Below are 72,089 nucleotides of genomic sequence, written 5' to 3'. Positions count from 1 at the left end.
CTTCATCTTCGGCACGTCCTTAGAGCCAAAGTCAGGGCAGAGGCCAGCCGCTCTCTTGTTACCAGTGTGGTCAGGCGGGGCACCTGAAGAGGTTTTGCCCGCAGTTGAGTGGCATATCTGGTGCATCTGGATCGAGGAAGAGTTATTAACCAGCTCAGTCAGTTCAGGCCTCGAGGACCAATCAGGGAGCCTCATCATTTCAGTCTGTGCAGCAGTCTTTTGCTCCGAGAGGTGAGCAGGTAGATCAGAGACCTTCAGGGCGTATGTATGCTGTTACCGCGCAGGATCTTGTACCGGCTCCATCTGTTGTGAGAGGTACCTTTTTGTTTTGCAACTTGGTTACTAATGTGTTGATTGATACGGGTGCATCCCATTCCTTTATATCTGCTGTATTTGCAACTGTTTTGGGATTAGAGTTGGCATAGTTAGCTTCTCCTATTTGTGTTGTATCACCTGTTAGGGGTGAGTTGATTTTGAAACAAGGGTGTCGGGGTTGTGATATAGAGGTCGCCGACCGCCGGCTTCCTTTTTCTTTTGTAGTTATGGCTATGTCAGGTTTTGATGTGATTTTGGATATGGATTGGTTATCGTCATACCGGGCTGTTATTGATTGTTACCGCCAGAGAGTCACTGTATGTACCTTGAGCGGGGATTGTTTTCATTTCTTGGGGGATCGAGTTGGTAGAGTTTTGCCACCAGTGTATGATCCGCGAGGGCGGAGTGAGCTTAGTTGCCTTCTCGCTAGCTGTATGAGTAGTGAGGGTGATGAGATCCAGATTGAGTTACCCAGAGTGGTTTGTGAGTATTCGGATGTTTTTCCCGAGGATCTTGTTAGTTTACCACCTCATCGAGAGATTGAGTTCTCTATTGATTTAGTGCCTGGCACGACACCGATTTCCATGGCACCGCATCGTTTTGCCCCAGCCAAATTGAGTGAGTTGAAGATTCAACTCCAGGAGTTGCTAGATAAGGGCTTTATTCGCCTTAGTACTTCGCCGTGGGGAGCATCAGCCCTCTTTGATAAAAAGAAAGATGGGGCTTTAAGACTTTGTATTGATTATCGAAAATTGAATCGGGCTACGGTTAAGAACAAGTACCCTATGCTTTGTATAGATGATTTGTTTGACTAGTTGAAAGGGTGCCATTGTTTCTCTAAGATAGACTTGAGATCGGGTTACTTCCAGTTGAGGGTCAGGGAGGAAGATATCCCGAAGATGGCATTCCGTACGCGGTATGGCCACTATGAGTTTCTGGTGATGCCTTTTGGGCTCACCAATGCACCGACAGTGTTTATGGACTTGATGAACCGGATATTCCAGGAGTTCTTAGATCATTTTGTGGTCGTCTTCGTAGACGGCATTCTAATTTATTCACCTTCTGAGGAGGAGCACGAGGAACACTTGAGAGTGGTGCTTGAGTTACTTAGAGCCCATAAGCTGTATGCCAAGTTTGGGAAGTGTGAGTTTTGGCTAAGAGAGGTTAAGTTCTTAGGCCATGTAGTCTCCGGGGAAGGGGTGTCTGTTGATACATCCAAGATTGAGGCAGTGCAAGATTGGGCACAGCCTAAGAGTGTTTTTGAGATCCGTAATTTTCTGGGATTGGCCGGTTATTACCGTTGGTTTGTGAAAGATTTCTCCAGGCTAGCTTCGCCTTTGACTAGATTGACGCGGAAAGGGGTCAAATTTGTATAGAGTGAGACATGTGAAAAGTCGTTCCAAGAACTTAAGGTTAGACTCACCACCGCTCCTGTTTTGATTATTCCGGAGAGAAGTTTGGGTTATGCGGTGTATTGTGATGCTTCACGAGAGGGTTTGGGTTGCATGCTGATGCAAGTGGGGAAAGTGGTAGCCTATGACTCGCGGCAGTTGAAAATACACGAGAGGAATTACCCTACACATGACCTAGAGTTAGCAACTGTGATTTTTGCCTTGAAGATTTTGAGGCACTACCTGTATGGTGAGAGATTCGAGGTGTTCTCGGATAATAAGAGTTTGAAGTATCTATTTGCACAGAAAGACTTGAACTTGAGGAGGTGGATGGAGTTTATTGAGGATTACGACTTCGAGTTGCATTACCATCCGGGGAAGGCCAATGTTATGGCCGATGCCCTTAGCAGGAAATCCATTAGTGAAGTAGCTTGTATAGCCATCTGGGAGTGGGAAATATTGGGTACACTTGGCGAGTTTGATTTGCTTCTGGGCGAATCTGTTGAGTCTGCGGCCTTGTTTTCTATAGTTGCGCAACCTACACTTGTGAATCGAGTGTTAGAGGCACAGGGGAGTGACTTTGAGGTAGAATCCCTTTGGGAGAAGATTTCTAGTGGGAAAGGTGAAAAGGGTTTGACTGTGTATCCCGACTTGAGTGCGAGGTACCAAGACCGACTGTTTGTGTTGGAGTCTTGCTGAGAGGAAATACTCCGAGAATTTCACCATTCACGCCTTGCGGTGCATCCGGGAGGTACTAAGATGTATCATGATTTGGGTCGCCAGTTTTGGTGGCGGGGTATGAAGAAAGATATGGTAGTTTTTGTATCTAAGTGTCTTACTTGTTAGCAAGTGAAGGCCGAACATCAGAGGCCAGCGGGTTTGTTACAACCCTTGCCTATTGCCGAGTGGAAGTGGGAGCATGTCATGATGGACTTCGTTGTAGGTCTTCCGAGGACTCAACGGGATAGTGATGCTATTTGGGTAGTCGTAGACCGGTTGACTAAGTCAGCGCACTTTATTCCTATGCGTGTAAGAGATTCGGTAGATTATCTTGCCGACTTGTATATTCGGGACATAGTGAGGTTGCACGGGGTCCCAGTGTCGATCGTCTCAGATAGAGATCCACGTTTTACTGCTAGGTTGTGGCAGAGTTTGTAGAGTGCCTTGGGCACTAGATTGACCTTTAGCACGGCTTATCATCCTCAGACTGACAGACAGTCTGAGCGTACTATTCAGATCCTTGAGGATATGCTTCGAGGTTATGTCCTTGACTTTAGTGGGTCATGGGAGAGGCACTTGCCCTTGGTGGAGTTTGCCTACAACAACAGTTTCCAATCGAGTATTGGTATGGCACCATTTGAGGCTTTGTATGGCTGACCGTGTAGGTCTCCAGTTTGTTGGGCCGAGGTGGGTGATGCACTTTTGTTGGGCCCGGAGTTGGTTCGGGAGACGACGGAGAAAGTTGAGCTTATCCGTAAGAGACTTGTTACAGCCTAGAGTCATCAAAAGAGTTATGCAGACCGTAGGAGGAGGCCTTTGGCATTTGAGGTGGGTGATTATGTCTTTTTGAAAATATCACCTAGGCGGGGTTTGATAAGGTTTGGTAAGAGTGGGAAGTTGTCCCCTCAGTTTATTGGCCCTTTCGAGATCCTTAAGAGGATTGGTGAGGTTGTCTACCGTTTAGCTTTGCCGCTGCAGTTGTCCGGAGTGCATGACGTGTTTCATGTTAGTATGCTTCGGAAATACGAGCCGGATCCGTCGCATGTATTGGATTGGACCGACTTAGAGGTTGATAAGGATGTCTCGTATGAGGAGAGACCAGTGCAGGTCTTGGATAGGCGGGATCAAGTCTTGCGAGGCAAGATGATACCCTTGGTAAAAGTTTTATGGAAACATCACGGGGTTGAAGAAGCCACTTGGGAACGTGAGTTGGATGTCCGTGAGAAATATCCGGACTTGTTCGTTAATGTTTAACCATGTATTGGAAAACTTTGTTTTGTTGATAAACTCTAAGAACATTGTATATGTTTGGTTTATGGAATATTGTAATGGTTAAGTATGCCTTGAAAATGGAAGTTTAATTTAACATTGTATATGTTGAATGTGTTGTAGAAATGCAAATATGTCATTAACATCGAATATGTTATGGAATTGTGAAGCATGTATATTGAGACTTGTTGAATTTCGAAGAGATGCATGTTGATAATGCATGTTGTATCATATTGTAATTTGCCTCTTGAAAAGAGATGGAATGACCATTAATGGGTCAGGATGTTGAATATTGAATTTTAATGTTGTTGAGAATTGAGAAATCATGTTTTCAAAACTTATAACTAATTTCAGGGACAAAATTTTTCAAGGGGGGGAGGTTATAGCGATCCCGAGTTTTCCCTTTTCTATGCAGTATTCCGAACTTGGGTTCCATGATTGAGTATTGTTGTATATGTCTCATTCCGTCCTTTAATTCTTTGTATATGAGTTTTAGGATGTGTTGGGCAGATTTGTAACAGGTTGGGTGTATTTTGAAACAAATGGTTGCTGCCCAGATTTTGGTGTCTTCGCTGGAGCGAGGCCTTTGTCGCTCGAGCGAGCTCTGTGTTTTAGTTCCTTCGCTCGAGGCAGAGTTCCTTCGCTCGAGTGAGAGTTGAGTGGTGTGTTTGTTGGCTCGAGCGAGAAGTCTTGCGCTCGAGCTTGCATCTGCGTCTAGTTTAGACCTGAAGGTTGCATTTCTTGGCTCGAGCGAGCGAGGACTATGTTTTGGGTTTCTTCGCTCGAGTGAGCATTCTTGCGCTCGAGCGTGCTTTTGGGTTACAGACCTGAAGCTTCGTATTGTTGGCTCGAGCGGGCATTCTTGCGCTCGAGCGAGGTTTCTTTGTCTCTGGTCACTTGAGCGACCATTCCTTCGCTCGAGCGAGGTTCGAATATATCAGTTCGCAACAGCAGCTTCTTCTTCACTTTTTCACCATCTTCTTTACACAAACCCTAGATCCGGCTGCTCTTCTCTCTCTATACACCTTGTCTCTAAGAATACACCTAGTTCTAGTGTGTTTCTATCCTAGTTCCTTTGTAAGAAAGGTGGAGCTTGGTGTGGGCTACGTTTTGATCCGAAAATCATTGGGTTTGGAGCATCTTTAGTTTTCTTCATCTTCTCCATTTGGTCTCTTCATTTGAGGTAGGGATACCCTACTCCTTCTTATGAGTTTTGACATAAATTTTAGTCATTTTATATAAATGGTGGATAATGGTAATTTTGGGAAAGTTATGGTTTGATTTAAAGTTATAAAAAGGGGGGTTTTCAAATGTTAAACTCCATGTGTATGTGGGACTATGGAAAATGGAATTATTGTTGTTGAATTGATGAGAATGAGCCTTGGCGCTAAAGTTGGGAAAAAATGGGGGAAAAGCCCTAATTTAATGTGACTAATTAATTTGCATGATTAATTTGAGAAAGTATGAGAATGTGAAATTGAGTTGGAAATCGTGAAATTGGGAAATTATGGAATCGAATGGTGTAATTGGACTAATAAATCACTCACCTATGAAAATGTTGATATTTTATCTGTTTATGAATTTATTATCTGTTTAGAAATAACTGCTTTGGGCTATCGGTGGAGGATAGTCTTGATTATTGTAGACACTGCATGTTGATTAGGGAAAACTAAAACTAATCAAATGGTTAAGTCATTGAATATGACGGTTGAATTATCACATTGAATATGTGCCTGGATTGATCATTGTATATGACAAGTTGTTTAAATACATTGCATATGTATTCTGTTTGAGAGGAGATAGGGGATGTACTCCATGGTTTGAGAGGAGATAGGAGATGCACTCTCACACCTGTTTGGGAGGAGATAGGGGATGGACTCTATTGATAACTAAGCTGGCCAGAGTGTCCAGGGTGAAAGTCCCGAAATCTTAATTACGTTTGCATAACGTAGATAATTGAAGAATTAAAGTGTTTTCTTATGAGTTGTAGTCTCATTTAAATTGTGGATGATGGAAGTGTTTTGATATGAGTTGTAGTCTCATTTAACTATTTGGCTAGATAATGAGCCGTGTTTATGAATTAAAATGGGATAAGTAAAGGATAGTGGAATGAAACATGAATGTATTTGTCATGGAACTGGAATATGTTGTGAGTTGGTTTACAAGTGTTAACCATCTATCGAATGCTAATGTTTTAGTTATTTCTCATACTTGGTTTAGTATATCTCTACTGGGCTTTGGCTCACCATTTATGGGACATCATTTTCAGGTACAAATGGTAAGTCACTTCCAAGGACGTAGTTTGGGAGGTTTAGAGGCTGAAAAATCTTTTTGTTGATTATCTTTTTGTATTACATGTAACTCATGCCAATGGCTTATTTTGTATAAAGAGTTAGGACTCTTTTTTTGTTGAACCCAAGTATTGACTTGGAAAGTTGTAAGCTCGTAGAGCATTTACTTTTGTTGTCAACATGTAATACTTTTGTACTTAATACTCTGATGAATGGAAATATGCTTTATTCACTTATGTCTATGAGTGTCATGAATGTTGAGCTTATATGCATTATTTTGAGGGCGTTACGCAGTTGGTAAAGTAGAACAAACAGTTGTTTCTAATTTTAATTTAAATTCGTCAATTTGAGATATAACAACGGGATCAGTTAATTGTTATTCAATGCGTTTATAATTGACTTCTTCTTTGAGAAAAAGTAACTGACGAGTTAATCGATTAATAGATTGAGAAATAGAGTAGTTTTTTAATTGATTTAATTCCAATACTTCAGATGCTGATAAGAATTTAAAAGTAACTGTTTGACCAAAAGCTTGAGTTGTTATTTCTTCACTAGATGTAGTAAATGGATATAATAAGAATATAAATGGTGTGCCTAAAATAATTTTATCAGTCATATTTCTAACTAAAACAAATGAGGTTTTGAAACAGACATTTTGTTGACATATATAGACTTTAGGTAATTTATATTTAATACGCATTTTACTACCATTAGCTGAAGTTAATTTTTCACTTGTTTTTTCATAATATTTTGTAGGAAGTAAACCTTCTTGAATATATTTAAGATCAGCACCAGTATCAATGAGAGCAATAATATTTAATTCAAAATCATCAATAACGAGTTTAACTTTTGAATACCATTTTTGAATATGAGTTTTATTGATCAGATTTAATCTTTTATCTTCATGATTATGAGATTGATGTGATCAATTATCAAATAAAAGATTATCAGGATTAGTATGTTCATATTCATGTTCAGATTCATTAGGCGATTCAGCATTGTTTTCTTGGAAATTCTCTAGACTTTTATTAAGTTTTAATGCAAGAATTTCATTTTCTAAAGCTGTATCTTTATTTTGTAAATTTTTAATAGTTTGTTTAATCTGATTGATTTCATGTTGTAAATCTTGAAGAGTAATTTCTTTTTGTTTATTTTTAAATCTTTCTAAAGTTTTAGATAAACTAATAATGGGTTTATCATGCTTTGGTTTATGATCACCGTTAGTAAGTAAAGATTTTAATTTGTCAGTATACTTTTGTTTTAACTGGGGATCATCTAATCGACCAATTAATTCAATAAGGGCAGTTTCTTCTTGATTTTGTTTAGTAAGGACAATGATTTGTTTAACGGGTTTGCAACAAATATCATTACATCCTAATTCAATGTTATTAGCAGAATCATCACTAGGTGAATGGTAATCAGATGAGGTATGAGGATTATCAGAAGAAGAATTATGATCAAATTAGTTTAATTGGAAGATTTTAAATAATTGGTGTTTGGATTCATCATTAATTTGAAATTGATTAACTTTATCTTTTAATTTTTGTTTTTCTTTACATTTGTTAGAATAATGGCCTTTTTTACCACAGTTATAACAAGTAATATCTTTATTAGATTTTGATTTTGGATGAGATTTTTTATAATATTTCTTTTTGGGTTTAGTATAGAATTTATCATTTGATTTTGAAGGTGAATAATTCTTTTTATACTTACGAGAATATTCGTAAGATGATTTATGTTTATTGTACTTATGTTTTTTACGATAAGAAGGTGCTACAGGAGGTAAACCGTATTGTTCATAGAAATTACCTAATTCGTATTTAGCCTTATGTTTATCTTTAGCAGCTTTTTGACTAAGTTTAAGATCAATACACATTCTTAGTTTGGCATGTACTAAATAAGCCAAAAAGTCAAAAAGTTACTATCTTATTTAAGTCACATCATCTTATTTAAATCACATCACCTCTCTAACACATCACATCAAACCCAACCCAAACCCAACCCAAACCCACCAATAAGTCAAAAAGTGCACTTTTTTAGGATATCCCAAACCAACCCGTAATCCTTCTTTTTGAATAGTACTAATGATATCACCATAAGTTAAATTATCATATTCAATAACACCAGTAGGTTGACTAAGGACATCTCTAATTTTGTGAACAAAGAGACTAGGTAAACCATTAATAAATTTTTCTTTCCAAAAGGATTTAGTACAATCTTCTCTTAACATAACTCTAGAGGTAAATACATCTTTATACCATCTAAAATCGCTTAATGTTGGACAAGGTTACTAAGTTGATCATGTATGCGAGAATATATATTAGTAGGGGTATCTATGAAATGTCTGACTATGGTATAGATTAATGTATTAATACCATCGGGTTTATGATAGCCAATAGTTTCATCAAATATAGGTAAATCATTTTCATCTTTTTGACTAGCATGAAAATTCATTCAAAATTATTCAAATTGATGCCTCTGATATTGGTTATGGTGGCATCCTTCTCTAGAAAATTACTCCTCAGTCATCTGAACAAATTGTTCGTTATCATTCTGGTGTCTAGAATAAAGCACAAAAGAATTATAGTACTATTAAATAAGAAATTTTATCTATTGTTTTATGTATTAGTAAATTTCAAGATGATATTTTAAATCAAAAATTTTTACTTTGTGTTGATTGCAAATCTGCTAAATATGCTTTAGAAAAAGATGTTCAAAATCTTGCTAGTAAACAAATTTTTGCTCGTTGGCAATCTATTTTAAGTATTTTTGATTTTGAAATTGAATTTATACCTGGTTGTCAAAATTCTATTCCTAATTTTCGTACTCGAGAATTTTTACAGGGTGGATAGTAAGTTACATCATGACAATTCCCTCTATTCCTTACCATAAACACCAGATTAAACACTATAAAACCTTAGTCAAACTTACTGCTCGTCGCCTTGCCTTTCTCAAATCAACCCATTTACCTACTAAAAGAGCCTAGTACATACAATTTCATCGGATTAAAGCTCAGAAACAACAACTTGCTCATTATATTAACTGTTTACATGAACATACTGATCAATTAGATATCCTCAGTGGATACTAATTTATCTCCTCTATTTCACAGATGTCTCGTCCACGGTCTCCTTCCAAAACCTTGGTCCCATCTAGTCAACCTTTTGTTCCACCTCCATTGGAGTTAGTCACCAAATACCATCCTGTTGAATTGGTTAACCATTACCAAATTCTTGGTAACATTCCTAAACCTAGTTATACATCTGCTTTGGCTACTGATCCTTTTGCTTCATCTAGTCAAGCAGTTACTCCATACCCTCCTAATCCTATTAAATCAGCCCGAACTGATTATGTTAAATCCACCACTACTAATCTCTTTTTCAAAGAACCTAGTCACCCAAAAAGTCATACTGTTCATGATCTGGTTAAATCTTATTTCCTTCCTGGATGACATTTTATTCCTCTCCATCCAGAAAAAGCAATTACTTTCTATAAAGACATCATGTTCAACCATCAGTCAATTGTGATTAAACCCATTTATGATCGCACATACATAAGTAAAATTGTGTACCATTCACTCTATATTCACAACTTTGTTTCTCTGGTTGATTGGGGTTCACCTTATCAACTACGAGATCTGCCTGGTCATTCAATTCAATACAGTTACAATGATTACATTGATGCTTGGTTTAAAGTCCTCTTGTATCAAAATGAATCAAACAGTCACTCTTGGTTTCTTCAATTTGATCAAAAGTTCAAATCCGAGTTACCCACCTGGTTTCTGCAATGGTGGACTCAGTATGACGCCATTTCAGAAATCTTCCCATCTGTAATTATGGAACAAGTCAATTACTTCTCCACTATTTTCTCATTCACTCCTCAGCAAAGAAAATTCCCTCCATTGCTTATTTTTATGTTCAAATACAAAATCCCTTAGATATTCAAATGACAATATGGTATTTCTGATGATGTTATTTACCGTCAACACATGGTTAAATGGTGGGATAGTTTCAAAATTCCACGCATCATTGAAATTGTTCAAACTGAATTCCCAATCAACATACATGCTCCAACTCCTACTATGGTTAAAGCTCAGCAGATCCCAGCTGCTCCATTAATACAAGGAAGTCAACTTCCTCCAGTCAATCTTGGAAGCCCAACATCCAGTTCTTCCAAGCCCAAGTCAAAGATTAAGTCCAAGTCAGCAAAGCCCATCACTGATCAGCCCAAATCAAAGGAAAAATCCAAGTCCAATGTTAAGCCTAAATCCAAGTCATCCAAGGATGAGCTTCTCCAAATGACTCGTCTCCTTATGGCCCAAGCCAAGTCAGATTCGGATAATAGTGGTTCAGAAGAAAGTTCAGACAATTCAAACTCTTCTGAAGGTTCAACTACTCGAAATCCATATGGACCCGAATTTCAAGATGCTCAGGATCCATATGCCTAGTCACTTGTTCAACTTATCAATATTGAATTCTATATAGCTATAATTATCAGCTTTAATCAATACTCGTTTTTTGAAAAAAGCTGCTGATATATATATCTATATTGATTCCCTCAGTCACATGCCTCCAAGCAATGAAGAGTGAAAAAAGTCAACTTTACTGTTCACTATTCATCAAAAAGTCAACATTACTATTCCACATTTATCATGATTTATCCTACCGACAAATTCAGCATAGTAAAAGGCAGCCATCAACTTTAGTCACTTACTGAAAGCAGCAAACAGCTCCCATGTGCTCCTGATGCTCCTTTCAAGTTAAGATTATTCACTCACAAGGCTAACAGTAGTCTCTTTTGATTATAAAATGGCCTCTTCAGTCAAGAATAAGGCATGGTTAGAAAAAATTGAGAGTGCTCATTCCTCAAGAAAAATAGCTATCTCTGTAATTTTATTTTCAAGTTCGTTTTCAAGTTATGTATTTTGAAGAACTGTTTGTTTCATTCCAGTAAACAATTGTAAGTTTTATTATTTAAGTTTATTTAAACTGCTTTATTATTATTTAAGTTGATTTAAACTATGTTATTTTAGTGTTGTTTCCTCTTTTTTGCTTCCTTGACTTTTGGTATCAGAGCCCAAGTCAAAGATTAAGTCCAAGTCAGCAAAGCCCATCACTGATCAGCCCAAATCAAAGGAAAAATCCAAGTCCAAGGTTAAGCCTAAATCCAAGTTATCCAAGGCTGAGCTTCTCCAAATGGCTCGTCTCCTTATGGCCTAAGCCAAGTCAGATTCAGATAATAGTGATTCAGAAGAAAGTTCAAACAGTTCAAACTCTTCTGAAGGTTCAACTACTCAAAATCCATATAGACCCGAATTTCAAGATGCTCAGGATCCATATACCTAGTCACTTATTCAACTTATTAACATTGGATTCTATATAGCTATAATTATCAGCTTCAATCAATACTCATTTTTTAAGAAAAGTTGCTGATATATATATATATATCTATATTGATTCCCTCAGTCACATGCCTCCAAGCAATGAATAGTGAAAAAAGTCAACTTTACTGTTCACTATTCATCAAAAAGTCAACATTACTATTCCACATTTATCATGATTTATCCTACCGACAAATTCAGCACAGTAAAAGGCAACCATCAACTTTAGTCACTCACCGAAAGCAGCAGACAGCTTCCATGTGCTCCTGATGCTCCTTTCAAGTCAAGATTATTCACTCACAAGGTTAACAATAGTCTCTTTTGATTATAAAAGGGCCTCTTCAGTCAAGAATAAGGCAGAGTTAGAAAAAATTGAGAGTGCTCATTCCTCAAGAAAAATAACTATCTCTGTAATTTTATTTTCAAATTCGTTTTCAAGTTATGTATTTTGAAGAACTGTTTGTTTCATTCCAGTAAACAATTGTAAGTTTTATTATTTATGTTTATTTAAACTGTTTTATTATTATTTAAGTTGATTTAAACTGTGTTATTTTAGTGTTGTTTCCTCCTTCCTGCTTCCTTATATATTATATAATAACTATTATTATATATTGTATTGACCAAAAGGTGTATTAAAAGCAGTTTTGTATCTATCTTTTGGGTGGATTTGAATTTGTAACGCCCTCAAAAATATAACATTAAACCCATCAAATAAAACATTCATTGACATATGAAATAACCACATTCTTCTATTCATCAGAGTTTCATTACAAAAGTATTACATGTTAACAACGAAAGCAAAATGCCCTACGGGCTTACAGCTTTCCAAGTTAACACTTGGTTACAACAAAAGAGTACTAACTCGTTTACACATTAAGCCCTTGGCTTGAATTTACATGTAATACATCAAAAGTAAAACGACAAAAGTATGTCCGCCTCTAGCCTCCCAAGCTATGTCCTTGGAGGTGGTATGCTACCTGTGCCTGAAAATGATATTCCCATATAGGGTGAGCCACAGCCCAGTAGAAATACACTAAACCAACCATGAACAATGACTAAAAGATTAGCAATTGATAGATGGCCAACACTGATACATTCACATAAATCACATATTTATGTCATACGACTTATGAGTCCAAGTTACTTTTCATTTTCCCTTTTTCAACAGATAAGCATGTTAGCTCTATCATCATTTCAACAAATATGTATAAGAACTATATCCCACATTCACAGATAAGCATATAAGCTATATCCACATTCCCAACAGATATGTATAACAACAATATCCCACATTCACAGATAAGCATATAAGCTGTATCCACACTTCACAAAGATAAGCATATGAGCTCTATCTTCACCTCTCTAGACAAGCATATGAGCTGTATCTACGGAGTTCATCCCCTATCTTCTCCCAATACTATCCGGTTTAGAGGTACATCCCCTATCTTCCCCTAAACCGCGGAGTACATCCCTCATCTCCTCCTCTACGCATAACGTATACAAACACATTGGTTCTATATACAATCACTCAATACATACAGTTAATGCATTCTATCAACCGTCAAATTCCATGACACATTCCATTGATTAGTTTCCGTTTGCCTAATCATCATGCATTGTCTACAACAATCACGACTATCCTCCACCGATAGCCCAAAGCAGTTATCTCTATACAGAAAATAAATGCACAATGGATATTCAATCAACATTTCAATTCGGTGAGTGATAAATAATTCAACTACACCCTTTAACCCCATACATTCCCAATCTCGACAATTCCATTTCATTTCCTCATTTCTCACAATTAATTACCCCAATTAATCAATCAATGTAATTAGGTCATTTTTCATAATTAACATTACAACCCTTGGGTCCCATTTTCATCAATGATTCAACATTTATTCCATTCCTCTATACCAAACATGCATCTAGGTTTATTATGAATAAAACCCCAACTTTTGTAAAATAACACAAAAGCCCCAAACTTTCACAAAATTACCAAACCAACCCCAACATCTCAAAACACCAAAATTTAAAGACAAAATCCATAGAGAGGAGTAGGATATCCCTACCTCAAATTCGGAGCCCCAAGGGAGAAGACGACAAAACCCAACGTGCTCCAAATCCCGAAATTTTCAGATTAAAATGTAGCCCTCGACGATCAACAACTTTTTTGTAAAGGCCAAAGGTGAGCAAATCACTCCTACTAGATCAAAACCTAGAGAGAAGGTAGAGTTCTAGAGTGAGAGGCTCAACAATGGTGTTTTTGAAAAAGTAGGAGAGAGAAGAGAAAGTGAAAAAGTGATTTGAAAAGTCAAAACACGAAACTTAAACCCAGTCGACCCGCTCGAGCGTCCAACTCCCCGCTCGAGCGTCACTCACAGACTCCCGCTCGAGCGTCAACAATCCCGCTCGAGCGGCGGATACACACTCCCAGAACTTTTACAGAACCAGGTCTCCGCTCGAGCTTCCAACTCCCCGCTCGAGCGGCACTCACACAACCACGCTCGAGCGGCCAACTCCATGCTCGAGCGTCCAACCCTGCACAGGAAATACTGGATGGGTGCAATTCCCGCTCGAGCGCCAAAACCCCCGCTTGAGTGGACAGGTCAAAATCTGGGCAACTAGTTTTGGTTTCTAAGCTCAACCAACCTGTAACAAACCTGCCCAACACATCCTATAACTCAAATACGAAGTAAAAAGGATGTAAACAAGATAATAATCAACAACCAACATCCACGGACACATGTCCGGATCATTGTACAACAAGGGTAAATCCGGGATCGCTATAGAATTTGCCAAAAATCACTTTTTAAATCAAATTTACTAAAAATAACAGCGTGACTAAGTCTTTTAATTAGATTTTTTTATTTGGAATAGGATATCGAATCCATTCTAAAACAGCATTTAATGGTTTATAATTGATGACTAAGCGAGGGACACCTCGTTCTAATTCAGCATTTTTATTAACATAAAAAGCAGGGCAAGACCATAGGGATTTACTAGGACTAATAATTCGATTTCTTAATAGTTCATTAATTTCTTGTTTACATAGTTCGAGTAATTCATGATTCATTTGAATGGAATGTCACGCCATTTGGATTAAAAAATGCTCCTAGTGAATTTCAAAATATCATGAATGACATATTCAACCCATTTAGTCATTTTTCAATTGTTTACATTGATGACATATTAATTTTTTCCAAATCAATTAGTGAACATTGGAAACATTTAACTGCCTTCTTTTATACTATTAAAAGCCATGGTTTAGTCATTTCTGCTCCTAAAATTAAATTGTTTCAAACTAAAGTCATATTTTTAGGCTATGATATTCACCATAATACCATTCTTCCCATTAATCGCTCCATTGAGTTTGCATCTAAGTTTCTTGATGAAATTCTTGACAAAACTCAATTACAACGGTTTTTAGGTTCTCTCAATTACATTGCTGACTTCTATAAAGACCTTAGAAAAGTCTGTCAACCTCTGTTTGATAGGTTACGAGATAATCCTCCTCCTTGGTCTTTTGTTCATACTTCTATTGTTCAGCAAGTCAAACAATATGTTAAGTCTCTTCCTTGTCTTGGTGTTCCTACTGAGAATTCATTCAAAATTATTCAAACTGATGCTTCTGATGTTGGTTATGGTGGCATTCTTCTCCAGAAAGTCACTCCTCAATCACCTGAACAAATTGTTCGTTATCATTCTGGTGTCTAGAATAAAGCACAATTAAATTATAGTACTATTAAAAAAGAAATTCTATCTACTGTTTTATGTATTCAAAAATTTCAAGATGATATTTTAAATCAAAAATTTTTACTCCGTGTTGATTGCAAATCTACTAAATATGTCTTAGAAAAAGATGTTCAAAATCTTGCTAGTAAACAAATTTTTGCCCGTTGGCAATCTATTTTAAGTATTTTTTATTTTGATATTACTTATATACTTGGTAGTCAAAATTCCCTTCCTGATTTTCTTACCCGGGAATTTTTACAAGGGGGTAAGGGATGAGTGTTACTCCACATATTCCATACCTTAAAACCCAAATTACCCATTACCAAACCCTGGTTAAACAAGTACCCTACCGCATTCACCGTCTCCAATTAGCCCGCAAAACTACTAAACGAGCCCAATACATCAATTACCACCAGATCCAAGCTCGTCACAATTTACTTGCTGATTACCTTAACTGTTTACACTATTACCAGAATTATTTAGATCTTCTTTCTGGTTGCTAATCATTGTTTCTTGATTCCACAGATGTCTTGCCCAAGGCCTCCTTCCAAGGCTTTGGTCCCATCTTCCAGTAAACCTAATCAACTTCTTGTTCCTTCCCCTTTGGAGTCAACTACTCAATCTCATTCTCTTGACTTGGTTAACCGTTACCAAGTTCTTGGTAACATTTATCGACCTAATTACTCATCTGCTTTGGCCACTGATCCCTTTGCTTCTAGCCAATCCATTTCAGTCACTCAATTTCCTGCTAATCCAGTTAAATCATCCCGATTTGAGTACACCAAATCACATGTTACTAATCTGTTCCACAAAGAACCAAGTCACCCCAAGAGTCAAACCATTAATGAAATTGCTCAATCCTATTTTGTCTTTGGATGCCATTTCATCCTTTCCCATCCAGAGAAAACACTCTCCTACTACAAAGATATTTTGATTCACCATCAATCAATTTTGATTAAACCAATTCAGGATCGGACTTATTCTTACAAGATCCTATATCATTCAATCTACATTCACAACATTGTTTCCTTAGCTGAATGGGGGCCTCCTTATCAGCTTCGTGATTTACCCGGTCACTCTATTCAGTATAATTACCACGATTACATGGATGCTTGGTTCAAGATCTTCTTGTACCAAAATGAAACTTTCAGTCATTCTTGGTTTATTTCATTTGATCAAAAATTCAAGTCTGAGTTACCTTTCTGGTTTATTCGATGGTGGACTCATTATGGCGCCATTACAAATATCCTCCCTAATGGTCTTAATGAACTAATTCATTATTTTGCCTCTGTTTACCCATTCACCACTCACCAAAGGCAATTTCCATTATTGCTAATTTTTATATCCAAATATAAAATCCCTTGGATATTCAAATGGCATTATGGACTTGATGATAAAATAGTCATTCGTCAACATTCAATCAAATGGTGGGCTAAGTTCAATTTGCCCTGCATATTTGAAATTGTTCAAGAAGAATTCCCATCTGATCAATGTGCTCCTACTCCTGCAATTGCCAAAGCCCAGCAGAGTCCAACTGCTGCAGTCAGCCAAGGAAGTCAGCCCAGTCTTCCTCCAGTCAACCTTGGAAGCCCCTCATCAAGTGGTTCCAAGCCCATTTCATCCAAGTCAAAAATTCAGCCCACAACTGATAAATCAAAGTCCAAGGCTAAGTCCAAAGATCCTGCAATACCAGCTCGGCCCAAGACTCAATCAAAACCGAAGTCAAAATCCAAATCCAAGGCTCAGCTCAAGGAAAAGTCTAAAATCAAGCCCAAGTCATCCAGAGATGAACTGCTCCAGCTAGCCCGCAAACTTGTGGATCAAGCTGAAGTCCAATCAACTTCAGACAGTTCAGAAGAAGGTTCAGAAGATTCACATTCTTCTGAAGGATCAACCAATCAATATTCTGGTCCTGAATTCCAAGATGCTCAGGATCCATTTATGTAATCAACATAGGATTCTATATAAATACAAATTAGCTTCAATCAATACTCTTTTGAGAAAAGCTATCAATTTGTATTTATATTGATTCCTTTGTTCACATGTTCCGCCAAAAATGATGAATAGTAAAAGTTACTGTTCACTTTTACTGTTCAATCAACTTTTGTTAAAGCTGCTCAACTGTTCAATCAATCAACCGAAAGCAACCGACAGCATTTACTTTGCTCCAGGTGCTGCCAGCTGCCTTGGTCAATCACACGCTGTATAGTTAATTTGTTTTCTATATATTGTAATCAATTGTAATCACTTAGGCATCCTAAAATTTTCTTCAATTCCTCTGTTGTAAAAAAAACAAACCATAGTGTGCTGAGTGACAATTACCTCTTCCCGTTTGTTAACTAGTTAAGATCCTTACAGTTGCTACAATTGTAATTGTAAGTTATTTTCTGTATTTTAATTAAACGTTTTATATTAAATGATTTTGGTTAATTAGTGCATTCTAGTACTTGTATTCAATTTTAATCATATTTGATTTCGTAATCCATGTTCTGCATTCTGCGTGCTTCCACCTTTTGGTATCAAAGCCTAAGTTATGTTGTATTCTGTTTCTAATTGCTTTATTTCTTCCAATTAATCAATTCTGTTGTTTATTTAATTAATCGTGTTTTCAGTTCATTCTAATCACCCAAAAGATCAGTCTGTGTTTATCCACCAGGTTTAAGTCACCCACTTTTGTTCCCGGTCTAGAGTAAGTCCTTCGGGTTAGGCAGTGTAGGACATAAGGGTCTTCCGAATAGGATCTGTACTCAAACAATTTTGGTCTGTGATAACATGACTAGAATAGGGTATGTATTAAGATATCTGTAAAACTGATTAATTAAACCAAACAATGAATCGACTATTTAGAAGTAACTCATCAGTCAGTTCTAGGTCAACCACTTTGCCCTCAATACCGAATCACGGAATAGTAATAAATGAAGAAGATGTTGAAATACAAAATGATAAAATTGATGCTGGATGGAATATACCTAAATTGCCAATTAAAAAATTTATAAAACTACTTTTATACAGAATGTTTTTAAAATTACTCTGCATGTTAAATCCATTGAACAAGTTTATGCTTTAGAAAAGCCCGAGAAACCTGTCAATTATTTGATGCAAAATTAATTAAAAGACATTTAAATAATGGTTATAATTTTATGCATATTGGTCTAATCCAAGTTGGTGTTAATCCATTAACCATAGTCGGTAAAAATACCTCTGTTCTATTATGTTTACGCGATGCTCGTTTTCTAGATTACAATGATAGTTTAATGGGTATGATGGAAACTGGTCTGCATAAAGGTCCAGTACATTTTAATTGTTTTCCTGATTTTACACTTAGTCTACGAGATCCACATATTTTAGATGCATTAACATTACATATTCAGTTACATGGTTCATTTACTAACATGAAAGACAAAGTTCATAATATTGCATTGATATATCGTGTTCATTATAAATGCATGCAAACTAATTTAAATGTTCATGCTTTACATAAGAGTCCCAAAGATAAAACTCTATTAATTCAAAGTAGTAGTAAAGATGGAGAATCTCATATTAATGTTCCTCAAATGATTGAATGGAAAAATGTAGATTTACCTGATCAATGGATTACTGTCAATGAAAATTACAAACATAATCAACAACAATCCTCAATTCAAGATATCCAAGATATTCACCAATTCTGTTCGAATTAAATTTAATTGAAGTCAATCCTCTTGACATAGTACATCTAGTGTTCCAACTGAAATTGAGACGGAAGATGAAATATTTAATACTCCTTTATTTCGCAAAAATAGTCAAATCCATCTTGGTCAACCGTCTATCAATAAATTAAAAGTTATTGATAATACTACTTCTTCTCAAATTAGTAAACCTGTTTATTCTACACATACACATTTACCTGAAGAAGAAATTGCTTCCAATCATTCTCTAACTCAAACTGATTTCGAAGAATTAATACCACCGGTCAATCCCCAATTAATGACAATAAAAAAAGAATTCAAACCTGATCTAGATAAATTACTTAGAGTTTAAATCCTCTAAAAATAAAACACAAAGACATGCTTATTATGCTAAGTATAATTCTACTCAAATGTCCCAAATTACTAGACAATGGTATGATTTTATGGTCGAATATGGTTTTGAATTACCTCTATTAGAATATGTTGATAAATATTACAAAAAAATTAATACAATCACCAAACATAAATGGAAAACTTCTGACACTACTTCTATTAGTTCTAGTCATCCTCCTTTAGAGAAAATCATTCTTAATCAACAAGGTTTCGAAATCCCTGCTTCACCTTTCAAATTACCTGGTCATGATAATGAGATTAAAAAGGTTATTGAACAAAATAATTATACTAATTAATGTCTAAACACAATTGGTAAACAATTAGACAAAATAGAAACCAATTTAGAATCTGTTCAAAACCCATCTACTAAACAAACTTTAGATGCACCTCTACTTAACCTACCCAGTAATCTTTCCAAACGAACTAGTTTAGTTACTAATGATCAATCCACTGTCAAAGCTATTGAAAAATTATTTACTAAATTAACTACCTCTAAAAATGCTTCACCATCTAAAGATAAAGGTCTTACTGTTCTAAATCAACAACCTACTACTAATATTCTTTCTACCTAATCCGACACTGACACCACTGATGATAACCTAAATCAACTATTTCCACAATTCCAATCTTCTCATCTTAATAAAATTCATTATCCCAAAGTTAATCCACAAACTATAAAAAAATTGGTATTCTCGACCTACTCCTGTTGATCTTCAATTTGAAGAATCTAACCTTAATAATCAATTTTCAATTTCTGGTAAAAAATTATATGAATGGAATATTGATGGTCTTAGTGAAGATCAAATCCTCCAAAAGCTAAATCATTTGTCTATGGTCTCCAACAGTTATCTCTCCAATTATCCCCAATATACTCAACCTAAAATTGTTACATTAATTACTTCTGGTTTCACTGGTATGCTAAAATCTTGGTGGGAAAAATATTTAACCGAAGATCAAAGAGAATCTATAATTTATGCTAATCAAACTGATGATAGTGGTTTACCTATCTTTGATGAATCAATTGGATGTTGCCACCCTGATGGCATTAATGCCTTAATTTATACAATAGTTTGACATTTTATTGGAACTCCTACTAATATATATTCTCGCATACATGATCAACTTAGTAATCTCACCTGTCCAACCTTAAGTGATTTTAGATGGTATAAAGATGTGTTTACCTCTAGAGTTATGTTAAGAGAAGACTGTACTAAAGTATTTTGGAAAGAAAAATTTATTAACGGATTACCTAGTTTATTTGCTCACAAAATTAGAGATGTCCTTAGCCAACCTACTGGTATTATTGAATATGATAATTTAACCTATGGTGATATAATTAGTACTATTCAAAAAGAAGAGTTAAAAATGTGTATTGATCTTAAACTAAGTCAAAAAGCCACTAAAGATAAACATAAAGCTAAATATGAATTAGGCAATTTCTGTGAACAATATGGTTTGCCTCCTATAGCACCCTCTCGAAGGAAATCACATAAATATTCTAAGCATAAATATAAATCCAAATATTCTAATAAATACAAAAAGACTTATTCACCCTCCAAATCCAATGATACATTTTATACTAAACCCAAGAAGAAATACTATAAAAAATCACATCCAAAATCTAAATCTAATAAAGATATTACATGTTATAACTGTGGTCAAAAAGGTCATTATTCTAATAAATGTAAAGACAAACAAAAATTAAAAGATAAGATTAATCAATTACAAATAAATGATAACTCTAAGAATCAAATATTTGAAATCTTTCAATTAAATCAATCTGTTAGCAATTCCTCTTTTGATAATCCCGAAACTTCCTCTACTGATTATTCCACCAATACTGATTCTGATAATAATAATATAACATTATGATGCAATGATGTTTATTGTAAACCAGTTAAACAAATTACTGTCCTTACCAAATTCAATCAAGAAGAATCTCCATTAATAGAATTAATTAGCAAATTAGAAGATCCTAGTTTAAAACAGAAATATATGGATAAATTAAAATCTTTATTACTTCATTCAGATAATAAACCTAAGTTTGATAAACCTATTATTAGCTTATCTCAAACTTTAGAAAGATTTAAAAATAAACACAAAGAAATTTCACTTCAGGATTTACAGTCTAAAATCAATCAAATTAAACAAACCATTAAGAATTTACAACATAAAGATAAACAGTTAGAAGATGAAATTCTTACTCTAAAGCTAAATCAAAATTTAGATAATTTCAAACCTAATCCAAATACATCACCCCATGAATCTAATAATAATTCTGAATATGATTCTGATCACACTAATCCTGATAAACTCTTATTTGATAATCGATCTGAAATTAATAATCTTGAAGACAAACGATTAAATCTAATCAATAAGATTTATATTCAAAAATTAAAATCGTTGTTGAAGATTTTGAATTAGAATTAATTGCTTTAATTGATACAATTTAAATCAGCACTAGTATCAATTAAAGCAATTAATTCTAATTCAAAATCTTCAACAACGATTTTAATTTTTGAATACCATTTTTTAATATAAATCTTATTGATTAGATTTAATCGTTTGTTTTCAAGATTATTAATTTGAGATCGATTATCAAATAAGAGTTTATCAGGATTAGTGTGATCAGAATCATGTTCAGAATTATTGTCAGATTCATGGGGTGATGTATTTGGATTAGGTTTGAAATTATCTAAATTTTGATTTAGCTTTAGAGTAAGAATTTCATCTTCTAACTGTTTATCTTTATGTTGTAAATTCTTAATGGTTTGTTTAATTTGATTGATTTCAGACTGTAAATCCTGAAGTGAAATTTCTTTGTGTTTATTTTTAAATCTTTCTAAAGTTTTGGATAAGCTAATAATAGGTTTATCAAACTTAGGTTTATTATCTGAATGAAGTAATAAAGATTTTAATTTATCCATATATTTCTGTTTTAAACTAGGATTTTCTAATTTGCTAATTAATTCTATTAATGTAGATTCTTCTTGATTGAATTTGGTAAGGACAGTAATTTGTTTAACTGGTTTACAATAAACATCATTGCATCATAATGTTATATTATTATTATCAGAATCAGTATTGGTGGAATAATCAGTAGAGGAAGTTTCGGGATTATCAAAAGAGGAATTGCTAACAGATTGATTTAATTGAAAGATTTCAAATATTTGATTCTTAGAGTTATCATTTATTTGTAATTGATTAATCTTATCTTTTAATTTTTGTTTGTCTTTACATTTATTAGAATAATGACCTTTTTGACCACAGTTATAACATGTAATATCTTTATTAGATTTAGATTTTGGATGTGATTTTTTATAGTATTTCTTCTTGGGTTTAGTATAAAATGTATCATTGGATTTGGAGGGTGAATAAGTCTTTTTGTATTTATTAGAATATTTGGATTTATATTTATGCTTAGAATATTTATGTGATTTCCTTCTAGAGGGTGTTACAGGAGGCAAGCCATATTGTTCATAGAAATTGCCTAATTCATATTTAGCTTATGTTTATCTTTAATGGCTTTTTGACTTAGTTTAAGATCAATACACATTTTTAACTCTTCTTTTTGAATAGTACTAATTATATTACCATAGGTTAAATTATCATATTCAATAATACTAGTAGGTTGGCTAAGGACATTTCTAATTTTGTGAGCAAATAAACTAGGTAATCCGTTAATAAATTTTTCTTTCCAAAATGCTTTAGTACAGTCTTCTCTTAACATAACTCTAGAGGTAAACAGATCGCTTTAGTGCAGTCTTCTCTTAACATAACTCTAGAGGTAAACACATCGCTTTAGTACAGTCTTCTCTTAACATAACTCTAGAGGTAAACACATCTTTATACCATCTAAAATCACTTAAGGTTGGACAGGTGAGATTACTAAGTTGATCATGTATGCGAGAATATATATTAGTAGGAGTTCCAATAAAATGTCGAACTATTGTATAAATTAAAGCATTAATGCCATCAGGGTGGCAACATCCAATTGATTCATCAAAGATAGGTAAACCATTATCATCAGTTTGATTAGCATAAATTATAAATTCTCTTTGATCTTCGGTTAAATATTTTTCCCACCAAGATTTGGGCATACCAGTGAAACCAAAAGTAATTAATGTAACAATTTCAGATTGAGTATATTGAGGATAATTGGAGAGATAACTGTTGGAGACCATAGACAAATAATTTAGCTTTTGGAGGATATGATCTTCACTAAGACCATCAATATTCCATTCATATAATTTTTTACCAGAAACTGAAAATTGATTATTAAGGTTAGATTCTTCAAATTGAAGATCAACAGGAGTAGGTCGAGAATACCAATTTTTTTATAGTTTGTGAATTAACTTTGGGAGAATGAATTTTATTAAGATGAGAAGATTGGAATTGTGGAAATAGTTGATTTAGGTTATCATCAATGGTGTCAGTGTCGGATTGGGTAGAAAGAATGTTAGTAGTAGGTTGTTGATTTAGAACAGTAAGACCTTTATCTTTAGAGGGTGAAGCATTTTCAGAGGTAGTTAATTTAGTAAATAATTTTTCAATAGCTTTGACAGTGGATTGATCATTGGTAACTAAACTAGTTCATTTGGAACGATTACTGAGTAGGTTAAGTAGAGGTGGATCTAAAGTTTGTTTAGTACATGGGTTTTGAACAGATTCTAAATTGGTTTCTATTTTGTCTAATTGTTTACCAATTGTGTTTAGACATTGATTAGTATTATTATTTTGTTCAATAACCTTTTTAATCTCATTATCATGACTAGGTAATTTGAAAGGTGAAGCAGGGATTTCGGAACCTTATTGATTAAGAATGATTTTCTCTAAAGGAGGATGACTAAAACTAATAGAAGTAGTGTCAGAAGTTTTCCATTTATGTTTGGTGATTGTATTAATCTTTTTGTAATATTATTAACATATTCTAATAGAGGTAATTCAAAACCATATTCGACCATAAAATCATACCATTGTCTAGTAATTTGGGACATTTGAGTAGAATTATACTTAGCATAATAAGCACGTCTTTGTGTTTTATTTTTAGAGGATTTAAACTCAATATGTAATTTATCTAGATCAGGTTTGAATTCTTTTTTGATTGTCATTAATTGGGGATTGACCGGTGGTATTAATTCTTCGAAATCAATTTGAGTTGGAGAATGATTGGAAGCAATTTCTTCTTCAGATAAATATGTATGTGTAGAATAAACAGATTTACTAATTTGAGAAAAAATAGTATTATCAATACCTTTTAATTTATTGATAGACGGTTGACCAAGATAGATTTGACTATTTTTGCGAAATAAAGGAGTATTAAATATTTCATTTTCCATCTCAATTTCAATTGGAACACTAGATGTACTATGTCGAGAGGATTGACTTCGATTAAATTTAATTCTAACAGAACCATCATTGAATTGGTGAATATCTTAGATATCTTGAATTGAGGATTGTTGTTGATTATGTTTGTAATTTTCATTAACAGTAATCCATTGATCAGATAAATCTACATTTTCCCATTCAATCATTTGAGGAACATTAATATGAGATTCTCCATCTTTACTACTACTTTGAATTAATAGAGTTTTATCTTTGGGACTCTTATGTAAAGCATGAACATTTAAATTAGTTTGCATGCATTTATAATGAACACGATATATCAATGCAATATTATGAGCTTTGTCTTTCATGTTAGTAAATGAACCATGTAACTGAATATCTAATGTTAATGCATCTAAAATATGTGGATCTCGTAGACTAAGTGTAAAATCAAGAAAACAATTAAAATGTACTGGACCTTTATGCAGACCAGTTTCCATATATATTATATAATAGTTATTATATAACATAAATATACTTATAAGATAATGTATAATACATATTATAAGATAACATATACTTATACATATTAATAAATAAAAAATAAATAAACACATATATGTAAAATAAAATAAAAAAATTAATTATAACACATTATTTAAAAAATGTAATAAATAAATAAAATAATTAATATGTATTAAAATAAAAATATTTATAAAAAAATTAAAAAATTTGCCGTGTCCCCTGCTGTGTTTGTGTCCCCATTTTTTAGAAATTACTATGTCCCGTGCCCGTGCCCGTGCCCGTGCCCGTGCCCGTGCCCGTGCCCGTGCCCGTGCCCGTGCCCGTGCCCGTGCTTCATAAGTCCAAACCACCTCCACAGAAAGGGAAAAGAAGGATTGGTACACTGTACAATGTTGACACAAAACACACTAACCAGAGACACAATAAACAAATCATAAGTCCAAACCACCTCCACAGAAAGGGAAAAGAAGGATTGGTACACTGTACAATGTTGACACAAAACACACTAACCAGAGACACAATAAACAAAGAGACATCAATTCTATCTTTAAACATTTCCATGAAGTTATATAATTGCTGAAACTCTAAACTTCCAAAAAAAAATCTAGTCAGCTTTTAGGAAAAGTAAGAATGTTCCCTACCTAAAAAAAGCCAACTTGCCATTCAGTTAACTTTTCCTGCAATTTGTCTGTAAACTTAATGCACTCACTTAGCTATCAGCTAACAAGAAAACCACCACTTAATGCTCTTTCCACGTGCCAACAACTGTTAATCATTTGTCACTTCAAGCTTTTTGCCTTGCTTACATAATCTTTTCCGTTTCCTGCTCCTGGTTCTTGTGGTTTCACTGCCATCATTGCTGTCCTGCATCTAGACTACCACATATTAATGTCATGATGATCAGCAATAGAAAAGTTGAAGAACAATTCTGTTATTTCAAAAAAGTAAACTACAACCAATTTGCTGGGTATCATCTACCAGATGATTACTTTATGGATCGACATTTCCAAGTCTGCTTTTGCAAACAATATTGTACATTAATCTATACATATCACAGTTTGAACTCATTTTGTATCCATTGCAAATTTGCTGGCTTCTAGACCCTCTATAATCCATGATTGAATCCGTTTCCCTAATTCAGAAGCTATTTTTTACAAGTAATTCCGAAACATTAACAACCAGAAGCATGGTTTTTGATGGGCAAACAGGCAAGATTCAGAATAAAGAGCCTCCTCCAAAATTATGCCACAAGCATTATGCACCCCAGTCAAGGATCTGCATTGCTCCAAAGTTAAAAACAAATCTGTGCTTCACTACGATATCAACCTCACTACGAAGCACTATCAACCATAGTATGGCCAGGATCACCAAACATCAAATTATTGCCCTCAATAATATAAAGCAGACAAGAAAAAGGGAAGACCGAGGAGTACAAGCATTCAGAAATAACTCACCTTCTCTGAAACAAGATTTGCTTTTGCATGCCCACAATTCTTTTTCTTCTTAGATGAGAGTGGGTTTGGACCCTGCAAAGTCCAAGAAAAGTAGATCCATGAATGATGGGAATACCACCTTGGAAAACTGTACGAAGTAGATCCATGAATGATGGGGTGGTGTAATATAGAACTACGCTTTGCAATGATTATAGACAAGAAATATGAGACAATAGCGAACCAAATATTGCTTCCACCACTAGTCTATCCATTAGGGAACCAACAGCCACTTGGTAATTAAATCTTCTCATATTTTATAGTAATTACTTTAAGCGTAATTACATCAAGACCCCCTCAACTACTAGTGAATAACACCTTACCTCCCTTCCCTCATCAATGACCTTGTACATTTTGGCCCCATTTAACTATAAAAAACTATACAAATGGCCCTTCTAGAACAGGGCATGAGGTTGAAAGTGATGCATTTTTATAGTTCGGGGGATCAAAATGTACGTGTCATAGATGAAGGGGTAAGACAAGATTTGCAAATTGAGGAGGTTTTAATGTAATTAACCCTTGTTTGTATTATGAGTAAGAACATAAGATTACAAGTGTACACATCCATAAATTTTTCTAAGCTTAATACAATTATGCCAAAGCTCTTGTAAGTCTCTACACCAAGCTTTGTCCAATACAATAAGGGATAGAAATAAAATCTAAAATACCAAAGAGAAGTAACATCCTAAATCTCTTAAAATTCCTAACAAATCTGAACTCCTGGTTATCTTGGTTCAAAAACTATAATTAAGCACAATTTTAAAATAAAGCCGAGGGTGATCTAATAACATGCTAGTAAAATCCATAAGTAGGACATCACACCAAATACTCCGGATTGGACTACCCAGTCCTTACCCCTCCAATCTGATGTTTGCACTTTTCAACTCTGGACAAACTAATCCTGTTACCAAAATAATCCCACAAGAGGAAAATAGCAATCCCACTGGGGGTTAGGTTTGGGAATCCAGGGACTAGAGGGGGAAAGGATAAAGTTGTCCAAATTAGTGTTCTACCCTATGTTACATGGAAAAGGATCGGAAACATGGTACGATAAGGGTAGATTTGTTTAGATTACACAATTAGAATTTAAAATACTTCTAGAGTAACTTTCTTTAACAATTAGGCACCCAATTAAATAATGCTTTTTTTCCCTTTCAAATTAGTCATGTTACAACTCATTTGTATGAGCAATATGACCCATTTTCTTTTATGTTTTATGATACCAAAACACCTCTCTGCTTATATTTTAGTTTATTATATTTAATTTGTTTTTTCTGCTAAGGTAACTTTTAAAGTACATGTTGGAAAATATTTTTGGGATCGCTTTATGGTTAAAAAGATGAACCCTATACTAATAACACCATAACTCCAATGATCCCATTGTTGAATCAATTGAAATTTGTAATAATTCTTGGTAGAAAAAAATAAGTATTTCCAAAAACATTCTTAGAAGAGAGGAAGAGTAGAAACAAAGGGTATGCTCTCTAGAAGATTTGCCCCAGGCAGTTCACTTATCAAAGACTGAAGAAATATGTGTTCGGGTAACACTAGTTCTACCCTTCAGGCGACATAAAATGCTACTGATATTTGTTCCATTTCTATGTGGATCTCTCTTGACGACGTCATAGCAGATGCACACTGTTGTCCTATTGATGCTTCCCCAAAAAGTGTATCAGACATCATGTGATCCATGGTCAGCTCTCTCTCTCTCTCTCCAGATTTGTGTGTATAGCTTATTAGACGATTTCAATATCACATTTTTCATCTTAAATTATGGAAAAAAAATTCTATGTTGTGCTTTTTATTAGATGTTGGGGCCTTGATATCAAGGGGCATGAATATACAAAATACACTTTTCCTGTCTCAGTAAAATCAGTGGCTACTTTTACTTTGTGGTGGTTGATTTTTGTTTCCACCATGTAACTATCAGTAGGAACTAGACCTATCAAGGCTTTGTCCAGTTTGCAAGCCAAAGCACTTGCGGGTTTGCTAGATTTGTGATGGTTGGCTCTCTGGATGTTGCCATGCCATCAAATGGGCCTTTTTTTTTTTTTTTTTTTTGTGATAAATAAGCAAACTTCATTAGAAAAGCATCAATGCGATGCAACGAATACAAAACACCCACAAAAGGGCCTTCAAGACTAACTAAGCAAATCCTCCACAAAATCTACAAAAACGAAAACAACAGGATCAACCGAACCCGTAACCCAACTCTGCAATACCAACAAAAGCCGATTCTCTAACCAAGAAACTGAATGACACATGTCCTGAAAGACACGCCTATTGCACTCCAACCAAATCAACCAAAGCAAACAATGGGCAGCAAGAGGCCAAGCCTTCCGGCGCCTCTTACCAACCCTAGCCCCTCCCCAACTCTGAAGAACACCCAACAGAGACCTTGGTTGCACCCACACAATACCAAACAAAGCAACAATGAAGCTCCATAACAGATACGCAACCGGACAATGAACAAGCAAATGATCCATCGTCTCTGCATCCCCACAACACATACATCACCAATTAACCAATATATGCAGCCGACGAATAAGATTATCAATAGTCAAAATATGACCCAGAGCTTCTGTTCAAACGAAAAAAAGCGACCTTAGAAGGTGATCCAATGCCCCAAATACACCTCCAAGGAAAGACAACATCAACACCTCCCACTAGCGCATTATAAAACGAAGACACTGAAAAAACCCCTTTAGATCTCGGACAATCTCACACCAAAGAATCCACCCCAACCCCTTCATACTTCACCCCATACAAAAATCCCAAAAGATCAACTGATCCAACTCTCAATCCTGAACATCACGATGAAAATGAACATTCTAACCAAGGCAACTGTCTCCTCCCTATCCGCAACAATGGCAAAAATCAAAGGAAACATATTAGTCAAAGACACCCCACCACACCACTTGTCAAGCCAAAAGCGAACCCTATCCCCCACCCCCACCTTAAGCCCCGACCCTAAAACTCCTTCCACCCCAACCAAATCCCCTTCCACAAACCCCGACCATGAGAATGACCCACCTTGTCCGAGCACCACTCCCCCCTATCCAACCTATACTTTGCCACCACCACCTTCCTCAACAATCTCTCCCTCTCCTCCACAAACAGTTACAACCACTTCCCTAAAAAAGCCCGTTTAAACTCAACCAACCTTCAAACTCCCAAACCCCCTCCCTCCTTGGGTCTACATATAGATTCCCAAGCTACTAGATGATAATGAAAACCCTCCCTCCCACCACTTCACAAAAAATCTTATTGCAACTTTTCCAACTGCCACTGGAATCATATGTATTGACATAAAGTACGTCAGTATACTAGATAGAACACTCTTAATCAACGTGATCCGCCCTCCTTTGGATAAATACTACCGCTTTCACCCCGCTAAACGTCACTGCACTCGATCCACCACCCCATCCCACACCCCTTTCTCCTTAAAAGTAGCCCCAAGTAAGAAACCAGCAATCTAGCCACCTTACAGCCTAAAATAGCTGCCAACACCGGGAGTCAAACCACCTCACCCACTGGAATCAATTCCAACTTTGCCAGATTAACTGGAAGCCCAAACATTGCCTCAAAACACAACAACACACACCACAAATGACCAATCTGATCCGCATCCACATCACAAAAAATACACGCATCATCATCATAAAAAAGGTGAGAAACCACCAAAGTAGCAGGACTTACCCACCTCAAACCTTGACATCAGACCCCCCTTGAACAGCTCTGGACAGTATCTGACTCAAGGCCTCCATTACCAAAATAAACGGTAAAGAAGATAAAGGGTCTCCCTGTCGTAAACCCCTCCATGTAGGAAAGAAACTTGCCGCCGTCCCATTAACCAAGATCGACAACTGCAAAGTAGAAATACAAAACTGTACCCAGCTCCTCCATTTCACCCCAAAGCCCATCCTTTCTAACACATAGAGCAAAAACTTCCAATTCACATTATCATAGGCCTTCTCAATATCCAACTTACAAATAATGGCCTCCTTCCCTGCCTAATCTGCGAGTCTACACACTCATTTGCCACAAGCACAACATCCAAGATCTGACGTTCCCCCACAAAGGCATTCTGTGACTAACACCCCCTCCAGCACATCCCGAAGCCTATTTGCCAAAACTTTGGCCAAAAGCTCGTAAACACTCCCCAACAAACTAATCGGCCAAAAAACCCGAATATCCTCTGCTCCCTTTTTCTTAGGAATCAAAGCTATAAAAGTTGCATTAAGGCTCTTCTCAAACTGGCGCCGTCTGGTAGAATTGCACAAACATGGCCATTACATCTGCTTTCACCACCATCCAACACTGTTTGAAAAAGGCAATAGAAAAACCATCAGGCCCTGGCGCCTTATCTCCAGGCATACTCCTCAAAACACCCAACATCTCCTCTTCTGTGAACAGTCTCTCCAACATTCGACCATCCGCCTTTGAAATAGTATCAAAAGTAACCCCATCTAGCCCCGACCTCCACATTTCCCCCTTATCCTGGAATAAATATTGATAGAAGCCTACTATACCACTCCTAACTTCCTCTTCTTATGCTAGAACCACCCCATTAACACGTATCTTTCCTATCTGATTTGACCTCCTATGAGCATTAGCCATTCGATGGAAGAATTTTGTGTTGTGGTGCCCATCTTTCAACCACAGACATCTAAACTTTAGATGAAAACTAATTTCCTCCATATGGGCAATATGCCCATACTCCTTCAGAACCCCATCTTGACGAACCAAGTCTGCTTCAAAAAGACCTCCCTCAGCTTCCTTGTTGTCTAACTCCTATATGACAGACAAGGTATCCGCCTTCTGAGCCTCCAACCGACCAAACACCTCCACATTCCCACCGCTTCAAATCAGACTTAAGCAGTTTAAACTTTAGAGCTAACTAACAACTAGGCAACCCTACCACATTGTAACTACCCCACCAGCCCTCAACCTTCTCCACAAAGCCCTCTGCTTGCAGACACATATTCTCGAATCGAAATGGTGACGGGCCATGTCGAACCCCCCCACTGTCCAATAGCATTGGCCAATGTTCGAAACCAGACGCTGCAACCTCATCTAGATCATCTGAGAAAAGTGCTCCTCCCAATCCCTAGTAACCAAAAATCTATCAATTCGGGACATAGTCCGACCTCTTGACCATATAAAACCCCCTCCCTGTAAGGGCGGATCAATCAACTCTAGCTCATCAATAAAAGAAGAAAAAGCCCTCATAGGCCCCATCACATATCTCACCCCGACTTTCTCCTCCGGACTCCGCACAACATTGAAATCCCCACCCGCATACCAAGGCACCCCCACCGATAAGCTATACTCTGAAGTTCCTCCTAAAAGGCATTCCAATCCACCCCCCTCACTTGCTCGTACACCCCTGTGAACACCCAATGGAAATCATCCTCAATGCACGGGAACAGACAAGACAAAAAGAAGCCCCCCACCTCTTTTCCTTTCTTCACCACCACCCTACTATCCCAACAAATTCAAACACAACCAGCTGAACCTATAGCTGGTAAGACTACCCACTCTGCATATCTCCCCGCTCTCGAACTACCCTTCCAATGCACTCCATTTTTGTCTCCTGCAAGCACACCACATCCGCTCTAGCTGTCTTCAACAAAGACTTGATCACCACCCTCTTTCCCCAGTCATTTAAGCCCCGCACATTCCAAGACAAGATTTTTAAAGGCATGGCAACAATAGTTGATCTTCACACCCCATCCGCACTCTTCGATCACCCCCCTTGAGCTTCTGTCATAATTTATTGAACACTCGAACCTGTGCAACTCCCGAGCACCCTTTGCCTTCTGACGAATAGCCTACAATTCCTGGCAATCCGATGCATCCCCTTTCCATGATACCTCAATTGCCGAAACAATTTCAATGCCTCTTTCTCATGTCCCTTAAATGAAACACTTAACAATTTGCTAACCTCAGAAATCCGAGCCAACACCCAATTCGAAACCTCGTCCAAAGTCGGTAATTGCTTTCCTCCAGACTCATTCTCTAGTTTTGCCTCCACTCCCAACTAGAGGTCTAACTGTCCAAAGGCCCTCTCTGCGAGTGCAAGAGGTCGTAGCACCAACGCCATCTCATCTCCCATGTTTGCCTAGTTCCTCTCATTCCCCATCTCAGTCCCCATACCGTCGTCCGCTTCTCTAGCAAAAGTGTCTACTGACTGCTTCCGATCGGACCCCATTTTGCTGAACAGCTCCTACTCTTCCTGGTATGGCTCTATTGTCAACAGACGACAACCTTCCAACGAGGCTTCGCGGCAGCTCCTCCTGTGACGTCGAAACACCACCTTCCATGACTTGCCGGTGTGACCCAATTGTGTCCCGCAAGGAATCAAACACCCGATCAACAGATAAGTTTTCCTACCCCTGCTTCGGCCCAAACAGCCTCCTTAGGCTAACATTACACTGGTCTAGAACCTGAGGCCCATCGCAAACCAATTGTTGGGCCAAAACTCCAGACCCAACCCGATTTTGCGTATTCTGATGTAGCCCAGCTTGGCCCATTTCGGATTGGGCCCTAACATTCCCCATCTAGCCCACAATAGGCGAAAAGCCCTACTGACCCACTCCCTTAGGGCTAGGATTCACCCATTTCCTTACGAAATTTTTATCTACCCCACCTCTCACATCTGCGATCCTCCCAAAATCGACGAACCTTCCATCCGAAACCCTCGCTCCGCATATCCTGCCATCAAGTATTGCCATGACTCCCACCGAACTAGAAGACGAGATGGAATCGGACACCCATTTTAGACGTGCAATCAGACCACCCTCAAGTCTATCGACATCTCATCCGCCTCCACGAAGCCGCCACATTGATCTCCTATAACCCGATGCATCTCCTCCCTGCGAAGATGAATAGGGAGACCCACAACCCTCACCCATAGTGTCTTCGCCGGCATCGACGACTTCCCTTTGTCACAACGGACTATTGTCGACCACCACATCAAGTACAAGTCTCGCCCATCAATGGCCCACTTCCTTCTCAGCACACTTTTTGCCTCACGTCTCGACAATAATATGAAAAGAAAGTCTTGGCCTCCTATTGGTCGGATCTCGACTTTTCCCTCCCCCTTCCACCACCGGCTAACCCATTTTGTCATTGCCGAAAAACCCACCCCCTTTTCCCCAATCTTCCCCACCCTCCCTACCAACGCCCTATCCAACAGATTGAACCACCCCACCTTTGCAACACCTCGTATGACCACATCACCTCCACCGTCAAGCCTTGTCTCTCCACGGTCAACACGGTCACCCTTTTTGCCATAGATTTCCCCTTAGCACCGCCAGCCTAAGACTCCCACCCATCTCCCTTAGTAAAGCCTTTGAGAACCAAAGCCACACACTCCCATCCATCTTCAAAATCCGATTGGGGTAGGAATACCTGAGTCCTCTTGCCTTTTGACGTCACCACTATCTGAAACAATGAACCACTCCCTTCCTCGCCACGACTCCAAACAGCCACACTTTGTCGCAAACCCTCCAGCAGACCCAAGAAAGACGGTCTTTCTGGATGACACAACGCCTCCTTCAGTTTCGACACAATCCACCGTACTTTGTAACCTACCAGCACCACCTCTCGCCACAGACCTTGCCCCCGTTCCACTATTGCCAGCCGTCGACATCCCCTCTGGTCCACTGCCACCTCCTCAATCTCGAAGGATTGACCCCCTAGAAATAGGATATGCGGCGTGGCATACTCTCTGGCTTCACCAGAAACATCAGACCAGGTCCAACATCCCACCAGAAATCTTTTCCCAAAAAGGAAAGTATCTTTATTAATCTCTCTCCTAAATTATAAAATTTGAGAGAAGCACTTGAGTCCCAAATGGGCCTTTTGTTCAATTGCATTATGAGTGTAGCATGCAATAGTGTGGCTATGTTTAAGCAAATGTTTTGGGTTCAATGACAAAACAGTTGATATGTTTGATCAATATTTATAACTAATTTTAATTTTGGTGAGTTAAATGTTTAGCTACTTGGGTAACCAAAAAAAATTTCATTCTGGTCCATATAATGTTAATGGTCAAACCAATTTTGACCAGATTTTGATAAAGTCACCAACTACCTATATGTACAGGAAGTAATGAGGGACAATGTAGTCATTTAGCACTTTTAATCCAAATCAGCACAAGGGAAAACAAACAAGGGATAAGGTCGGAAAAGGTTATCCTGGACCTCATCCCAAGTCCATAGAAATAGCCTCTCCCTAAATGTTCGTAGAATAGTCTCCCATATGAATTGGGACTCAATGGAATGGAGGATATACATTACATAATCCAATGGTCGTGGAAAAACCACGTCAATAAGTATAACGACTTTTTTTAATTTGAAATAATGATAACTTCAGATGCCTATTTTACGGTCATTGGATATGTTATAGAGAGGATCACAATTTGGACTCAACAATCAACACCTCTTTATTTGGTAATGAAGTCTCATCTACCCAAGCAACCTTAAATGACTCTGTATCTGGCTCAGACTGCATCTTTAGTGTAGCAATAGCTTATTTAGTGACCACATTCATGGTACTCCCATCATCAATGATGATCTCAAACTTCATCCCAACATTTTACAAATGTATGGAAAATGCCAGCATGCTTCTACACATCATCCTTGTAAGAGTGGATAGTGTCAATATACTATGAAACACGGATACTCCAAAAAAGGTGACGAGTATTAGATATGTATCGGATACGACAAATAAGTATCCGATTTTTTTATTTATTTTATTTTTTTTAAATCTTGGATACGGGAGGGATACGCAAAGGATACTTGAGGGTTACGGTAGAATACGTGAGGATACGTGAGGGATACACTAAATAAGTACCCAATTTTTGTTTTCCTATTTTTTTATTTTTATTTTATATTTTAATACACCAAATAAGTATATGATTTTTTTTCAATTTTTTTATTATTTTATATTTATATTTTTTCAATGGTCAATACTCTCTACTCTTGTATTTTTTTTTCCTTTCTTTTTCCCTTATCTATTAGGCTACTTTATTTAATTTTTTCCCCAATTTTTTTTTTTTTTTTTTGGGGGTTTTCCTACACTGTTTTAGGCCTTGCTTGGCAAAGGTTTTTTTTTTTTTTTTTGCTTTTTGGGCTAAAATTCACAAAAAGACAAAATAGGTTAAAATAGCTAATAAGACAAAATGTCACATCAAACCATAATCATTTCATTTTTTCTTTCCCAAACATCATATCCAATTACAAAAAAATCCAACCATTTTTCCAAACACAAATCTTTTAGCATAGGAAATAGCCAACAACTAAAATAGCCAACTTCCCAAACGAAGCCTTAATGTAAGTGTTTCTTTACCAAATTTTTAATTTTAGAAACTTTAATTTTAATATTTCTTTATTTAATAGGAATTTCTCTTTATTTATTAATTTGCTTTAAGTTTTATTTTCATGCATATTACATTATTAAAATTACAAAAAAAATATTTTTTTTACAAGCGTATCTTACTTTTTTAGATTTTGGCGTATCGCAGTATCTGTATTAAATCATGTTTGCACCATTCCATTTCCGTTCTCATTTTAAGTATTGATCTCTCTTTTAATATTTGCTTTTTTCCAATTAATTGGTGTCAGCTACATGAATCTTTTCTAACACTTCATTATGTCAAGTATTAAAGGGTCTATGTCATGGTTTGTATGCACCCTGACAATAAGTTTACAGCTACAGAACCAACCATACAAAACAAGGTGAGGCTCTAGAGCAATATCAGTGAAACTGTTTCTTTTATGACGAGCACCAACATCTGATATGTATGGCTAGGAATGCTTAATTCGAGCTACTATGCCATTTTCGTATCATTCATAAGTGTGAACCTATAATGCATATTTGTTGAATTACCTTCATATATGAATATTAGTATTACATTCAATGTTGAGGATTTGTTTTCTTACCAAGACACTTTTGAGCCTACCAATTTGCCAACATGTTTGTCTGCAGGTGTCATTCCTTTTACTTTAGTTCTAGCACCTATCCCTCATCTTCTACCACTTCTACCACCCCATGACGATTAGATCACGAATATTTTTGAGAGTTTGGATAAGTTTTGCTCATCCAACTATATCTTGTGAGATGGAAGAAAAAATTTCCCATCTGCTTAGATGGAGAGAATTGATAGGAATCAATGAGAACGCCTTCACACATATTTTAGGTGGAGGTGTCAACCAAGAATTGAGACTATTTAGAAATTTGAGTATGTTTAGTGGCTTTTGATGAATAAGGTTTAGGGTGATTCTATTTATATACCACTAATACTCTCAGTACACACCATTAATAGATTAAATTTATATTCCAATAATATCCTCCAATGAAATGACCATTAAAGACAACATGAGATGTATTCAACCTATTCAAAAATTTCATATTTAAAAACACAAATTACTATTCACACATCATCATTACTATAGGGTTTAGGGTTTTAACATATAAACATTGTATTTCTTTATCATTTTCACCATTAATATACACTTATGATATCATTCATTATCAATTATCTCACTTTATTTTCTTCTCCATTATACTTATTTTTCAAACTTAAAACATTATTGCCATTGAAGATTTAAGGTTTAAGAACATTGAAATCAATTAGTTTTGAAGATTTGCACACCATGGATGACAATGAGATGGTTGGTTCCGATATAAACATTGAAAACGTTGATTTGAACATTGAAAATGTTAGTTTATGACTTAATTTTTTTGGTTTTTTATTTATTTAGTTCGTATGTTGGGAAGATGAGTTTGTTCGTCATGCTCGGATAATCAGAATTAAACTTTTACACAATATTTGATTATTTATATTTGAACAAAATAATTTTGTTCAAATTATTAAGATTGACCAAATATTAAATGTTCATATATAAAAAATTGAACATTTTAAGTTAGTTTGGTTAAAATAAATTAAACTTTCATTCATTGTTCAGATATAAATTTTTGAACACATTAAGTTTGTTCAACTCTGTATTTATGAACATGACTAATTTGATAAATTTCAAACGACGACGAGAGATGAGAGTTCAAGGCTGACAATGAAGATCAACACCGGCGGCAATGGAGGCCAAATGAAACACTCTGCTGCTGGTGATCTGAAACGGCGAGACGACGAGATGAGACACAATGAGAGTTCAACACCAACTATGGAGATCAACACGGGCGAAGTGGAGGCCAAATGAAACCTCTGCCGACGATGGAGATCAAGATCAACGAAGATGGTCTCTGTTGGTCTCTATTCTGAAGATTGTGGGGTTTTTGTTGTGTAGTGATGAAGATGAAGAGTTTTGGTGGGTGTAATGGTGTGTATTCAAATATTTAGTGGTGTATTAATATAGGGTTAGTAATGGAAAGTATCGGTGTGAACTAAGATATTTTTAAACCCTAAAAATTATTTTGTGTGCACTAAGTAATGGTATGTACTGAGAGTATTAGCGGTGTGTAAATAGAATCACCCTAGGGTTTATTTAACACCTAAATGACCATTATGCCACCAACCATAACAAACAAAACTAGTAATCTAGAAAGAGAAAAAAATACTCTACTTAAATTTCTACAGCTGCTAATCAAGTCTCTCCAAAAACACACTTCATGGGTAAAACAACTCACAAAACAATGTGATTGTCAAAAGATCCCTCAAATTAAAGAACCATACATACTACATGGCATTTTTATTGTATCCTATGGAAATAAAAAGATGTGGATGCTTGGACAAGGTTAAAGATACAAGAAAACAAGCACAGTCAACAACAATTAGGGGTGTTCACGGGTTGAGTCAGATCGGTTTTTCGGCTTACCCGCCAACTGATTCGATCACTTCGGTTTGAACGCCTTAACATCCGATTATGACCGATGTAATGATCGAAACGGTCCGTTCCTTTCAATCGGTTTACCAGTCGGATGGGAAAATAACAAAAGAAGCAAAGGGAGAGGGATGACAGAAAGAGATGAAGAGGAAGAGATCACTGTCAGGAGGAAAAAAAAAAAAAGAATAAATAAAATTGACACACCATGAAGCTGCAATTCATCAATGGATTCTTTCAAATAAAAAAGTCATGCCAACCAAAAAAAAAAAAAATGAAGCAAGATGAATTTTGGAAGAAAAAATAACTTCAAATCTTCAACACCATGGTTACTTTCAGATCTAAAACTCAAAAATGTAGTCGTTGTACAGCTTTGAGAGAGGAGAGATGCGAGAGACAACATCGCAGATCGTAGTGAAGTCTGATAGCATAGCAGTAGTGAAGAGTTTCCCTTTGCCATAGCCATGGCTTCTTTGAAACTATGAAGACAATGAATGTTTAAAAGTGTGTTGTCGTTTGGATTTTTGAGTTAGGAACTTCAAAGATTGAGAGAATGAGATTGATATTTTAAAGCTGTGAAGTTGTTCAATTTTTTGAAATAAGAACTTTAAAGATTGAGAGAGAGAGAGAGAGATTTAGGTATAGAGATAGAGATGAGAGGAAAAGATATCTGAAAAGTTTCTTTTATGCTGTGTTTGGTTGAGAGATTTGGGGAGGGATTTGGAAAGAGAAATGGAAAAGATTGGTGAAATGTGAATAAAACATGCCTATATTTCACCTAGTTACACACACCTTTTCCCTTTCCTTTTCCAAATCCCTCCTCAAATCCCCCAACCAAACACAGCATTAGGGTTACCCTATTTCCAAGGCAAGGTTTCTGGATTGACACAGAGAAAAATATTTGAAAAGATTCTATTAGTTTCTAGAAATAATCTCCCTTTCGAAGGTATTGAGAATGAAAAAAAATAATTTTAAAAGTTTTTCAGAAATAAACTTTCTTCCCAAGGTAAAGAGATAGGAATATATAATTGTTTAACTATAACTATTTCTTGGGATCATACATGGCTGAGGCAAAGTGTTCTATGTATTTCTCGGTCGGGTGGGGTTCACTTGGTTTTTGGACTCTTGATCCGATGCCAACCGCCAACCAGTGGAAAAACTGTTCTTGCAAACGTGGCTGAACGAATTTGTTTTCGGAATCGGGTCGGGTCGGGTCAGACTATTTTTTCCCAGCACCCCTAACAACGATCGAGATTTAAAGCAACAAATCATGATAGCAACAAGGGAAAATAAAGATATGATCATGGATCAGAACCTTTGCTTTCTTTCTCTTGAACTGAACTTTATCCTTCACTTCTTTTCCCTTTCTTCCACTGTTTGCGTTCATCACTGCCAGGGTCCCTAAATCACCTTCACTTCCATTCACACCAGATGACTCCCTTGCTTCCTCCATGGCCAACATGTTCTTTTTCTTCATTCTTAACATTTTATATTCAAACTCAGTCATATGTGAACGTTCTTCTTCTGTAGATTTGGCAAACTGGTGTTGAAATGCAGATGGAGGCTCAAGCATTAAGGCATTTCGCAGACCAAATATCACAGGCACACCTGGTACCTTCAGCCAAACAAATAAATAAACAATTATCAAAATCACAACCATACCTGTCCATGAGAGCATTTGTATGTGTGCACTCGCATAGGAGTATTGAGTGTCCATGTGCAACGTGGTAATGCACAAAACAGAGAATAGATTTAACAGGTGAATATAAAAGAAGGCATCCATAGTTGCACTGATAAGTTCATTTTCAAACAAACAGCCAAGTCTAGTTCTGGATACTCAAGTAGCATTAGCATCCAAATAAGAAGTTCCAGTAATATATATATATATATATATTAAGTTTTCAACAATTTTAGGTTTATAATTTGCATACACACCACACTGCATTCTCAAAATGCCCAGTGGTCAAGAAAGAGCATGCCCACATAGATTACCTACTTATTCTGAAGTGATGCTGTAAAGGGCGAAGAGGGAAAAAATTATTTGTGAATCATTTTCCTTTTTTTGTAGGAAACACAAACTGCTTAACATGTAAAGGTTGTAATGCTATCCCTAGAGAGTGTTTAACATCACAGCATAGGCTAATAATACTAGATATCTATGCTAAAAGGAAAAATCAAATAAAAACAAAAATATTAGAAACCTACTAACTAGATGGTGGATTCTAAAAGCTAAAAAATTATGAATGCTTTAAGCATAAAATGTTTGCAAGAATATTGAAATAAGTTCTAGGAGAGTTGAAAGGAAAATGTTGTTTATCTAAAGAACATTAGTATAAAATGTTTTTAAGAAGCAATGTGAAGTTTGATAAATGAAACTAATAGTTGAGCTCAAAAAATGAAACTAAAAGTATGTGGAATACAATAAAATGCATTAAAAGAATATCGAAAGAAGTTCATGGAGGTCAAAAGGAAAATGTCATATATCTAAAGAACATTAGTGGTGGTGAGACAAGATACAAGAAGTAAGGACAATATATATATTTTAAACAGTGGCAAAAAGATTTAAGAAAATAATAATAATAACTGAGATGCAAATGGGCTAAGAAAAAGGTTAAAAGTATAGTTAGATTAGAGATGCAGAATTAAAAGTCTACAACAATGCTCATACTAATTAGATAATAAAAATGAAGAAAATAGTATTTACAAGAATCCCAATGGTTCCAAAGTAATCTTTTTGAGTATTTCATTTACAAGTTTTCCAATCTCTGATAAAAAGAATTGAAAAACAAAAAAAATGACAACATAAATATCCAACTCAAAGGAACCAAGTAATTTTATGCTATTTGAAATCACATAGACAGGCTGTATAATAAGAATAGGGACAAATTATTGTAGCTGAACATGCGAGTAGATCGGTTAAAGACAGAACTTCCTTTGATTAAGAAGAAAAACCTCACATACCATAGAAAACAATATCATTGTGCAGAACCATACAATCATGACCACAATAAGTGAAATCTAACATAAGAAATACGCAAACCTCCTGGAGGTTCTTCCGCAAATCAGCATCCTGAGTAGCAACAAAGAAGTGTTCGGGATTGTCTTCTCCAATAATTTCCACAATGCAAGCCACAGCACTTTTCCTCTTCTCATGGTCACATCTAAAAATGGCTCAAAAACATACTCCCAGAGCTTAGAATAACAATATCATGTCTTTAGAAAGATTAAACTACAGTAAGCATGAAGCATATATTGATATAGTCATGTACTTTGCAAATAGTAGCGTCAGTGGGCTGCCATCATTATTTTTTTTTCCAAAACTTGATGCTAGTATACATGGAGGGAGAGAGAGAGCACTGACCTTGCAGTAAAGAGGTTACGAGCTGCCTTAAGAGATTCAGAATAGGATTCACCAAGGCTTTTTAATTCCGCAAGAACACATCTACAAGCAAAAAGGAAATAATAAAGAATTCATGGGTAAGGAAACATTTAATTCATAAACCGAAAGAGAATTACACCATTATATCATCGTCATCTAGTATAATAACAAAAAAAAGGGGCAGAAAAGCCTGCTGACCTGGTAGTAAATATTTTTACGGTGGCACCAAGGATATTTGAGAGTGCAGTATTGGCTGGTGTAATAGAATTGACATGAAGGTGATGTACAAAAGTTCCATCACAAAGAACCTTGAATGGCTCTCGGAAGCCAAAGCAAGCTGTGTAGAACCTCACAACCTTACGATGGCGTTTCTGTTTTTTCAATCTCATCTATCAAAATAAATAAATAAGTGAAGACTAAATCGAGGATTTATACATTATTTTGGATAAAATAAGTTAAGGAGAATCAAACTTGAGTCTCTTTATTTGGGGAATGCCGACTGAGCTGTTGGGGTGTCCCCTAGGGGACTACTCAAGGATATTCCACATTATATAGCAAATTATCAATACAAACACAATTTTTTTTATAAAGAGCATCATCGAATACCATTTGAGATAGGAACTGATAAAGACATTACTAGTAATGTCAAGAGAGAGGGCTTGGGAGTGGGAGACAGTAAGCTGTATAGAAAGTTAAATAATTAGCATTATTTAGCATAAACGGTTAAATGTGGCAGCTAAGAAGCACGAACACTTGTACCAAGGAAGCATGTTGTGCCAACACTCTTTGGACACTCCTAAAAGTGTGTCCGACACTTTTTCGATGTGTCTTAATAAAAAAATCAAATCTATAACATTGGGCACTTCACAGACATTTCAACAACACCTCTTGAACTCTCTGAACAAATCTTGTGTCACATAACAATGTTTTTTATTCTTCAAAACATAACTTATACATTCTAAATATGTTTAAAACATTTATAAGATGAACATCATGTATTACAATGTTCCATACGTATTTTATAATCTTTAATGTAATTTTTATGTGAATAATATCTTAATATTCAAGTTATGAAATATATAACTTTTTGATGTAATTAGTGTCATATTACATATTTTTCATTATCTTTGAATAAATTATTCATATATATATTTATATAATAAAGCAGGATGATTTTTGAATTTGTCCTATACACATTTGTCCTACTAGGACATTTAGACGTCTCAGATCTCTTCAAATTACAAAACAATGGCTATGATGTATCCTACTTTCGCGCTTCTCTCTCTTACTTTTTCCTTTTCTCACCCACCCTCCCATTGATCCCATGAATAATCCTATGAATGATCCCATGATCCCACCTTCCTCCTTCTCTTCTTATTTTTTTATTTTCCTCCCTATTTATTTATATAATAAAGCAGGATGGTTTTTGAATTTGGCCTACACACATTTGTCCTACTAGGACATTTGGACGACTCAGATCTGTTCAAATTACAAAACAACAACTGTGATATATACTACTTTCTCACTTCTCTCTCTTACTTTTTCATTTTCTCACCCACCCTCTCATGATCCCATGAATAATCCTGTGAATGATCCCACGATCCCACCTTCCTCCTTTTCTTTTTCTTTTTTTTTTATTTTCCTCCCTTTTTTATTTTCCTCCTTATTTATTTATTTATTTATTTTATTTTCTCCTTTTTGTTCACTTATTTTTATTTACACCGTGCCTTCAGGCACAGGCACTGGTATACACTAGTGTATATATATATATTACATATAATAAATTTATAAAAATATGAAATTTTAGCATATCCCAAGCATATTGCGTCTTACATTTTTTGAAATCAATGTGTTAGGTTAGGTCGTGTGTCCGCGTCCGTGTCCGTGTCCGTGCTACTTAGTGCGGCATCTATAAAGGTCATCAATCACTATCACTTTGTTTTCATCACAACAACTGAAACATTTAGATTTCCTAAAAGAAATTATTTATTTATTTATTGGCAACCAAAAGATTTCACATTTCCTAAAAGACTGAAACAAAACATGAATGAAATTACTAAATTCTATCTTTTCTAGCTACTCTGATCGAGATCTTTGGGGATGATTTTGTAAAACTACAATTCAGTGGAGAAACTTTAGGACACCCTTGAGGAAATGGATCATGTGTCAACTTGTAACTAATGAAACACACCTCAAAACATAGAGAAATGCACCAAAACATACCGAAACAAAAAACTATGTCAATATAAATTTAGAATCTCGCATAATTATTGCTTTTGTTATTTTAACTTTTGAGATATAGAGCAAAGGTGAATAAAAAAAATAAAAAATAAAAAACTTTATATTGTAGTTGTTATTATCACCACCACAATAATGACATCACCAATACCACCACCATCAACATCTTCATCTTGGTCAATTTCCATACCTTATTTTGTTGGCATCTTGGCCACCTTTAGAATCATAAACACTAAGTTTCACCTCAACATCTACTTTTTGAAGTCTGGTCTATTATAGTGCTCTCATTCTCTTTGTACAAACTTCACAGGAGAGCTCAATTTCTATGGAGCTTTTGTAACTTATACTTCCCCTCTTTTCAACATTTTCAACATATTTTTCTTTGTACTTGAAATAAAAATATACAACATAACACAAACTAAATTTGGAAAAATCATATAAAAATTGTATTCCACTCCATCTTCAAAGACTCTACCATGATTAAATAAAGTTGTAAATCATATATAAAATATATATATATATATATATATTTATTCAATCAATACATCACAAGAAATCACAATAGCATAAGCATAAGAACACATTTTTCGTCTAAACAGATGTTGCAGGTTACCGTGGTCTAGAACATAAGAATAAAAATTCAATAGTTCACCGGAAAAAATTTTAAAAAAGAAAAACAAAAAACCATATCTTTATACATTCAATTAAGCTGGTTACCCACAATAAATTGTACAAATATGTGTGTATTTCATGTTTAATATATATAGGGTTAATAGTGAGTACGAAGCGAGGGAGGGAGGGACTGACCTCAAAATATGAGGGTTAAAGAGCAATGGCAGGGCTTTAGCAAACATATAGCGAACTTCTTTTCACAGAAAAAGTAAGAAGGAGAAAGTTACAATGGGCTGGGCAGGAGAAGAAGCAAGAAGAGAAAGAAAGAGAAGCAAAAAAAAGTCATGACTCGGCTTTAGTGAACAGATTGGAAGCTTCTGTCAATGACAAAGAGAGACTGAATAAGGAAGTTAGGGCTTTGTTTGATTTGGTGGATTATAGCATAGGATTGGGATTATTAATTTATGGGATTCACGTTCCATTGTTTGGTTGCAAATTTTATTATTCAAATTAGATTCCAATGGCCTTTCAATCCAACAAAACTGATCGATTTTTTAATCATACGACTAATAACGCAAAACATACATACAATTGTAATTATATATTTTCATATCTATTGAAAAACAAACGTAGACAAGAAGGAATTATGTATCTCACTAATCTAACTGGATAACCAATCCTACACTAATCTCATGAATTGTTAATCCCCTCACCATTAATCCTGCTAATCATTCAAGCCCTCACAATGGGAGTGGAATCCATTTAGCTAACGGAGATTCGACCGACTCACGTCCTCCTCTTCTCTGACTCTCTCTCTCTCTCTCTCTCTAAAACTAGCAGTTAACCATGCGATCACCAAAGTGAACTAGGTAATAAACAACTAATTATTTTGAAATATATACATACCCATCAATCTAATTTTTTCCAATTTTTTTGAGCCAATATGGTAATAAACACATACATACAACTCACCAAATTGAACTATACATGTTAGGGCAAAATATATCTATAAAATTGGGGTTAGAACATCTTAGCATAATAGGTCACATTTGGTCAAACCTAAGAAACACAGACATGGATACAGATGCGGACACGGACACGAACACGGTGGGGACACATTAATAAAATATGTTTTCATATATTTTTATTTGCTATATAGATTAATATTATATCCACAAACAATCAATATTAACAAAAATAACTCTAATTTTATATTTTTTAAAAAAAGTATTGTTAAATTAATACTTACAGTTTATCTCTTTTTTATGGATGATCTATTAAGTATTTAAATCTAAAAAAAAAAATAATAAACATTCAACATTTATCAAAAGCATCAAAGAAAATGAGGAAAAAGACTATTTGACATTTCCTTAGTGTATCTCCGAAGTGTCCCCTAAAAATAAATTAATTAAATAACCCGCCATGTCCCCGTGTCCCCGAAGTATCCGTGTGTCTGATACGGATACGACACTTGTTTTGAAGTGTTAGTGCTTCATAGGATCAAAGTTATATCAATGTTATTAATCTTGCACACATTTAACTAAACAACACCACAATTATCTCTCAATCCATCATCAAAATATCATTAACAAATGAGTGCACCCAACTCAGAATTAAAATATCTATTACATCAACCAAGTTCATTATCAATTTTTTTGTTATCCAAATATCCTATAAGTCGTACGCCTCAAATTATCCTAGTCTTTCATAGACCAAGTTCAAACAACGGATTGTAATTACTACCGATTCCAAAATCGACAATAACATAATTATGCCAACATCATGAGTTCTCTAACAATAACCATATTTCCCCCCCCCTCCCATGCTCTACATGATTTGTTTAACACTATATGTTATCCTCCTAGGAAATTACTCGGCCAACAAGGGAAACAGAGGAGAAGGTCTCTCGATACAAAATTAACAACATCATTCTCCAATGAGGAATTGCCATCATGTCCTACCTAGTAGATCCCACTCACCAGATAAAATAAGACAACAATCGCATCACTAAATACAAATCCTGTACATCTACATTTGAACAATGAACTAGATTCTACCAGTCTTCTACTTATCAAACATCAAAATTTCACTGACAAGCAAGCTCCCAAATCAATGGTATACCGGGAAATTACTTGAAAATCAAATCCCGCTTCCCTAGTATCAACATGCCTATATAATGTACCATGCAAACACGTAATATATATGATCATAGTTTCAAAATCAAATATAACTTAACCATAAACCCTAATCACCTGCAAGTGTCAATTCATGGGAAAACTGAGAACAGAAGAACAAAAAAACAGAGCAATTGTCAATTCATGGGAAGCAAATCAGCGACATATGTACAAAGATTGAGAAAATTGTGAATCAAAAGAAAGGAATCGTTACAAACAAGATCTAAACTCTACATTTTCATACACATTAACAGAGAAAGGGGAACAAAATATCACTAACATCTCAGAATTTATTACACTCCAGTGTATATATATACAGACAGAGAGAGAGAGGGGATACCTGAGAGAGCTACCGTGGTGGTTCTGGTTGACGGCGGTGGCGGATCTGCCCACTAAAGTGGATGACGACGGCTGTGACGGTGGGGTATATATATACGGTAGAGGCGGATGGCGGCGGATTGACTGGCAGGGGTGGACGAAGACGGGTGTAACGGCGGTGTCTGGAAGACGTCAGTGAGGAGGAAGAACTCCGAGAGAATAAGAATCATGATATATATCATAACTAGCGTATGCCGTGGCTGAAGTCGGGTAAATAATGGTGGTAGATCAGTGGAAAAGTTAGGTGTTGTTACGTTTTTTTTATATTTATAAAATTTTAGAAAATTTAAATAAAAATTTGTTTAGTAAAATTTTTAATTTATAAATTAGTGGTCTCACTTTATAAATTTAGCCAAAAAATGAAAATATAAAAAATGTGTTTTCATTTTGAGTTTTCAGTTTTTTTTTTTTTACCACCCAACACTAGCCACCACCCGCCACCATTTTTTACCACCGTCTTCACCACCACCACCTGCCACCACCATCCACCAGCCAGCACCCACCTGCCACCCACTCGCCACCACCACCCACTCCTTGCCGCCACCGCCGCCGCCACCACCACCACCACCCACCACCCACCTGCCATCCACCCGTCACCACCCACCACCCGCCACTACTAGCCACCGCTCGCCACCTACTTGCCATCACCACTCACCACCCACCTACCACTACCATCCACCACCACCCACTTGCCACCCACCCGCCACCACCACCCACCACCACCACCACCATCCACCACCCACCTGCCACTACCACCCATCACCACCACTACCACCACCCACTCGTTACCACCTACCACCCGCCACCGTCACCCATCTACCCACCACCACCACTACCTGCCACCTACCCGCCACCACCTATCACCAGCCACCCACCTGCCACCACCACCACCCACTCGCTACCACCTACCACCCGCCACCGTCACCCATCATCACCACCCACCATCACCACCCACCACCCACCGGTCACCACCCACCACCACCCGCCATCCGCCACCCACCTGCCACCACCACCCACTCGCTACCAGCCACCACCCGCCACTGTCACCCACCCACCCACCCACAACCACCACCACTCGCCACTTAACCACCACCACCACTCACCCGCTACCACCCGCTATCCGCCACCCACTTGCTACCACCCGCCACCACCTGCCACCACCACCACCCACGCACTACCACCCACCACCCGCTACCGTCATCCACCCACCCACCGACCACCACCACCCACATCCACCCACCACCACCCACCACCCGCCACCACCACCACCACTACCACCCACTCGCTACTAGCCACCACTCGCCATCGTCACCCACCCACCCACCCACAACCACCACCACCCGCCACCGTCATCCACCCACCCACCCACCGCCACCACCCACATCCACCCGCCACCACCTACTACCACTAGCTACCCACCACCCACTGTCACCACTTTCCACCACTATCTTCCGCCGCCACTTGCCATTTCTCACTATTTTTTATATTTTTAAAATTTTTAAAATATTTTGTCAATTACCAAACGCGTTTGTAGTTTATGTTTTTCTAAAAATAAACAAAAAGTAAACAAAAACCAGTTTATAAAATTTTTGTAAATATAAACTGAAAACGTAAACGTTACCAAACACACCCTTATAGTTTAATACGGTTTAATTTATAATTGTGAATATAAATTGATTTTTGACTTATAAATTAATTTTTTTTTCTTTCATTCAAAGAATAAGATTTTTGACTTATAAAAAATTATAAGTTGTATTGTTAAACTGAATCAAGCATATCAAAATAGCTTAAATTAAGTTAAAAACTGAAATAAGCTGAAAATAAGTCTTATCAAACAGGGCCAATGTCGGGGTGGTAAATAATGTTAGGATTAAAATAGTAATCTTTAATACTTTTTGAATTTATTTTTTAATTTGATAAAATTATAAATTTAATATAAAATTTTGAATTTTTTTTTTTTTATATTTTCACCTACTTAATAAATTTAGGGAACACATTTAATGAAAAATTAACTTAATGACAATTATATGTTAATTAAAAATTACTATAATAGTCGTTGATCAGCACTCCTAATATTATATACATAAATTCTCTATACACATCTTTCAGGAATAAAAATATCTCAATATATACATTTTCAAACAAAAAAATTAAACCATAATTTTTCTATTGTGATTGCTTTGCTTCTTACACACTCTGTACTTCTCTCTGTTACTTGCAAACAAAACATCTCTCATATAACTCTAATCTTTAAGTTTATACTCGATTATTAACATCGTTTAATTATTAGTTCAACAATTTTTATTTGATTTTGATATGGAAGTTCAAACTCAAGCAATGGTGACAGCAAAATCAGTGATGAAAAGGTAAAATTGTGTAGTATTTTTTTTGTTTTATTGTGTTTTTTTAGTCGAAAATTCAGTGCCGAATTTTGTAAATTAATTCGGAAATCAACCACCGAAATAACATGAATATTTCGTTACAAAAGAACCGATTTTTTTTTATATATTTTGAAACTTTAATTATGATTTTTTTTAATTTATTTCGGTTTTTAAGGGCCGAATAAAATTAATATTTTCGGACATAGAGTTCCGAAATATTTTGTAATTTTCGTTTTTTTAGGGTCGAATTTTTTTATTTATTTCGGCTCTGTAGAACCGAATGATTTTTTTTCCCTCTTCTCTTTAGATGGCATGCATTGAAGAACCTGAGATTCAATCGGATATTATGGTGGATTGTACTAGTCATTTTACAACTAAATAGGTAACTTTTAACATAAAATTCATAAGTTCATAATTTGTATTAGTTAGTTTGTTTAGTTTGTTCTTATGAAAGTTGTGTGACATTATATATAGGTTTTCGACAACAAAGATGAATTGCTCACTTGGGTACGTGACATTGGAAAGGATAAATGGCTTTGTTATTATTATAAAGACGTCGGATTATGGTGGCGGTCGTAAGAGACCAAGAATTTATCTTGCTTGTGAGTGGAGTGGGAAGTATAGATTGCGTAAAAAGTTGAAAGATGGCTCAAAAGACTTATTGAGACAAAGTGGTATGAAGAAGTGCAAATGTCCATTTGATTTGAGGGCATTCAAGTTGAAAACAAATGATGAATGGACATTGAATGTAGTTTGCGGGTTGTATAATCATCCAGCTACGGAGCATCTCCAAGGACATTCATATGCACGGAGATTGTCAGCTAATGAAAAGTCACTATTAGTAGATATGTTAAAGAGCCTAGTAAGACCAAAAGAGATACTCATTACACTCAAACAGAGGGATGCCCTTAATATGAGCACAATGAAGACAGTTTACAATGTACGACATCGATGTAGGGTTCTACAGAAGGCTGGTAGATCCCAAATGCAACAACAGCTGGGTGAATTAGCGAAACATAAGTACATTGAGTGTCATCGATGTGAGGAAGGCTCTATGATTGTCACGGACTTGTTTTGGGCACATCTAGTGAGTTTGGATTTGCTTCGTACATTCCCTCGTATGTTGATTATGGATTGTACATATAAGACGAATAGATATCGGCTTCCTCTTCTTGAAATTGTGAAAGTGACATCAACTCACATGACATTCTTTGTAGCTATCGCATATTTGCAAACTGAGCGGGTTGATAATTATGCATGGGCGTTACAAACATTGTGCGATCTTATGGACGATAGTGTTTTACCTGAAGTCATTGTTAGAGATAAAGAGCTTGCTTTGATGAATGCCATTGACAACACCTTTCTGAATGCTCGACATTTGTTATGTCGTTGGCATATTAATAAGAATGTATTGACAAAATGCAAGAAAATGTTTGAGACAAAAGAAAAATGGGACGAGTTTAACTCTGCATGGAACTATTTGATATTGTCATCGACTGAAAAGGAACACAATGATCACCTTGCAACACTACATAAGGATTTCAGTAACTGTTCAAAGGCAATCAAGTATGTTACTGTGAGTTGGTTGAATCTGTATCAAGAAAAATTCATTGCGATACATACAGACATGTGTATGCATTTTGGCAATGTTACAACCAATCGGTAAGATTTATTTATTTTTTAATTTATTAAAAATCATATTGTTATTTTTAATTATTATGCTTGACTATTTTGGTTTACATCCATATGAACAGGGTTGAGAGTGCTCATGCTAAATTGAAGAGGCAATTAGGTTCAAGTCAAATGACATTTGAGATTTCATTTGAAAAAATACATTGTCTACTTGAGTTACAGCACATTCAAGTTAAAGCATCATTCGAGAAGAGTTTGACAACTGTGCAACATCAATTCAAACCTTCTCAATTTAGAGAGCTCCGGGGTAATGTGTCTATTTGTGCATTGGAGCACGTGTTGGCAGAGAGTAAGAGAACAAATTCGGTTGGAATTGATGTTGCAACATGTGGATGTGTTCTTAGGCGCACACATGGTTTACCTTGTGCTCACGAGATTGCAGATTACATGAGACAAGGCCGTCCTATTCCACGCAGTAGCATACATGTACATTGGACGCGACTTACTATATGTGTGCATAATCCGAAGGAACAGAAGTTGGAATTGACTTGTATCCTAGAACTTGAGTTGATTTTGACGCGGTTCAAAGAGTCTGATATTGCTACGCAATTGGATATGTTGAAGAAGTTTAGGGAAATTGCAAATCTAGCAAGCACTTTTCTTATTGAGCCTGATGTGAAACCTAATCCACGTCGAGGACATAAGAAACTTGATATATCTTGTTGTCGTGACCCGTGTGCATTTGAGCTGGTTGACGATGGGCATGATAGCCAAAGCACATTAGCTTTCAGTTAGTCAAAGAAAAAGAGAGCTTCAAAAGTGCATAAGAAGAAGCGGAATGTGAAGACAAAGACATATCGTACAAGAACAAGTTTACCGAGTGCATATGTTGGTGACTTCCCGCCTATGTTAATACCATTCATAAAGTTGATGAAGGATATAGATGGTGATGAGAATTGTGAATTTAAAGCTATTGCAGGTTTACTTGGTCTTGGAGAGAATGATTGGGTGCAAGTTAGGCGTGATCTGCTAGTTGAATTGAATAATCACAGAGATAAATACTGTCACGACCCGAACCCGCCCCTATGGGTTAAGGACGTAACCGGCCAGTAATCCTAAGATTACCTACGGCCTCAAACCAAAACAGACTTAACACATCAGAGTAACGGGGCCAAAAAGGAAGCAAAATTTAAAACTTTGTCCATAGAGCTGTGCTTACATGGCACATCAAAACAAACCATACATATGCACGTTAATAACTCACAACAGAAACATAGCGACATAGGTTCTGTACAGACAGGATCATCCAAAACTAAGTCAACCCATAAAAACTATAAGCAGACATATACAAAACTTCGCCAACCTGACAAAATGTAAATACATAACAAAAGGGCGAAGACGGGTCTCGTGCGTGAGACACAAGGGCTGACTCTCCCAAAACCTTAGTTGTTCCATACAGACTTCACTGAGACTGGGTCTGGACTTCTCTTGGCTCACCTACAAACACATGAATGAGCGTGAGCGATAGCCCAGTGAATAATATCAAATCAAATACAGAAGTTACATAACAATGTAGAACATGTTCCAAACGGCCTTAGGCCCAATTCATATTTCCATTTAATAGATATATAACTATACGAGATTCAAATCAAGTGACTGTAGTTCCAAACATTCTGGCCTTTGGCCCATTCAGATTTCCATTCATGTCAAAACGGCCTTCGGCCCGTTCATTTACGTCAAAACGGCCTTCGGCCCATTCATTTCTATCAAAACGACCTTCGGTCCATTCATTTACGTCAAAACGGCCTTCGGCCCATACATTCATGTCAAAACGGCCTTCGGCCCACTCATTTCTATCAAATCGACCTTCGGTCCATTCATTTCTGTCAAAACGGCCTTCGGCCCACTCATTCATGTCAAAACGACCTTCGGTCCACTCATTCCTATCAGAACGACCTTCGGTCCATACATTTCTGTCAAAACGGCCTTCGGCCCACTCATTCATGTCAAAACGACCTTCGGTCCACTCATTTCTATCAGAACGACCTTTGGTCCGTTTATGTTTATCAGAACGACCTTTGGTCCATTTATGTTCATCAAAACGACCTTTGGTCCATTTATGTTTATCAGAACGACCTTTGGTCCATTTATGTTCATCAAAACGACCTTTGGTCCATTTATGTTTATTCATATCAGACTTACGTCCATAATCCCAATTTAGCAATTCATAAAGCGTATAAGGGAATAGACAATTGGACATTCACAAGCATTCAAATATCGATATTACTCACAGTGATCGGCTTGTGGATTCGCCCTGGAGCTTGACCCTACACATTCCATGCACACAAAAGGGTCATTAACAATTCAATCCGTCCCTTAATTCACATATTTCTCTTTAGGCTTTATTCTTATCTCATTAACTCATTTATAATGTTTAACACACGCCTAAGAGTGATTACAAGTGAAAGAGAACGGAAAACAGAACACAAATGCAAAGACAGGATTTCAGAAAATAGGGTCCCCGCTCGAGCGTGGACTTCCCCGCTCGAGCGGACCCTATAGGCCTGCAAAAGTGCTGGTTGCATCAAAAATACGCTCGAGCGTGAAATAGGACGCTCGAGCGGAAGGCCTGTCAAAATAGCTCCCCCGCTTAAGCGTGAATTACCCCGCTCGAGCGGACATCAAGTCTGCAAAAGGTACTGGGAGCACGCATTTCCCGCTCGAGCGTCAGGTTCCCCGCTCGAGCGGACCTCAAAATTCTGGAAAACCCAGAACTGTGTTCTTGAGCTCCAATTCGATTTTCCAGCTACATTACTTGCATGCAATGGCTCAAATCTCAAATATAATCATACCAACATGGTACCAATATAAGATTACAACATTAGGAAGCTCAATTTCATGATTTATCTACATGCATGTCCCATAATATCTCAAACCCATCATCAACATGCTCAAATTCAAACATTCAAGACTTATACTCCCATGATTTGTACATGCATGTGGGAGATGCTCATCATTCTCAACTTAGATAACACAAATGGTGATCAAAACATGAGTTTCCTTTAACATTTCACATGGACTACACACATTTGTGCTCAAACATGCAATTTCAAAGTAATTTCTTACATGCATGCACATATTAAGCTTCAATTCAACAATTCCAACACAATTTCATTTCAATCTTATTCTTGATCACCAAATTAGCTTGAACACACAAAATTACGAACTATAATCCAAGAATTACTCACCTAGAAGCTTTGATCTTCTAAGCTCTAGTCAATTCTTGAGCTAAATCCCCAAAATTTCCAAGCTTTAAGCCAAATTGCACAATTTCTCTCCCTTTCTCTCACTAAGGCCGGCCCTCACTCTCTCACAATTGAATCCCTCATATTCTTGAGTTCATAAGAGTTAAAGGGGAGTGTAATGCTATCATACAATAAGCCCCACTAACAAATATTTATATATAAAATAATGGGGTACTTAATTTATCAATTTAATCAGTTTAAATTGACCAGAATCAATTTTTAATTAAATTTCACCGTAGGCTCTAAAAATTATGCCAATCACAATGGCGTAATCAATTTCGGGTTCTGTGGCCGATAAGGCCCTCAATTTAATTTCCAGAGCAGATTATTCAAACAGATATTCCTACGGTGAACAGGTAGAATTCCAAAGTCGCATATATTCACATAATGGCACACAAAAAAAATCATATCAAAACATATAGTCACATACGTATTAGGGACCAATTAGCATATTACGGAACAGGGGTGTTACAAATACGTCGTACCATACAAGTCGCATGAGAGGGTTGAGGAGCTGACACACATCCTTTCATATTTTGACAATAGCCCAGGCTTTGATCGTTGGATGACTATGCCTGACATGGGGCATCTTATTTCATCATTTTATAATGTAGTCTTGTACCACTAGTCATTGCAACAGTGTCTGACTTTCTTGCCTTTGAGATCACCGCCAGTAACCCTAGCTGATCGTCGCGAGATTGCCATTGGATTTGTCAATGGAAATCATTTTGTGCATGTATAAGTTATGAAAATAACCAAACATTGTTGTCTAATATTTGTGTAATTGCAAATTTTATGTATTTGGTATAGATATATAATTTTTTGGATGTACGTGCAGGTATTTTTGGAAGCCGGTCATCCAGTTCCTCCCATTGCCGCGCTTTGGCGAGTTCACCATCTCCCTTGTGTATAAGAATAGGAGAATGCATATGTTAGCCGCATTCAAAAATTCAAAGACAACATAGGACCTAATGCAGCTACTCAAGAGACATTTGATGTAGTTGACATAGATTGATGTATTACAGAGTAGTAATGATAGCTTTAAGACATTAGTTTTTATGATTTACTAGCATGGAGTAACGAGGTAAATATCATTTTGCCATTGGATTTTGTAATGGTCAGTTTTTTTTTAAAAAAAAATAGAATATTATATGCGTTGTAGTTCTCTAATTTATGGAATGGATGCCATATTATTTTTACATTGTCTGAACACAAAACATAATGAAAATAATATTAACCAAGTGCAATTGCTGTTAAAAAGTAATAAAATTAAACAAGTACGTAAAAAAAAAATATAAATTAAATAGTAGTTCAATCCATTCACACCATCACAAACTACATGTGTATTGTACATAATCTAAAAAATACATAATCCGAAGATAATAATAATATTTGTCTCCTTATACATCCACCAACACCAACATAAACTACTTGTGTTAACATTATGAACTATTACTAACTACGTGACCGGCGAGTGTAATGTGCTCTAAAACGATGTGCAGTGAAAGAGCTAGGTGCAGACCGATCCTGAGTGGATGTGCTGGGCGCAGCTTCACTAATGTGCTGATCTTGAAGAAGTTGATTGCATCAATTGCGTAGTAAAGCCTATCAGGATGTTAAACACTGTCCTCATAGCCAGCCTCAACGAAAGGATGAGTAATTTGATATATCTGTGACATACGCTGCATTACGAGAACAAATATAACATTATGTACAAACTTGTAACAGTTTACATAAATTATTTGCAATGTAAATGAAAAAAAGGATACTTGTGTGTCTTGGCTAGGATACTGATAATGATTGATATTCGGTTCCACTTGAGAACGACGCGCTGGGTTTTGTACATATATATGGGTAATGGTTTGGTACTAATCCATGTAACCAGGAACACAATCCCAAGGTTGTCATATCGGTGTACTCCTCATTCGATCAGATAACACATGGTTGTCCCGTGCCTCCAAAATGATGTCCAAGTATGCATATATAACATTGCAGCATAAAGCTGTGGCTTCTCGAGAAGCACACATAGGGCCAAGTGGTGGATCAGGGATTGTTTGCACTCTTCCAAATTGTCTCAAAACTCTATCAGGGTGATATGGTTTAACTACTTCCAAACACTTTAGGCAACCGTGGTAGAATGTAACTGGGTGACATGGATGGACATCTTTGCAACTCTGGTACGGATCCCAAATAACCTACAAACAATAACAACTGTAAGATATGACAACTGTAAATTTTATATGATACAGAGTTTCAAATTTTGAAGGACTTTTCAACTTACATCATGTACACCCAACCTATCAAGGTCCTCTCGAAAAGCCTGCATCATGTATACCAAACAGCATTTTCGAGACACTTTTGGGACGAGCTCGAAATTGTTTCAAATTTGGCAGTCCGTTCTTAAATGGCATTTTAGTGACACTTTTGGGACGAGCTAGGAAATGTCTCAAATTTGGAAGTCTGAGCAAAAACTGCATTTTGCAGACACTTTCGGGACAAGTTCGGAATTATCTCAAATTTTGAAGTCTGATTGGAAACGGCGTTTTCGCGACACTTTTGGGACGAGCTCGGAATTGTCCCAAATTTGGGAGTCTGATCGGAAATGGCATTTTAGCGAATTTTTTGGGACGTGATCAGAATTGTCACAAATCTAGCAGCCTACTCGGAAATGATGTTTTGGCAACACTTTTGGGACGAACTCGAAATTGTCTCAAATTTGGCAATCTGATTAGAAAGGTTGTTTTGGCGACAATTTTGGAACGAGCTCGACACTTTTGGAATGAGCTCGGAATTGTCTCGAATTTTGCAGTCTGAAAGGAAACGGCGTTTTTGAGACACATTTGGGATCAGCTCAGAATTGTCTCAAATTTGGCAGTCTGACCAAAAAAGGCATTATGGTTACACTTTTGGTAAGAGCTCGGAATTATCTCAAATTTCACAGTCTGATCGGAAACGAGGTTTTGGCAACACTTTTGGGAGACGAGCTCGAAATTGTCTCGAATTTGACAATCTAATCGGAAAGGACATTTTGCCAACAATTTTGGAACGTGGTTGGAATTGTCTCAAATTTTGTAGTCTGAGCCAAAATGGCATTTTTGTGACACTTTTGGGACCAACTCAAAATTGTCTCAAATTATGCAGTCTGATTGAAAATGGCATTTTGGTGACACTTTTGGGACGAACTTGGAATTGTCTCAAATTTGGGAATCTGATACGAAACTGCATTTTAGTGGCATTTTTGGGACGCGCTAGAAATTGTCTCAAATTTTGCAATCCAATTTGGAACGGCATTTTAGTGAAATTTTTATGACGGGCTCAGAATTGTCTCAACTTTAAGAGTTTGATCAAAAGTGCCGTTATATCGACACTTTTGGTACGATCTCAAATTGGGTAGTCTAATCAGAAATGGCATTTTAGCGACGTTTTTCGGATGGGATCAAAATTGTCTGACATTTGGTAGACTGATCAGAAACAGCAATTTTGCGACCTGTTTGGGACGAGCTCAGAATTGTGTCAAATTCGACACTCTGATCAGAATCGGTGTTTTTGCAACACTTTTGGGACGAGCTTAGAATTGTCTCAAATTTGGCGGTCGGATTTGAAACCGCATTTTAGCAACATTGTTAGGACGAACTCAGAATTTTTACAAATGTGGTGGTCTGATCGAAAACGGTATTTTAGTGACACTTTTGGGACGAGATCGAAATTGTCCAAAATTTGGTGGTTTAATCACAAATGGCATTTTAGAGACACGTTTGGGATGAGCTCGAAATTGTCTCAAATTTGGCAATCTGATTGTAAATGGCATTTTGGCGACATTTTTGGGAGGTGCTCGGAATTGTCTCAACTTTGGCAGTCTGATATGAAATGGAATTTTAGCGACACTTTTGGGATGAGCTCGGAATTGTCTCAAATTTGGCAATCTGATTGAAAATGGTATTTTTTAGACATGTTTGGGACGAGCTCGAAATTGTCTAAAATACTTTGCCCAATCAAAAATGATGTTTAAGTGACACTTGTGGACGACCTCGAAATTGTCTCAAATTTGGTTGTTTGATCTAAAATGGCATTTTCACGACACTTCTGGGAGGAGATTGGAATTGTTTCAAATTTGGCAGTTTGATCGAAAATAGCACTTCAGCGACACTTTTGGGACGAGATCGAAATTGTCTCAAATTTGGCAGTCCAATCGGAAATGGCATTTTCGTGACACGCTTGGGAGGAGCTCAGAATTGTCTGAAATTTAGTGGTCTGATCAGAAACGTCATTTTGCTGACACTTTCGGGACGAGCTCTGAATTGTCTCAAATTTTGCAATCTTATCTGAAACGGCGTTTTTGCGACACTTTTGGGACTAGCTCGAAGTTCTCTCAAATTTGGCATTCTAATCGAAAATGAAATTTTGGTGACACTTTGGGGCGAGTTCAGAATTGTCTGAAAATTAGCGATCTAATCAGAAACGTCGTTATGGTGACAGTTCTGTGAATAGTTTTGAATTGTCTCAAATATGGAAATCTGATCAGAAACATCGTTTTGGCAACACTTTTGGGACGAGCTCGGAATTGTCACTAATTTGGCAGTCTGATCTGAAACGGCATTTTGGCAACACTTTTGGGGACGAGCTCGGAATTGTCTCAAATTTGGCAGTGTGATCGGAAATAATGTTTTGGCAACACTTTCAGGAATAGCTTGAAATTTTCTCGAATTTGGTTGTCTGATATGAAATGGCATTTTCGCAACACTTCTGGTATGAGATTCGAATTGTCTCAAATATGGCCGTCTTATTGAAAACGACATTTTAGCGACACTTTTGGGACCAACTCGGAATTGTCACAAATTTAGTAGTTTGATAAAAATTGTCATTTTGGCAACACTATTCGGAAGAGCTCAGAATTGTCTCAAATCTGGCAGTTTGATAAAAAATGGCATTTTGGTGAAACATTTGGAACGAGCTCAGAATTGTCTCAAATTTGGCAGACTAATCGGAAACGGCATTTTAGCGACACTTTTGGGACAAGCCCAGAATTGTCTCAAATTCGGTAGTCTGAGGGGAAACGTTGTTTTCACAGCACTTTTGGGACGAGCTCGAAATTGTCTCAAATTTGGGAGTCTAATCGAAAATTGCATTTTTAGCGACACTTTCGGGACGAGCTGGGAATTGTTTTAAATTTGGCAGTCCATTCTGAAATGGCATTTTAGTGACACTTTTGAGACAGGCTAGAAATTGCCTAAAATTTGGCAGTCTCATCTAAAACAACGTTTTTTGCGACACTTTTAAAACCAGCTCGAAATTGTCTCAAATTTGTTTGTCTGATCGAAATCGACTTTTTCGCGACACTTTTGGGACGATATTGGAATTCTCACAAATTTGGCAGTTTGATCAAAAACGGCATTTTGGCAACACTTTTGGGACGGGCTCAAAATTGTCTAAGATTTGGCAATCTGATCAGAAAGATCGTTTTTGCGACACTTTTGGAACAAGCTCGACACTTTTGGAAGGAGCCCGGAATTGTCTCAAATTTTGCAGTCTGAACGAAAATGGCGTTTCTGAGACATTTTTAGGACCAGCTCAAAATTGTCCCAAATTTGACAGTCTAATAAAAAACGGCAATTTGCAACACTTTTGGGACTAGTTCGGAATTGTCTCTAATTTGGTTGTCAGATCAGAAACGCCGTTTTGACGACAATTTTTGAACAAGCTCGGAATTGTCTAAAATTTTGCATTCTGAACAGAAATGGCGTGTTAGAGACACTTTTTGGACCACCAAAAATTGTCTCAAATTTGACAGTCTAATCGAAAATGACAATTTCGGGATAGTTTTGGGACGAGCTCGAAATTGTCTCAAATTTGGTAGTCAGATCAGAAACGGTGTTTTGGTGACACTTTCGGAACGATCTCGGAATGATCTCTAATTTGACAGTCTAACTAAAACGGCATTGTGGAGACACTGTTGGGAGGAGTTTAGAATTGTCTCAAAATTTGTAGTCTAATCAGAAACGACGTTGTAGCGACACTCCTGGGAGGGGCTTGGAATTGTCTCAAATTCAGCGGTCTGATCAAAAATGTCGTTTTGGCGACACTTTTGGGACAAGCTTGGAATTGTCTCAAGCATGGCAGTTTGATCTGAAACGGCGTTTTCGCAACACTTTTGAGACGAGCTCGGAATTGTCTTAAATTTGGTAGTTTGATCAGAAACGATATTCTAGCAACACTTTTCTGAGGAGCTCGGAATTGACTCAAATTTGGCAATCTAATCGAAAACGGCATTTTGGAGAAACTTTGAAGACAAGCTCGGTATTGTCTCAAATTTGGCTGTCTTATCTGAAACGACATTTTCGCGACACTTGTGGAACTAGCTCGAAATTGTCTCAAAGTTGGTCGTCTGCTCTAAAATGGCATTTTCGCGACACTTCTAGGACGAGATCGGAATTGTCTCAAATTTGGTTGTCTGATGAAAAACGGCATTCTAGCGACAATTTTATGACAAGATCGGAATTGTCTCAAATTTGGCAGTGTGATCGGAAACAACATTTTCACGACACATTTGGGACAAATTATAAATTGTCTCAAATTTGGCAGTCTGACTAAAAACGGCATTTCAGTGACACTTTTGGGATGAGTTCAGAATTATCTCAAATTTGGCAATTTGATTAGTAACGGCATTTCGGCGACACTTTTGGGTCGAGTTTGGAATTATAAATTGCCTCAAATTTTGCAGTCTGAAAGGAAACGGCGTTTTAGAGACACTTTGGGGATCAGCTCGAAATTGTCTGAAATTTGACAGTCTGATCGAAAATGGCTTTTTTGCGACTCTTTTGGAAGGAGTTTGAAATTGTCTCAAATTTGGATATCAGATCAGAAACAATGTTTTGCCGACACTTTTTAAACGAGTTGGGAATTGTCTCAAATTTGGCAGTCTAACGGAAATAACGTTTTGTGGACACTTTTGGGACAAGCTCAAAATTGTCTCAAATTTTTTAGTCTGATTGGAAACGGCGTTTTCGCGACACTTTGAGGATGAGCTCAGAATTGTCTCAAATTTGGGTGTATGATCGACAACAGCATTTTTTTGACACTTTTCAGACGGGCTCGAAATTTTATCAATTTTTAAAACTCCAATCTAAAACGGCATTTTAGAGACACTTTTGGGACAAGCTCAAAATTGTCTCAAACTTGAGAGTCTGATAAAAAATGGCGTTATATCGATACTTTTAGAACGAGCTCGGAATTGTCTTAAATTTGGCATTCTAATCGAAAATGCCATTTTAGCAACACTTTTCAGATGAGATCGGAATTCTCTGAAATTTAGCAAACTGATCGAAAACGGCATTTTAGGGACATGTTTTGGACGAGCTCGGAATTATCTAAAATTTTGGCAGTTTGATTGAAAACAACATTTTTGCGAAACTTTTAGAACGAGCTCGAAATTGTTTCAAATTTGGGAGTCTGATTGGAAATTACCTTTTAACGACACTTTTAGGACAAGCTCGAAATTGTCTCCATTTTGGCAGTCCATTCTAAAATGGCATTTTAGTCACACTTTTGGGACGAGCTCAAAATTATCTCAAATTTGGCAGTCTAATCGAAACGACATTTTAGCGACACTTTTGGGATGAGATCAGAATTGTCTCAAATTTGACAATCCGATCGGAAACAACATTTTGGTGACACAATTCGATTGAGCTCAGAATTGTCTCAAATTTTGCAGTCTAATCTAAAAAGGCATTTTGGTGACACTTTTGGTAGGAGCTCGGAATTATCTGAAATTTCGCAGTTTGATTGGAAACGTTGTTTTGGCAACACTTTTTGGATGAGTTCGAAATTGTCTCGAATTTGGCATTTTGATTGGAAAAGGCGTTTTGGCGACACTTTTGAAACGAGCTCAGAATTGTCTCAAATTTTGCTGCCAAAACGAAATGGCATTTTGGAGACACTTTTGGGACTAGCTCGAAATTGTTTCAAATTAGGCAGTCTGATAAAAAATGGCATTTTAGTGACACTTTTACGAGGAGTTTGGAATTGTCTCAAATTCCAGAGTCTGATAAAAAATGTCGTTATATCGAGACTTTTGGGACGAGTTCGGAATTGTCTCAAATTTGGCAGTCTAATCGGAAAGGGCATTTTAGAGACGCTTTTCGGACAAGATTAGAATTGTCGGACATTTCGTAGAACAATCGAACACAGTGTATTGGCGAGACGTTTGGGATGAACTCAGAATTGTCTCAAATTTGACAGTGTGATCAGAAATGCCATTTTTACGACACTTTTGGGACGTGCTCAGAATTGTCCCAAATTTGCCAGTCAGATCTGAAACTGCATTTTAGTAACATTTTTGGGACGAACTCAGAATTTTTACAATTTTGACAGTTTGATCGAGAAAGGCATTTTAGCGACACGTTTGGGATGAGATCAGACTTGTCTCAAATTTGGCAGTCTAATCGAAAGTGGCATTTTGGCGACACGTTTGGGATGAGCTCGAAATTGTCTTAAATTTTGCAATCTGATCAGAAATGACATTTTGGCGACACTTTTGGGAGGAGCTTGGAACTGTCTCAAATTTGACAATCTGATCTGAAATGGAGTTATAGCTATGCTTTTAGGATGAGCTCGGAATTGTCCGAAATTTGGCAATCTAATTGAAAACGGCTTTTTGGCGACACGTTTCGGACGAGCTTGGAATTGTCTAAAATACAATAGTCTAATCGAAGACGATGTTTTTGAGACACTTATGGGATAAGCTCAGAATTGTCTCAAATTTGGCATTATCGCGACACTTCTGGGACGAGATCAGAATTGTCTGAAATTTGGCAATGTGATCGAAAATGACATTTTACCGACACTTTTGGAACGAGAATGGAATTGTCTCAAATTTGGCAATCTAATCAGAAATGGCATTTTGGCGACACGTTTGGGAGGTGCTCAGAATTGTCTCAAATTTAGCAGTCTGATCAGAAACGACATTTTGCAGACACTTTTGGGACGAGCTCTAAATTGTCTCAATTTTGTAGTGTTATCTAGATCGGCATTTTTGCAACATTTTTTGGACCAGCTCGAAGTTGTCTTAAATTTTGCAGTCTGATCGGAACCACATTTTGGAGACACTTTTGGGACGAGTTTAGAATTGTCTAAAAATTACCAACCTAATCAGCAAGGTCGTTTCAGTGACACTTTTGTGATAACTTCTGAATTGTCCCAAATTTGGCAGTCTGATCGGAAATGGCGTTTTGGCGACACTTCTGGAACGAGCTCAGAATTCTCTATAGTTTGGTAGTCTGATCTGAAACGACATTTTAGCAACACTTTTAGGACGGGCTCGGAACTGTCTCAAATTTGGTAGTCTGATCGAAACGACATTTTAGCGACACTTTTGGAACAAGATTAGAATTGTCTCAAATTTCGCATTCTTATCGGAAACAGCATTGTAGCAACACGTTTGGGTTATGCTCGAAATTGTCTCAAATTTTGTAGTCTGATCTGAAAACGGCATTTTGGCGACACCTTTGGGACCAGCTCGAAGTTATCTCAAATTTGGTAGTTTGATCCGAAACGGTATTTTCGTGACATTTTTCTAACCTTCTCAGAATTGTTACAAATTTAGCACTTTGATAAAAAAAATGGCATTTTAGCGACACTTTTGGGACGAGCTCGGAATTGTCTTAAATGTAGCAATCTGATAAAAATGGCATTTTGGCGACACTTTTGGAACGAGCTCAAAATTTTCTCAAATTTAGAAGTCCGATTGGAAACGGCATTTTAGAGACACATTTGGGACTAGCTCGGAGTTGTATCAAATTTGGCAGTATAAGCAGAAACAGCGTTTTGTAGACACCTTTTGGACGAGTTTAGAATTGTCTCAAATTTTGTAGTCTGATCTGAAACGGTATTTTCGCAACACTTTTGTAACGAGCTCAGAATTGTCTCAAATTTGGCAGTCTAATCTGAAACGACATTTTAGTGACATGTTTGGGACGAGCTCAGAATTGTCTCAAATTCAACAGTCTGATCGAAAACAGTGTTTTGGCGACACTTTTGGGGCGAGCTTGGAATTGACTCAAACTTGGCAGTTTGATCTGAAATGGCATTTTCGCGACACTTTTGGGATGAGCTCGGAATTGTCTCAAATTTGACAATCTGATCGAAGATGGCATTTTGGTGACACGTTTGGGAGGAGTTCGAAATTGGCTAAAATTTGGCAATTTGATTAGAAACGACATTTTGGAGACATTGTTGAGACAAGCTCAGAATTTTCTCAAATTTAGCAGTCTTATCTAAAATGGCGTTTTCGCAACACCTATGGGACCAGCTCCAAATTGTCTCAAATTTGGTAGTATGATCTGAAATGGCATTTTCACGACACTTCTAGAATGATATCGAAATTGTATCAAATTTGGTAGTCTGATTGAAAACAGCATTCTAGCGACACTTTTGGGACAAGATCAGAATTCTCTCAAATTTGGCAGTCTGATATGAAACAGCGTTTTTGCGACACTTTTGGGACCAACTCCGAATTGTCACAAATTTAGCAGTCCGATCGAAAATGGCGTTTTAGTGAGACATTTCAGACAGACAAGCTCAGAATTGTCTCAAATCTAGCTATCTAATAAAAAATGGCATTTTAGTGAAACTTTGGAAATAAGCTTTGTCTCAAATTTGAGAGTCTGATCAAAAATAGTATTTTAGCGACACTTTTGGGACGAGCTCAGAATTGTCTCAAATTTGGCAGTCTGGAGAAATACGGCATTTTCGCGAGACTTTTAGGACGACCTCGGAATATTTTCAAATTTGGCAGTCCATTCTGAAATGACATTTTTGCAAAAATTTTGGGGCAAGCTAGGAATTGTCTCAAATTTGGCAGTCTGAGCGGAAACATCGTTCTGGAGACACTTTCAGGACCAGTTCAGAATTGTTTCAAATTTTTAAGACTAATCGAAAATCACGTTTTCACGACACTTTTAGGACGAGCTCGGATTTGTCTCAAATTTGGAAGTCTGATAAAAAATTGCATTTTAGCGACACTTTTGGTACGAGCTCAGAATTGTCTCAAATTTGGCTCAACATTCTAAAATAGCGTTTTAGTGACACTTTTGGGCGAGCTCGAAATTGTCTCCAACTTGGCAGTTTGATCGGAAACAACGTTATAGCGACACTTTTGGAACGAGATGAGAATTGTCTCAAATTTGGCAGTCTGAGCGGAAACTGCGTTTACAGACACTTTCGGGACACGTGCGGAATTATCTCAAATTTTGAAGGCTGATTGGAAACGGCTTTTTCGCGACACTTTTGGGAAGAGCTCGTAATTGTCCCAAATTTGGGAGTTTGATCGGAAATGGCATTTTAGCGAAACTTTTGGGACGAGATCAGAATTGTCTCAAATCTGGAAGTCGGCCCGGAAAATGATGTTTTGGAAACACTTTTGGAACGAACTCGAAATTGTCTCAAACTTTGCAATCTGATCAGAAAGGTTGTTTTGGCGACAATTTTGGAATAAGCTCGACACCTTTGGAATGAGCTCGGAATTGTCTCAAATTTTCAGTCTGAAAGGAAACGGCGTTTTCGAGACACATTTGGGACTAGCTCGGAATTATCTCAAACTTGGCAGTCTGATCGGAAAAGGCATTTTGGTTACACTTTTGGTAGGAGGTCGGAATTATCTCAAATTTCACAGTCTTATTGGAAACGACGTTTTGGCGATACTTTTGGGACGAGTTCGGAATTGTCTCAAATTTGGCAGTGTGATCGGAAACAGTGTTTTGGCAACACTTTTAGGACCAGCGTGGAATTTTCTCAAATTTGGCTGTCTGATATGAAATGGCATTTTCACAACACTTCTGGGATGAGATTCGAATTGTCTCAAATTTGGCCGTCTTATTGAAAATGACATTTTAGCGACACTTTTGGGACCAACTTGGAATTGTCACAAATTTAGTAGTCTGATAAAAATTGTCATAAATTTAGTAGTCTGATAAAAATTGTCATTTTAGTAACACAATTCGGATGAGCTCGGAATTGTCTCAAATCTGGCAGTTTGATAAAAAATGGCATTTTGGTGAAACATTTGGAACGAGCTCGGAATTGTCTCAAATTTGGCAGACTAATCGGAAACGGCATTTTAGCGACACTTTTGGGACAAGCTCAGAATTGTCTCGAATTCGGCAGTCTGAGGGGAAACGTTGTTTTCGCAGCACTTTTGGGATGAGCTCGAAATTGTCTCAAATTTGGGAGTCTAATCGGAAATTGCATTTTTAGCGACACTTTCGGGACGAGCTCGGAATTGTTTCAAATTTGGTAGTCCATTCTGAAACGGCATTTTAGTGGGAGTTTTGAGAGAGGCTAGAAATTGCCTAAAATTTGGCAGTCTTATTTGAAAACAACGTTTTTTGCGACACTTTTAAGACTAGCTCTAAATTGTTTCAAGTTTGTTAGTCTGATCGAAAATGGCATTTTCGCGACACTTTTGGGGCGATATTGGAATTGTCACAATTTTGGCAGTTTGATCGGAAACGGCATTTTGGCAACACTTTTGGGACGGACTCGAAATTGTCTAAAATTTGGCAATCTGATCAAAAATATCATTTTTGCGACACTTTTGGAACAAGCTCGACACTTTTGGAACGAGCTCGGAATTGTCTCAAATTTTGCAGTCTGAACGGAAACGGTGTTTCTGAGACACTTTTGGGACCAGCTCAAAATTGTCCTAAATTTGGCAGTCTAATCGAAAATGGGATTTTGGCAACACTTTTGGGACTAGTTCGGAATTGCCTCTAATTTGGCTGTCAGATCAGAAACGGCGCTTTGACGACAATTTTTGAACGAGCTTGGAATTGTCTAAAATTTTGCATTCTGAACAGAAACGGCGTGTTGGGGACACTTTTGGGACCAGCTCGAAATTGTCTCAAATTTGACAGTCTAATCGAAAATGGCAATTTCGGGATAGTTTTGGGATGAGCTCGTAATTGTCTCAAATTTGGTAGTCAGATCAGAAATAGTGTTTTGGTGACACTTTTGGAACGATCTCAGAATGGTCTCAAATTTGACAGTCTAACTAAAATGGCATTGTGGAGACACTGTTCGGAGGAGTTTAGAATTGTCTCAAATTTTGTAGTCTAATCAGAAACGGCATTGTAGTGACACTCCCGGAAGGGGCTCGGAATTGTCTCAAATTCAGCGGTCTGATCAGAAATGGCATTTTGGCGAAACTTTTGGGACAAGCTTGGAATTGTCTCAAGCATGGCAGTCTGATCTGAAACGGCATTTTCGCAACACTTTTGAGACGAGGTCGGAATTGTCTCAAATTTGGCAGTCTGATCAGAAACGGCATTTTGGCAACATGTTTCAAAGGGGCTCGGAATTGACTCAAATTTGGAAATCTGATCGGAAATGGCATTTTGGAGACACTTTTAAGACAAGCTCGGTATTGTCTCAAATTTGGTAGTCATTTCTGAAACGGCATTTTTGCGACACTTGTGGAACCAGCTCGAAATTGTCACAAAGTTGGCCGTTTGCTCTAAAATGGCATTTTCGCGACACTTCTAAGACGAGATCAGAATTGTCTCAAATTTAGTTGTCTAATGAAAAACGGCATTCTAGCGGCAATTTTGGGACAAGATCGGAATTGTCTCAATTTTGGCAGTCTGATCGGAAACAACATTTTCGCGACACATTTGGGACAAATTATAAATCGTCTCAAATTTGGCAGTTTGATCAAAAACGGCATTTCAGTGACACTTTTGGGACGAGTTCAGAATTATCTCAAATTTGGTAGTCTGATTTGAAACGGCATTTCGGCAACACTTGTGGGCAGAGTTTGGAACGAGTTCGGAATTATAAATTGTCTCAAATTTTGCAGCCTGAAAGGAAACGGCATTGTAGAGACACATTGGGGACCAGCTCAAAATTGTCTCAAATTTGATAGTCTGATCGAAAATGGCTTTTTTGCGACTCTTTTGAAGGAGTTCGGAATTGTCTCAAATTTGGATATCAGATCAGAAACAACGTTTTGGCGACACTTTTTAAACGAGCTCGGAATTGTCTCAAATTTGGCGGTCTAACGAAAACAGCGTTTTGCAGAAACTTTTGGGACGAGCTCAGATTTGTCTCAAATTTTGTAGTCTGATCGGAAACGGCGTTTTCGCGACACTTTTGGGATGAGCTCAGAATTGTCTGAAATTTGGGTGTCTGATCGACAACAGCATTTTTTCGACACTTTTGGGACGGGCTCAAAATTTTATCAAATTTTAAAACTCCAATCCAAAACCGCATTTTAGAGACACTTTTGGGACGAGCTCAGAATTGTATCTAATTTGAGAGTCTGATAAAAAATGGCATTATATCGATACTTTTAAAACGAGCTCGGAATTGTCTTAAATTTGGCATTTTGATCGGAAATGCCATTTTAGCAACACTTTTTAGATCAGATCGGAATTCTTTGAAATTTGGCAGACTGATCGAAAATGGCATTTTGGGAACATGTTTTGGACGAGCTCGGAATTATCTAAAACTTTGGCAGTTTGATCGAAAACAGCATTTTTGCGGAACTTTTAGGACGAGCTCGAAATTGTTTCAAATTTGGGAGTCTGATTGGAAATTACATTTTAGTGACACTTTTGGGACGAGCTCGAAATTGTCTCCGTTTTGGCAGTCCATTCTAAAATGTCGTTTTAGTCATTTTGATAGTCCGATCGGAAACAACATTTTGGCGACACAATTCGATCGAGCTTAGAATTGTCTCAAATTTTGCAGTCTAATCTAAAACGGCGTTTTGGCGACACTTCTGGGACCAACTCGAAATTGTCTAAAATTTGGCAGTCTGATCGAAAAAGGCATTTTGGTGACACTTTTGGTAGGAGCTTGGAATTATCTCAAATTTCGCAGTTTGATTGGAAACGTTATTTTGGCAACATTTTTCGGACGAGTTCGAAATTGTCTCGAATTTGGCATTTTGATTGGAAAGGGTGTTTTAGCGACACTATTGGAACGAGCTCAGAATTGTCTCAAATTTTGCTGTCAAAACGAAATGGCATTTTGGAGACACTTTTGGGACTAGCTCGAAATTGTTTCAAATTAGGCAGTCTAATAAAAAAGACATTTTAGTGACACTTTTACGAGGAGTTCGGAATTGTCTCAAATTCCAGAGTCTGATAAAAAATGTCGTTATATCGAGACTTTTGGGACGAGTTCGGAATTGTCTCAAATTTGGCAGTCTAATCGGAAAGGGCATTTTAGAGACGCTTTTCGGACGAGATTAGAATTGTCGGACATTTCGTAGAACAATCGAAAATAGTGTATTGGCGAGACGTTTGGGATGAACTCAGAATTGTCTCAAATTTGACAGTGTGATCAGAAATGCCATTTTTACGACACTTTTGGGACGTGCTCAGAATTGTGCCAAATTTGCCAGTCAGATCTGAAACCGCATTTTAGTAACATTTTTAGGACGAACTCAGAATTTTTACAATTTTGACAGTTTGATCGAGAAAGGCATTTTAGCGACACGTTTGGGATGAGATCAGACTTGTCTCAAATTTGGCAGTCTAATCGAAAGTGGCATTTTGGCGACACGTTTGGGATGAGCTCGAAATTGTCTTAAATTTTGCAATCTGATCAGAAATGACATTTTGGCGACACTTTTGAGAGGAGCTTGGAACTGTCTCAAATTTGACAATCTGTTCTGAAATGGAGTTATAGCTACGCTTTTAGGATGAGCTCGGAATTGTCTCAAATTTGGTAATCTGATTGAAAACGGCTTTTTGGTGACACATTTCGAACGAGCTTGGAATTGTCTAAAATACAGCAGTCTAATCGAAGACGATGTTTTTGAGACACTTCTGGGATGAGCTCAGAATTTTCTAAAGTTGGCAATCTCTTCTGAAACGACATTTTCGCGACACTTCTGGGACAAGATCGGAATTGTCTCAAATTTGGCAATGTGATCGAAAATGGCATTTTAGCGACACTTTTGGGACGAGAACAGAATTGTCTCAAATTTGGTAGTCTAATCAGAAATGGCATTTTGGCAACACGTTTGGGAGGTGCTCAGAATTGTCTCAAATTTAGCAGTTTAATCGAAAACGGCATTTTGCAGACACTTTTGGGACGAGCTCTAAATTGTCTCAAATTTTGCAGTGTTATCTAGATCGGCATTTTTGCAACATTTTTTGGACCAGCTCAAAGTTGTCTCAAATTTTGCAGTCTGATCGGAAACAACATTTTGGAGACACTTTTGGGACGAGTTTAGAATTGTCTAAAAATTGGCAACCTAATCAGCAACGTCGTTTCGATGACACTTTTGTGATGACTTCTGAATTGTCCCAAATTTGGCAGTCTGATCGGAAATGGCGTTTTGGCGAAACTTTTGGAACGAGCTCAGAATTCTCTATAGTTTGGTAGTCTGATCTGAAACAGCATTTTGGCAACACTTTTAGGACGAGCTCAGAATTGTCTCAAATTTGGTAGTCTGATCGAAACGACATTTTGGCGACACTTTTGGAACAAGATCAGAATTGTCTCAAATTTTGCATTCTTATCGGAAACAACATTGTAACGACACGTTTGGGTTGTGCTCGAAATTGTCTCAAATTTTGCAGTCTAATATGAAAACGGCATTTTGGCGACACCTTTGGGACCAGCTCGAAGTTATCTCAAATTTGGTAGTCTGATCCGAAATGGCATTTTTGCGACACTTTTTTGACCAGCTCAGAATTGTTACAAATTTAGCACTCTGATAAAAAAATGGCATTGTAGTCTGATCTGAAACGGTATTTTCGCAACACTTTTGTAACGAGCTCAGAATTGTCTCAAATTTGGCAGTCTAATCTGAAACGACATTTTAGTGACATGTTTGGGACGAGCTCCAAATTGTCTCAAATTCAATGGTCTGATCGGAAACGGCGTTTTGGCGACACTTTTGGTTCGAGCTTGGAATTGACTCAAACTTGGTAGTTTGATTTGAAACGGTATTTTCGCGACACTTTTGGGACGTGCTCGGAATTGTCTCAAATTTGGCAGTCTGATCGGAAATGGCATTTTGGTGACACATTTTGGAGGAGCTCGGAATTGATTGAAATTTGGCAATCTGATTAGAAACGACATTTTGGAGACACTGTCGAAACAAGTTTAGAATTTTCTCAAATTTAGCGGTCTTATCTGAAACAGCGTTTTCGCAACACCTGTGGGACCAGCTCAAAATTGTCTCAAATTTGGCAGTCTGATCTGAAATGGCATTTTCCCGACACTTCTAGGATGAGATCGAAATTGTATCAAATTTGGTAGTCTAATTGAAAACAGCATTCTAGCGACACTTTTGGGACAAGATCCGAAATCTTTCAAATTTGGCAGTCTAATCGGAAACGACATTTTCACGACACTTTTAGGACGAGCTTGGAATTGTCTCAAATTTGGCAGTCTGATATGAAACAGCGTTTTCGCGACACTTTTGGGACAACCTCAGAATTATCACAAATTTAGCAGTCCGATCGAAAATGGTGTTTTAGTGACATATTTCAGACAAGCTCAAAATTGTCTCAAATTTGGCTGTCTAATAAAAAATGGCGTTTTAGTGAAACTTTGGAAATAAGCTTTGTCTCAAATTTGAGAGTCTGATCAGAAACAGTATTTTAGAGACACGTTTGGGACGAGGTCAAAAC

At 37.0% G+C, this 72,089-nt stretch overlaps 2 protein-coding genes across 5 annotated transcripts; one reads left to right on the top strand and one right to left on the bottom strand.

Annotated features, from left to right (window-relative positions):
* Positions 1-25,502: 25,502 nt before the first annotated feature.
* Positions 25,503-47,362, bottom strand: LOC114303654 (rRNA-processing protein utp23). 4 transcript variants are annotated; one of them, XM_082885962.1, is made up of 8 exons: positions 47,092-47,230; positions 42,199-42,246; positions 41,926-42,116; positions 41,710-41,790; positions 41,389-41,509; positions 39,664-39,963; positions 26,467-26,538; positions 25,503-25,882 (listed from the first exon to the last, which is right to left on the bottom strand). In XM_082885962.1, exons 3-8 carry the CDS (start codon positions 42,114-42,116, stop codon positions 25,781-25,783), a joined length of 867 nt encoding a protein of 288 aa, XP_082742088.1. In that variant the 5' UTR covers positions 42,199-42,246; positions 47,092-47,230; the 3' UTR covers positions 25,503-25,780. The 4 variants fall into 4 exon arrangements, with proteins under 4 accessions (XP_082742088.1, XP_082742090.1, XP_028104607.1 ...); XM_082885964.1 differs by lacking the exon at positions 42,199-42,246 and having other exon boundaries at positions 25,503-25,887; positions 47,092-47,362; XM_028248806.2 differs by lacking the exon at positions 42,199-42,246 and having other exon boundaries at positions 47,092-47,362.
* A 2,638-nt stretch (positions 47,363-50,000) lies between these two features.
* LOC114303653 (PKS-NRPS hybrid synthetase cheA-like) lies at positions 50,001-51,937 on the top strand. The gene is made up of 2 exons (XM_028248803.2): positions 50,001-51,172; positions 51,265-51,937. Exons 1-2 carry the CDS (start codon positions 50,001-50,003, stop codon positions 51,935-51,937), a joined length of 1,845 nt encoding a protein of 614 aa, XP_028104604.2.
* Positions 51,938-72,089: the final 20,152 nt, after the last annotated feature.

The sequence above is a fragment of the Camellia sinensis genome, chromosome 9 (genome assembly GCF_055761805.1).
Source record: "Camellia sinensis isolate YWXY chromosome 9, ASM5576180v1, whole genome shotgun sequence".
NCBI classification, from domain to species: domain Eukaryota; kingdom Viridiplantae; phylum Streptophyta; class Magnoliopsida; order Ericales; family Theaceae; genus Camellia; species Camellia sinensis.
This window is presented reverse-complemented; position numbering and strand designations above follow the sequence as displayed.

What these genes read in the sequence shown, in the direction of transcription:
- LOC114303654 (XM_028248806.2), bottom strand. Translation starts at nt 42,116, where the DNA reads ATGAGATTGAAAAAACAGAAACGCCATCGTAAGGTTGTGAGGTTCTAC. An exon ending in TCAAGAGAAAGAAAGCAAAG is followed by an intron (nt 26,539 to 39,663) that starts GTTCTGATCCAT and finishes TGGACTTTGCAG; the next exon opens with GGTCCAAACCCACTCTCATC. An exon ending in CAAATCTTGTTTCAGAGAAG is followed by an intron (nt 25,883 to 26,466) that starts GTGAGTTATTTC and finishes GTGGTAGTCTAG; the next exon opens with ATGCAGGACAGCAATGATGG.
- LOC114303653 (XM_028248803.2), top strand. Translation starts at nt 50,001, where the DNA reads ATGAATTGCTCACTTGGGTACGTGACATTGGAAAGGATAAATGGCTTT. An exon ending in GGCAATGTTACAACCAATCG is followed by an intron (nt 51,173 to 51,264) that starts GTAAGATTTATT and finishes CCATATGAACAG; the next exon opens with GGTTGAGAGTGCTCATGCTA.